Raw genomic sequence first — 61,233 nt, 5'->3', positions numbered from 1 at the left:
AAGTGTCCAACTCTTGATTTTGGCTCAGGTCATGAGCTCAGGGTTGTGAGATGAGCCCCAAGTTGGGCTCCCTGCTTAGGGGGGAGTCTACTCCTCTCTCTAAAATAAATAAATAAATAAATCCTTAAAGAATAAATAAATAAATAAAATCTTAAAATTATACTTCAAAAACTTTTTTTAAAAAGATTTTATTTATTTATTTATGAGAGACACACAGAGAGAGAGAGGCAGAGACAAGGCAGAGGGAGAAGCAGGCACCATGCAGGGAGCTCTATGCCAAACTTGATCCCAGGACTCCAGGACCACGCCCTAGGCCGAAGGCAGGCGATAAACCACTAAGCCACCCAGGGATCCCTGATTAAAAACTTTTAAAAGATACTATAGATCAACTTATTGAAGTATAATTTTAAGATTTTATTTATTTATTTATTATTTACTCTTTAAGGATTTATTGATTTATTTATTTTAGTCCGTATCAGAGTAACTGCTCTTTCCTCTATTCTGGGAGTATTTCATTCTGTCCTCTGTACTAGAAGTCAAGGTCTTTTAGCCTGGGAGTTGAATGTCTTTATTTTATATGTGCCACCTGCCAATGCCCTAGACAAATATGATGGATGAATGAATGAATAATTTGAGGTTGTCTACTATAGACAACCTCAAAATATATTATAGACAATCTCCATCATTTATAGGAATCTTATAACTTTATAAAGCTCCTATAACTTTATAGGGGACAGTTTAAACATGGGAGAAGAGTGTGGGCCATGAATATGTGCATAGAGCTGTGGAGGTGGGAGAAGCCCAAATGTAACTATGTTAGATGTAGATATCAAGATATGTTCATAGAAGGAAATTCAGAGGTGCTGGGGGAAGGTTTGGGTAGGTATGTTGGTGAGGTGGTGGAGGAAAATGTGGAGATAAAATAAAATATTTGAAATGGTTGATATACCAGAAGATCGGAAGGGTACTTATGGAACAATGAGAAGCAGTGACCATTCCTGTAGGTAGTCTTGGCCTTTTGACTAGGCAGTGGCTTTCATTCCCATCCCTGCCTAGCCTCACCTTACACATACTTTTGAGCGTTTCCTCAAATGCCATGAATAATTCTGGCAACTTTTCCAGAAACTAGTAGGTATTCTGAACTAAGTACATATCTACATAACTCAAAGGCAAGAATATAACTTCAGATAGAATATTTGGATAAATACATACCTAAATAAGCAAGTTAGTAAAAAGATAGCAATGAGTATGAGCTTTGAAAGAAAAGAAAATAATCCTTGACTATAGTACTATCTTCAAGGGACTTTTTTTTTTAAGATTTTATTTTAATGTATTAGAGAGAGAGCACAAGCTGAGGGAGAAGCAGGCAGAGGGAGAGAGAGAAGCAGGAGCCCCTTCAAGGGACTTTACAAAGGCAACTATGGGGCTCCTGGGTGGCTCGGATAGTTAAGCGTCTGCTTTTGGCCCAGGTAATGGTGTCTGGGTCCTGGGACTGAGCCCCATGTCAGGCTCCCGGCTCACTGGGGAGTCCGTTTCTCCTCCCTCTGCCTTTCCCCCTGCTCTTGCTCTCTGTCTCTCTCTCTCTTTCTGTATCTCTCGGTCTCAAATGAATAAATAAAATCTTTTAAAAAAATAAAAAGATTTGGCAGCCTAGGTGGCTCAGCGGTTTAGCGCCGCCTTCAGCGGCGTGATCCAGGGCGTGATCCTGGGCGTGATCCTGAAGACCTGGAATCGAGTCCGGCATTGGGCTCCCTGGATGGAGCCTGCTTCTCCCTCTGCCTGTGTCTCTGCCTCTCTCTGTGTGTCTCTCATGAATAAATAAATAAAGTCTTTAAAAACATAAAAAATAAAAAGACAACTACATGGGCATGACAAATATCAGGAGTAAGAGAAAAGTCAGAGATCCAAAACTGTAGAGACTTAAAATTGTACTAAATATTAAAGGAATCAGCAATTGGATGACAAATATAAAAAACGTAACGGGTAAGCTAGAACTTTTCACCTAGAAATCACATGAAAGAAGTGAGTTAAAATAAATTTGAAAAAAAAAGTTGTAAAGAAAGTAAAAAAAAATGTCTTCTAAGAGGAACAAACTATTGATACAATAACTTGAGGAATCTCTAAAACATTATGTTAAAGAAGCCTACACTAAAACAATGTATACGATGTGATTCCTTTTACATAAAGTTCTAGAACAGGAAGGACTGATCTATGATATAAACTAATCAAAACAATGGTTAATTCTAGGGGATAAGGAAAGGGATTGACTGGAATGAGCAAGCAGAAATTTTCCAGGGCAATTATTAGTCATCAGGAAAATACATATTAAATACAAGTTAGAACTACAATGAATTATTCCAATGAAAATGGTGCACAGGCGTAGGCATATAAATCAATGGAATAGAACTGAGAGTCTAGAAATAAACCCATATGTTTGTGGTCAGTTGTTTTTCCACAAAATGACCAAGACAATTCAATGAAAAGAGAATAACCTTTCCAACAAATGATGCTGGGACATCTGGATATCCACATGCAAAAGAATCAGTTTGGACCCTTCCTTCACATGATACACAAAAATTAACTCAAAGTGGATTATAGATTTATTATGTGAAAGCTAAAGCTACAAAACTAGGAGGAAAAATAAATGTAAATATTTATAACTTTGGACTAGGTGATGATTTCTTAGCTACATACCAAAACACAAGCAAAAAAAGAAAAAGAAATTAGAGGGATCTCTGGGTGGCGCAGCGGTTTGGCGCCTGCCTTTGGCCCAGGGCGTGATCCTGGAGACCCGGGATCAAATCCCACATCGGGCTCCCAGTGCATGGAGCCTGCTTCTCCTTCTGCCTGTGTCTCTGCCCCTCTCTCTCTCTCTCTCTGTGACTATCATAAATAAATAAAAATTTAAAAAATAAATAAATAAAAAGAAAAAGAAATTAGAATTCATCAAAACTAAATGAAAAAAACTGACAGACAATACATGTTGGTGAGGATTAGCATTAATTTCTCATACTTTCCTAATGGAGGTATAAAATGGTATAAGCTCTTTGGAAAACTGGCAGTTTCTTATCAAGTTATACATATATCTATCCCATAACCCAGAAATTCTACTGTTTGGTATTTACCTAAAAGAAATGATGGATATTTATGGTTATAAAATTCTTTTTGTGGACAATGTTGTTGACTGAGTAGCCCCAATGCAAGAAAAAGTCCTCAGGAAGATGACAGCAAGGAAAATTCTGTGCTGTCTATTTGAGAGCAGAGTTAAACTAAGGGTCCCTCCTTGGAAATCTTTGTCTCTCACTACTCAGCTACCAAGATTGGTTAGTAAGCTTTAAAAAAAAAAAAACCTGACATTTATTGAGCACTTAGTATATGACAGGCACTGTGTTACATGGTTAATTACATGTAGGTTCCATTAGAACCCTAGTAGTGAATACAATAGTGATATCACCTTCATTTTACAATGGAGTATCCAAAGAGAGTTGCCCATGGTCACCCATGTAAATTCCTAATTATACATATCATGGCTAAAAGAAGTGAATCTGTTTCATTTATTTAGCACAAATTGATTATATAAATGATTGAATGAACTGACTGAATGGTAGAAGCACTTGACTGACCTCAGAGAATACACACTCTATTCTAGACTAACTCTAACAGCCCTATTTTTAAGACACAAATTTATAATTCAAGGTTTTCTTTTGTTTTGTATATAAATACTATGGAGCTTTAGCTTTGACAAACTGGTGAAATTTTTCTTTCAAAATTCTAAATACTAGCAGGACCCTTGAAATTAACTTACTGAAAATAAAAGTGAGTAATTACTTGAAGGAGTCAGCAGTAATTACTCTCCCACTCTATCAGCTGGGTTAATGTGCATGATAACAGAGCCATTTAAAACACCCACATTAGTTAAGGTAAATAATACTAGCTACTGTAACAGATGCCTCCCAGTACCAATCAAAGTATATTTCTCCTTCACCATACAGTCCTGTGGAGATCTAGAGGTTGTGGGGGCTCTGCTCCACATGGTTGATCAGAGACTAGGCTCCTTCCATTGAATGGCTGTGCCTTCCTCTATTATACTTTTTCTGGGGTAGGCCTCGAAGGGCACATATTACTTCATTTATATTTTATTGGCCAGAACTCAGTGAGAAGGCCTCACCTAACTGCAAGCTCTATGTCCCAAGGAAGAGGACAAAGATACTGACATGGATACTAACAAGAATGAGCAGTCTGTGTGGAAACACCAACTCAGGAGGGGGGAGAGTAAAAACCTATCAAAACCCAACAAAAAATGGATGTTAAGCCTACTGTGATATCTAGACCATGCTGTAGTTATTTAAAACAGACAAGCAACTACTGACTTAATGAAAATATCAGATAAAATTAAATTATAAAGGACAAGAAAATAATCACAACTAGGTTAAAATACATGTATATTTCTTGTTAATCAAAAGGATCAGAATTTTTTTATATCTAAAGTTCAGTCCAAAGGAAGTTTTAAGAAAAGTAAAGGAAGAGGGCATCCTGGGTGGCTCAGCAGTTTAGCACCGCCTTCAGCCCAGGGCGTGATCCTAGAGACCCGGAATCAAGTCCCACGTTGGGCTCCGTGCATGGAGCCTGCTTCTCCCTTTGCTTCTCTCTCTGTATCTCTCTGTGTCTCTCATGGATAAATAAATAAAATCTTAAAAAAAAGAAAAAAGAAAAAGAAAAGTAAAGGAAGATAAATTACTCCACAATTGTGCTTAATCTGCCCAAAAGCTGGGCTAAAATGGCGACAACAGTTCCTGTTCTGGCTAGTGATTGCTATGTAACAAACAACCACAAAACAAATTTGTGGGTCATGAATTTAAGCATGACTCAGCTGGAGAAATCTGTTACATGAAGTATCATGGAGGACAATTTGGCATTCACCTGGCAGATGGAGTAGTCTTTGGGGTCCGAAATGGCTTTACACACATGTCTAGTATTTTGGCTAGAAAACCAGGCTAAGTGGGGACTGCTAACTAGAGCATTTATACCTGGCTACCCTAGCACAGTGGCCTCAGGATAATTGGATTTCTTTTTCTTTTTTTTTTTTTTTATTTTTATTTATTTATGATAGTCACAGAGAGAGAGAGAGAGGCAGAGACATAGGCAGAGGGGGAAGCAGGCTCCATGCACCGGGAGCCTGACGTGGGATTCGATCCCAGGTCTCCAGGATCGCGCCCTGGGCCAAAGGCAGGGGCCAAACCGCTGCGCCACCCAGGGATCCCGATAATTGGATTTCTTATATAACAGCAGGATTCCTAAGAAATGGTGTAGCTATACTTACATCAGACAAAAAAGATGTTTTCTTAAAACAAAGATTTTATTTCTAAGCAATCTCTACACCCAACATGTGGCTTGAACCTACAATCCCAAGATCAAGAGTCATATTCTCCACTATCTAAGCCAGCCAGGTGTCTCAGACAAAATAGACTATATATTTTTAAAGATATTATTTATTTATTTATTTGTTTGTTTGTTTGTTTGTTTGTTTAATGCAAGCATGGGGAAGGGCGGAGGGAAAAGGAGAGAGAATCTCAAGCAGACTGCACTGAGTGTGGAGCCCAATGTGGGGTTTCATCTCATGGCCCTGAGATCACAACCTGAGCCAAAACCAAGAGTCAGATGCTCAACTAACTGAGCCACAAAAATAGACAGTAAGTTAAAAATTGCCACAAGAGACAAAGAAGGACACTATATAATGAAGAAAAGGTCAATACACCAGGAAGATAGAACAATTATAAGTATACATACACCCAGCATCAAAGCATCCAAATATAGCAAGCAAACGGACAAAACTGGAGAGAAACAGACAGCAAAATAATAAAAGTAGGAGACTTCAATACCTCACTTTCAATAATGAACAGAACATCCAAAGAGAGGATCACTATGAGTGAATAACACCACAGACCAAGTGGACCTAACAGATAATATACAAAATATTCCTCCCAACAGCAGAAAAATACACACTCTTCTTGGGGCACCTGGGTGGCTCAGTTGAGCACCTGCCTTTGGTGCCTTTGCTTGGGTCATGATCTCAGGGTCCTGGGATCAAGCCCCACATTAAGCTCTCTGCTCAGAGGGGGTGTGCTTCTCCCTCTCCCTCTGATCCCACTCATGCTCTCTCCCTCTCTCTCTCAAATAAATAAAATCTTTACAAAAAATACATATTCTTCTCAAGGGTATGTGGATCCTTTTCCAGGTGAGATCATGTTAGGTCACAAAACAAGTCTTAACAAATTAAAAAGACTGAAATCTTACCAAGTATCTTTTCTACTCACAATGGAATATTTCCACACTGGAAATCAACAACAAACCGAAAACTGGAAAATTCATAAATCAGTAGAAATTAAACACACTCTTGAATAACGACTGGGTCAAAAAAGAAATTAGAAATCAAGACAAATAAAAATAAAAACCCAACATAACAAAGCTTATGGGATGCAGCAAAAGCAGTACTAAGAGGGAAGTTCATGGCAATAAATGTCTACATTCAAAAAGAAGAAAGATCTCAAATAAACAACCTAATTTTACACCTCAAAGAACTAGAAAAACGGACTAAGTCCAAAGTTAGCACAAGGCTAGAAACAACAAAAATTAGAGCATATTTTTTTAAAGATATTTTAATTTTTTATTTATTCATGAGAGACACAGAGCGAGAGACAGAGAGGCAGAGACACAGGCAGAGGGAGAAGCAGGCCCCATGTAGGGAGCCCGATGTGGGACTCGATCCCGGGTCTCCAGGATCATACCCTGGGCTGCAGGCGGCACTAAACCGCTGCGCCACCAGGGCTGCCCAATTAGAGCGTAAATAAATAAAAATAGAAAAAAATCAACAAAATTGAGTAGATTTTTTGAAAAGATAAACAAAATTGACAAACTCTCAGACTAAATAAGATAAAAAGGGTAGACTCAAATAAAAACAGAAATGAAAGGGGAGAACTAACATCTGACACCACAGAAATACAAAAGATTATAAGAGGCTAATATGAAAAAATATATGCCAACAAAGTGGACAACCAAGAAGAAACAGATAAATTCCTAGAAACATATGACTTCCTAAAACTTAATCAGAAAGAAATAGAAAATGTGAACATATTCAATTACTAGCAATGAAATTGAATCAGTAATCAAAAAACGCTAAACAAACAAAAGTCTAGCATCAGATGGCTTCACAAGTGGATTCTACCAAACATTTAAAGAAGAGTTAATACCAGGGTGCCCGTGTGGTGCAGTCAATTAAACATCTGACTTGATTTCAGCTCAGGTTGTGATCTCAGAGTTATGAGGTCGAGCCCCACGTCGAGATCTATGCTTAGCATGGAGTCTGCTTATGTTTCTCTCTCCCCCCTCCCTCTGCCTCTCCTCCACTCCTTCTCTCTCTCAAATAAATAAATACATAAATATATCTTAAAGGAAAGACTTTCTCCCTCTCCCTCTGTCTTTTCCCCCTCTCCCTCTCCAGTAAATCAGTAAAATCTTAAAAAAAAAAGAGCTAATATCTATTCTTTTCAAAAAATAAGAAGACAAAGGAAAGCTTCCTAATTCATTCTATGAGACCAGCATTACCTTGAATTACCAAAACCAGACAAAGACACTACAAAAAAACAGAATTATAGGCCAACATTTCTGATGAACATAGATGCAAAAATCCTCAACAAAGTAAGTATTAGCAAACCAAATCCAACAGTGCATTTAAAAAATCATTCACAGGATGCCTGAGTGGCTCAGTTGGTTAAGCATCTGTCTCTGGATCCTGAGATCAAGCCCTGCATCAAGCTCCCCACTCAGCAAGGTGTCTGCTTGTCCCTCTCCCTCTGTTCCTCCCCTCTGCTCATGTTTTCCCTCTCAAATAAATAAATAAAATATTTTAAAAAAATCATTCACCATGATCAAGTGGGATTTAACCCCAGGATATAATGGTGGTTCAATATTGGTAACTCAATCAATGTGATATATCACATTAACAAAAGAAAGGATGAAAACCGTATGATTATCTCAATAGATGCAGAAAAATCAGTTGTTAAAAAAAAAAAAGCAAAGTACAACATCCATTCATGATAAAAACTCTCAATAAAGTAGGGTTAAAGGGAACATACATTAACATAATAAAGGCCAAATATGAAAAACCCACAACTAACATCATATGCAATGGTAAAGAACTGAGAGCTTTCCTCCAGGATCAGGAAAAAGACAAGGATGTCCACTCTCACCACTTTCACTCAACATGGTACTGCCAAGTCCTATCCACAGCAATAAGCTGTAATTAAGCCAGGCATCCCTCTTCATTCCACTCACTTTCACACAGGACCGCATGTGAATGTCACAGTAAAAACGACTGGTAAAGGTTTCAGGGCATTGTGAAAAGATGGGTATCTGAAGGCCAGCCTGGTCCTCATTATTAAATGAAAACCCATAGGAGACCTGGAGCTATTTCAACTATGCATGCTGCCAGTCTGGCCTGGAACAAAAACTCCTAGACAAATGGGAAGCATTAGATATGCAGCATATGGACTGTAAGTGTGGGATACAAAGCACAATATAATCTATGTAAATGACTCTGTGCCATGACATAAAAATGGCTCAATAACTATCAGAGATTCTAAACTGTCTGCATCTAAGAATTTCTGTAAAAATCTACCATTCCCTATATATTCTCCTGATGGAGATAAAAAGGAACAACCAGAAGATTTGGATGATAAAAACATGCATCAACTCATATTCTCCTTTCTTAGCCACAACACCACACTTATCACCTCTGTCAAGAGCATAGAAATATCAGTTGTCCTCCAACCTAGTTTTGTTAGAAAAATTACCATTCATATTAGCTAAATAGATTGGATATGCCAAATTTGGCAGTTTGCTGGCAGTTTGCATTTTAGCAAAACCTCTGTAATGTGTGGGATTCATTATTTTTACTAGACATTTCCCGTTATCTTAGGGTATTTATCAATTTAACTTAAATAATGAAAAAAAAGATGACTGAGTTCTAGAGAACTACTGTACAGCATTGTACCTATAGTCAACAATAATGTATCAACACTTAAAATTTTGTTAGGAGGGCAAATTATATGTTAACTTTCTTTCCACAGTAAAATAAAGTGCAAAAAATTGAATGGCAAGAGGATTATTTTATGTGTACGTGTGCAAAACTATTGTATTTACAAAAATGGCACAAAAGTGAAGTCAATGTACATGCACATTTAATTCACATCTTTAACAAAAGATATTTTAATACTATAGAACCGGGCAGCCCTGGTGGCTCAGCAGTTTCTCATGCCTTCAGCCCGGGCATGATCCTGGAGACCCGGGATCAAGTCCCACGTCAGGCTCCCTGCATGGAGCCTGCTTCTCCCTCTGACTGTGTCTCTGCCTCTCTCTCTCTCTCTATGTCTCTCATGAATAAATAAATAAAATCTTTCTAAAAAATAAATAAATAAATAAAAACTACCTTACTAATACTATAGAACCGAATAAGAATACTAGCTTCAATGACAGCTGTTAAGCACTAGAATCACATAAGTTACACCAGAATGGGCTCGGCTCTTGCAGGACCTTCAGAGGCGCTCTGTTGGGACAGAGCATCCGGAGGTTCACGACCTCTGTGGTCCGTAGGAGCCACTATGAGGAGGGCCCCAGGAAGAATTTGCCATTTTCAGTGGAAAACAAGTGGAGGCTACTACTTATGATGACTTTGTATTTTGGATCTGGATTTGCTGCACCTTTTTTTATGGTAAGACACCAACTGCTTAAGAAATAAGGATGTTTTCATTGATCCACTAAACAGATGTGAAAAGGAACATTTTAAGAGGTGCAGTCTCTGAAAAATGGATCAAACTCTTGAATTCAACATACTCAACATGTTTGTAAATAAACAAACTTATGGCAAGAATCTTTAATGCCTCTTCGCTGAAACATGGAATGTAATGATTGTGCTTTTTTATTTGGGAAATATTCAGGATTAGTTTGTTTGGTCAGAATATGTGTGTGATTGTGCCTGTTTCTTGTTTTTAGATTTGAGGTTTTATTTTGATTTTTGATTACTAGGTCAGGACCTTGTTGGTAATCTATGTTATTAAAAAGGCAAACTTTGTTGTCACATAGTAATCTTTTAATTGAAAAAGAAGTGTACTTTTCTTTGCCTTTACTAAATAAACAGTAAGATTGGTTTTCTTCATGAGTGACATTTAGTCATGAGGAAAAGCACTAGTGTATACAGAGTGAAGCCCCAAGAGTTCTCCAGACCTGTGATCTAAAACTAAAATTTTCCCGTGATAAATTTGCTATTGACCAATACTAGTCTTCTTTAGACTAAGTAAAAGTAGAATACTTGAAATGTAATAGCTTGTAAAACCATATGGAAATATTCCAAGTTTGTTCTGGAATTTTAGTAGAAATAGACTAAAAGATGGCTCTCGTTAGTAATTTATATCAGTAAATCAAATTTATGTTGATAGTGAAATGCTGCTAGCTACATAAAATGTAGTGACTTAGTTCCTAGGGCTTTGTATTACGGCAGGAAAACAGGTAGTTTTTAAATGTTTATTTATTTTTTTTTTAATTTTTATTTATTTATGATAGTCACAGAGAGAGAGAGAGGCAGAGACACAGGCGGAGGGAGAAGCAGGCTCCATGCACCGGGAGCCTGATATGGGATTCGATCCCGGGTCTCCAGGATCACGCCCTGGGCCAAAGGCAGGTGCCAAACCGCTGCGCCACCCAGGGATCCAGTTTTTAAATGTTTAATCCTTGTTTAGTCACTTTTGGAATACCACACTGATGTTAGAAAAATGCCATTAAGCAGAGATTGTAAACTGGTGCTCCACTTGAGCTCTAGACTTTTTGGTTGAAGAGGGGTGCTCTACTTTTTAAACCATTATCTAAAAACGAGAATAGTTAGAAGAAAGTCTCTTTGGGTTCTTGAAAAATTGCTCTGAGTGGTTCTACATCCTTTCATAGAACAAAACCGCTGCCTAAATTAGTCCTGACAATATTAATCTGTGTACCCCTAATGTTAAACTACTGATTTGGTGGAACCTTAAAAAAACTTTATGGTTTGACTGGGCTTATCATCAAGATCCCCAATAATCCTGCAATAGTTACTTAAATATGGATATAATTAAATCTTTAGGACTGCCCAACTTATTCCCTGTACTTGCATGTCATTGTTTTTTTGATTATTGCTGAATCAGATGTCATCTGTGTTTATGGAATATTAAGGCTTTCTGCCTTTGGGAAGGTAAAAATGAGTTCAAACACCATAAAATGATTCCAAATTCTTGGTTCAGGGCAGCCTGGGTGGCTCAGTGGCTTAGCGCCACCTTCAGTCCCGGGTGTGGTCCTGGAGACCCGGGATCAAGTCCCACGTCAGGCTCCCTGCATGGAATGGAGCCTGTTTCTCCCTGTGTCTGTGCCTCTCTCTCTCTCTTTCTGTGTCTCTCATGAATAAATAAATAAAATTGAAAAAAAAAAATTCTTGGTTCAAATCTCAAAATAAAATAAAATAAAACAAGAGTAACATACAAAGCTATAATTAAGAGGAATTAAAGCTCAAACATTACAATTGTAAAACTTGCTTGTTACTTATTGAACCAGGCCTACACTAGGAGTTAGGAAATATATACAATTATTTTCAAGTAGATTACGTTGCTCTAACGTGTTCTTTTATCAGTGTGCTGTTAAAACTAAAAAACAAAAAAAAAAAAAACAAAAAAAAAAAACAAAAAAAAACTCGGGATCCCTGGGTGGCTGGGTGGCTCAGCAGTTTAGGGCCGCCTTCGGCCCAGGGCATGACCCTGGAGTCTCAGGATCGAGTCCCGCATCCATCTCCCTGCATGGAGCCTGCTTCTCCTTCTGCCTGTGTCTCTGCCTCTCTCTCTCTCTCTCTCATGAATAAATAAATAAAATCTTAAAAAAAAAAAAAACAACCTCTACACAGGTACAATGCCTTGCAATAGCACACAGTACTGCTACCTACAAAGCTGTCATTCTCAAATGACTTAGTGAATGAAAGGAAATAAAAAGCAGAGAAGAAACATTTAAGGAGAAATCATGAGAATTATAAGATTCCTGCAGTTCAGCTCTTTTAGTGAGCCAGCCAGCTTGCTAGCGACAAAGATGGTTTCTGTTGAGGACAGTCCTGTGGAGTGGGAATGTGGTCACCAGTGACTTCTGTCTTATCTAGAACTGCAGTAGGAAGGTGATGCTTCTCCTTCCTCTTCTCCTTCTTCTTCTTCTTCTTGAGGTAGGCTCCATGCCCAATGTGGGGCTTGAACTCAAAATCTTGATTCATTTTTGCTTTAGCCATGTTATAATCCCCAGAATCAAAATATTTTTGCCCTTTCTGCAATTGTTTCCTTCAGAAATCTGAACTTCCAAGTTTTTGTCCCAGATGAGAATACCTTGTTTTTAATTTTGCTTCTCCAGTTTTCTCTAGACTAGTTACTTTATCTTCTATTTCCTTCTGTTTCTCTGTGGACGCTGCCTTGGAGACTTCGACAGACACACCACTCCCTCTTACCCGGCTTCTCCTTACCCAAAGGATTCTATCAAGTATCAGGGTTAGTCAAGACTCTGAGCCCAGGACTCCAAAATGTAGGGTGAATACCTTGTTACAATCATGAGATACTGGATTTGGGGATTTAAATCCCATATACCCTTGGTCAAAAAACAAAAGCAAAAAAAGTGAAGGAAATTTAACAATAAAAAAAGAAACATGAATCAGACTTGGTCAGCTCTAAGGTGACATTAATTCTTGAGAGTGGAATGATTCAATTCACAAACTTCCCTTTTGTAACAGTTTAAAGGAACAATATTAAGGAAGAGTGAATTTCTTCATGACAAGTCCGTTTTAAGATTCTGACTCAGGACACCTGGGTGACTCAGTGGTTAAGCGTCTGCCTTTGGCTCAGGGCGTGATCCTGGGGTCCCGAGATCAAGTCCCACATTGGGATCCCCGCAATGAGACTGCTTCTCCCTTTACCTGTGTCTCTGTCTCTCTTTCTCTGTGTCTCTTATGAATAAATAAATAAAACCTTTTTTAAAAAATCATGACCCTTATATGTATAACACAGTGCGATCACACTGTGGCAAAAAGAAAAAGAGGGAATACTCAAAACCACTGTAGCTTTGAACCTGCAAAATATTCCACCCACATTCATGTTCAATACATGCCCCTCGAAAAAAAAATCAAACTGTATGTAGAAGTAAAGAAAGTTAATCATCAAAATCTTTCTCTCTTCCCCACCTCTCATCCCTACACTTTGGTATCATTTTGATGTGTATCCTCCCAGTTTGGTATGTGCATATACCTACACACTATATATAGTGTTAGGTAGAATCTTAACCAAATCATTCTGCGATTTGCCTTTCCTCTAAAATTTGTATGGGTGGACTCATTTTTTCTATTGGCTGCATAGTATTACATATGACTACTTAAGGAATCACTCATTGAGGGGATACTTTTTATTAGATTTTTTCTTTTTTCTATTTTTAAACTATTTTTTTAATTTATAGAAGTAAAATTTGCCCATATTTTTAAAAATTCAGACTGTATAGATGCACATAGGTTGTTCAGTCAGTTAAACATCTAATTTTGGCTCAGGTCACAATCTCAGGGTTGTGAAATCAAGCCCCATGATGGGCTCTGAGCTCAGCATGGAGTCTGTTTTAAGATTCTCTCTCTCTCTCTCTCTCTCTCTCTCTGCCCCTTACTTTCTCTCTCAAGAAAAAAACATTTTTTTTACACTGTATAGATGTGTCTAAAATGAGAAACAAGGGTGCCTGGCTAGCTCAGTTGGTTAAGTGTCTGCCTTCAGCTCAAATCATGTTCCTAGGTCCTGGGATCAAGCCCCCGATTGGGCTCCCTGCCTGCCAGTCTGCTTCTCCCTCACCCTCTGACTCTGCCTGTCTGCTCTCTCACTCTCTCTCTCTCTCTCTCTCTCAAATAAATAAATAAATAAATAAATAAATAAATAAATAAATAAATAAATAAATAAATAAAATTTAAAAATCTCCACCTCCCATCCCCACCAACCACATCATAGCCATACCCATTACTCAGAGGTTTTATCAATCAATAGTTTCTGTTTTAAGTTCTACTGTTCATTATCACTAAAACTGTATGCAATATCTTTACACCCCTTTTACTTGATTTATCAACTATAGATATTATTTATTGACTCCTCGTAACAATAAATTAGGCATATGTTGTTTAGTAAATTCAACACATGGATGAAAAGGAAATACGGCATTTGGCTATTGAACAACTTCAGCCTTCTCTAATAACAAGTCATCTTTTGTGGTAACACAACTTGGTCACTACAAATAATAGTTTAATTAGGGAAATACAGTAGCTTAGTAATAACTTGGATTTAGATACAGATAAACTCCTCCAGGGGACAGGAATACCTAAGTTCACATCAGGGTCCTGATGCTGATTAACTCTATGGCTACAAACACATAATTTAACCTCAGTGTCTTAGCTTCTTATCTCTTTAAACAGGAATGATGGGCAGCCCTGGTGGCTCAGCGATTTAGCGCCGCCTGCAGCCCAGGGCGGGATCCTGGAGACCTGGGATGGAGTCCCACGTCAGGCTCCCTGCATGGAGCCTGCTTCTCCCTCTGTGTCTCTACTTCTCTCTCTCTCTCTCTCTCTCTCTCTCTCTCTCTCTGTGTGTGTGTGTGTGTGTGTGTGTGTGTGTCTCATGAGTAAATAAATAAAATCTTTAAAAAAATAAAAGAAACAGGAATGATAACTGTCTCACAAGATCTGAATGAGGATTGAATTAAATAAATCATGCCTTTGAAAATGAGGTATCTCATTTTAAACCTCAGAGGTATCATTAGTGCCCTTTCCTTTAACCATCTGTGCCACTCCTAGAGCTGGTGCGAAGCAAAAAGGCAGAGGGTGGGCAGATAGGTCAAGCTGCAAGGTCAGGAATCCTCACTGCAGTGACATGCCTTGCTGCTTCTCAGGTTTCAAGTCTCTAAGAGATCTGATAGTACTGGGGTGTCAGCAGGAGTGGAAGTTGAACCAGAATTTGAGTTAGCAGAGTCTCTCATGTATCCCAAGAATGAGAAGTCCTAAAGCAAACCTAGAAGCTGGAAGCAGGAAAAATAGATGTCTGTTGCCTGTAGTGGTAGCAATAGAGACACCAACCCACTCAGGCAGGAGCAGGACTTAAATATGTGACACAGATCAGGGAGTATGATGGGAGAAGCCTATGGTGTAAGAATCAGATAACTAAATCTCTAAGACAGTCGTTGGAACAAGATCCTGGGATAGAAGAGCCGAAGGGGAGAGTGAGTGCCTGGCTGCAGACAGGAATATGTCATTGTCCTGGGTGACCCAGCGTCTTAAACTGAATTAGTTTTCCATGTTGTACTCCTGGTTAGGGTAACTTGAATATCAGGGTAGCCTGACTTTTTTATTTCTTTCTATAAATTATTGTCAGTTTCTTTATATTTTTCATTTTTATATTAAGAAAAATTTAAGGGCAGTCTGGGTGGCTCAGCAGTTTAGCACCGCCTTCAGCCCAGGGCATGATCCTGGAGACCCGAGTCCCACGTTGGGCTGCCTGCATGGAAACTCCCTCTTCCTGTGTCTCTGCCTCTCTCTGTCTCTCTCTGTGTCTCTCATGAATAAATAAATAAAATCTTTAAAAAAAAAAGAAAATTTTCAAATACACAGAAGTAGGGATAGAGTATGAGTTTATAACACATATAATGTACAAATAGTATAAAATACCGATTAACTAGATTCAATCATTTTCCCACACTTGCTTCACTTTCCTGCACTTTGAAAATTTAAAATATTTTATTTTTCTTAAAGATTTTATTTATTAATGAGAGACACACAGAGAGAGGCAGACACATAGGCAGAGGGAGAAGCAGCCTCCATGCAGGGAGTCCAAAGTGGGACTCAATCCCAGGACCCTGGGATTATGACCTGAGCTAAAGGCAGATGCTCAATCACTGAGCCACTCTAGCATCCCTAAAATATTTTATTAAAAAAAAAAAGATGTATTTATTTATTTGTCTATTTATTTATTTGAAAGAGAGAGGGAGAGCATGACCAGGGGGAGGGGCAGAGGGAAAGGGAGAAGCAAACTCCCCGCTGAGCAGGGAGCCCAACGCAGGACTCCATCTCAGGATGCCAGGATCATGACCTGAGCTGAAGGCAGACATGTAACTGACTAAGCCCCCCAGGTGCCCAAACTAAAATGTTTTAAAGCAAATGACAGACCCATGTCATTGCATCCCCACTCACTTCATTGTGGATCTCTAAAACATATGTCCCACACACCCTCAATAGTCTATTTTGTATTTAGTAGTTACTGTGTGCCAAGTTAACAGGAGATGACTATATTCTCAGGATGCCAACAAAACCTGGCTTCTGATTCTGATGCACAGTGAATTCACTGAGGTGAATGCCACTGTGAGGATTCCTCTGCTGACCAGGATCCTTCTGTCTAAACTGGACTCTAAGGACTGAACTACAACAATTCAAGTCCCCTCACCTCTCATTTGTGTACACATGCACACAAAGCGCATACACAAACACACACACATACACATACAAACTAAGGGAAAAATGAAGTAAACCCCGTATACACAGTAAAATAGTCACTGCAGTAATTCTGGTAGGCTATCAAGATAAATGAGAATGCTACCTATATAGAGAACACAAATGCAAGGGTATCATCTATGCTGGCTTGGGAAAGAGTAAACAAAAACATCAGAAAACTAGGAAAGCACTGGCCGTTGGAAAGGGAACTGAAAACCATAAGGTACACTAATAGGGCAATATGTCATGCCAGAGCAAAATTCTACTGGTTCCGCTTCTCTTTTGGTATATAGGAATCTTGTTCATCTTCTCTTGCCTTCCTCATCATACCCAATGGCCTCCTCCTGACCCATGGGCTTCCAAAACTGTGACTTCATAGAAAGTCCTTCTCTTTCCCATCCTGTCTCTCCATCTTTCCTACCTCTACACCCTCCTCCCCAAATGCCTCTTTCATTAAGGATGAAGTTCAAGAAATGCTGTAAGAGGGATGCCTGGGTGGCTCAGTGGTTGAGCATCTGCCTTTGGCTCAGGGCATGATCCTGGAGCCCCGGGATGGAGTCCTGCATCGGGCTCCCTGCATGGATGGAGCCTGCTTCTCCCTCTGCCTATGTGTCTGCCTCTCTCTGTGTGTCTCTCATGAATAAATAAATAAATAAAATCTTAAAAAAAAACACTAGGGACACATTTCTTTGGCCTGTCATGTTCACCATAGAGCATAGTGTCTGGTATACAATTTCTGCTATGATCTGAATGTCTGTGTCCCCTCCAAAATTCACATATTGGAATCCCAATGCCCAATGTGATGATGTTAGAAGACGGAGACTTTGAGAGGTGATTTGGTCATGAGGAATTTGTATTCTTACAAACGAGACCTCACAGAGCTCCCTACCCCTTTCTACCCTGCGAGGATGCAGTGAAAAGGCATTGGCTATGAATCAGGATGAGGGTCCTCACCAGAACATGATCCTGCTAGTGCCTTGATCTTGGGTATCTAAGCCTCCAGAACTGTGAAAAGTAGATCTCTGCTGTTTATAATGCCACTTAGCCTGTGGTATTTTGCTAGAGCAGCCCAAATAGACTACAATAGCCTGTTAAGAAATATTGGTTAGTTAGATAGATGGATGGATGGATGGATGGATGGATGGATAGATGGACAATGAGTGGTTTTAAGTAAAAGGTACTACTTTAAAACCTACATGAGTTCTGATAGAACTCTACTATGATACTGAGGGACCATTTGCCAAACAGGTACCAGTCATAATAGCTGGCTGCTCACTCAGGAAGTTAGAAAAGTGGAAATGAGATACACATACCCTTCCAGCACCACCACCAATCACCAAATACAAGAAGGGAAGAAAAGGTCAGAATGGAAAGATGATAGGCACTAGGCTATGACAAAACCTGAAAGTAAATCTTGACTCCACCATCTTCTAATTGTGTGACTTTGAATTAAGTATTTAAAATTTTTCATTTATTACATGTATAAAACAGGGATAAGGGGCAGCCTGGGTGACTCATTGGTTTAGTGCCGCCTTTGGCCCAGGGCATGATCCTAGAGACCTGGGGTCCAGTCCCATGTCGGGCTCCAGCATGGAGCCTGCTTCTCCCTCTGCCTGTGTCTCTGCCTCTCTCTCTGTGTGTCTCTCATGAATAAATAAAAATAAATAAAACAGGGATAATAGTATCTATTATGCAAGGTTGTGTTAAGGATTGAATTAAATAACATTTAATTAAGGTTCCTAGCACAGTGCTTGATATACATTGGGCTCAAAATATTATAATTTTTATTATATGATAATATTTATTATCATTAAGAAATCTCTGGAGAGAACCTATAAAGTTATGGTTTACTTGTGAAACAGGCAAGCTAACCACTTAAAATTAACTTCAGAGAAAGATGACAAAATGATTTATTTAAAGTGAAAACTTAGGGCGCCTGCGTGGCTCAGTAGTTGAGCATCTGCCTTTGGCTCAGGTTGTGATCCTGGGGTCCTGGGATGGAGTCCTGCATCAGGCTCCCCCACGATGAGCCTGCTTCTCCTCTCCCTATATCTCTGCCTCTCTCTGTGTGTCTCTCATAAATAAATAAAAACTTTTAAAATAAAAAAAGAGAGAGAAAAAAAACATAAATTTCCTTAATTTCTGAGGAAGTCAATAGAATGTAGGTAAAAAAGAACTGCTTATTAACTCCCTTAACACCTTAAGAAAACCTTTTGACAGGTTTTCAAAGGAGAGGCTGAAATAAAAGTCCCCTAAGTTGAAATGTTTTGTGAGGCAATGAGGAACTGGCTCAGAAACAAAAACGATGGGTGGAACCTGTTGATTCCAGCCAGGGGAGGGAACTAGAGGGAACTAGAGGGTCCAAGTGACAGATCCTGGAAAGGCAGCAGATGTATGAAGGGCGTAATAGTCATATTTCTAATTCTGGATTTCTCAAAGGAAACAGTGCAGTTCTCATCAGGAAGGTGGAGTCTTGTATACTTGGGGAATCTGTGGTAGTTAGGCGTAAGATAACCATGGGGTTGACATCAATGAAAGGAAGTAGGAAAGGGGCCTAACATTAATCCAACAGTGACTGGAGCAAGCCACATGCCAGTCACATTATCTCATTTAAGTCACCACAACCCACTGATGGTAACTATTATCTCCAATTTACAGAAAAGGAAACTTAAGCTTAAAGAGGTCTTGTAATTCAAGTTCTCTCTGCTAATAAGGGGAAGGGGCTGTTAGAGACAACAGTACCTAGCCAATAAGCTGAGGTCTGCTGTGACTCTGGTTCTTCTGTTCAACAAATGCTTGTTGAGCACCCACTATGTGCCAGGCATAGGGTGAGGTGCGGGAGATGCGAGCAAAGACAGACAGTCCCCTACCCCCCAGTTGTACAGAACAGAGTCTAGTAAGAGAGTTAGAGGCAGCCATTAGTCAAATAGTGCCACTAATGAAGATAAAATTACAAAGTGAGACATGAGGACATGTAATAAATAGACTTGTCTAGACTTGGGGTAGGATGAGTGCCATTGGGGGGGGGGGGGGGGGGAGTGGCCCTAGACTTCATCTAGAGTTAGCAAGCTAAAGGAGTTGTGAAGAAAATCATTTCATAAAAGCTCTTACAATGGCTGTGGTCGGAGCCCCAAACAATGCAGGTTCAGTGTGGCTACAAATCAGAGTGGCTGCACCGAGGGTGTAAAAGTAGGTATGCAATCAGATTTCTATCCTGAAAAGCCCAAGGTATTTAAACAAGAGCCACTGGCATGCATGGGCAGCCACAAGCAGAGCACTCTAGTGGGTTCTGGGATGCCAGTTATACCCCACCTGTATGAGGACAGCTGGTCTATCTAAAGGTTGTTGCCTTAAATAGTATATTGGGAAGCAGAGATTGATGAACCCAAGTAAAGAGACTGAATCCTCAAGCATCTTTGCCTAGCAAGGGGCTCTCAAAAATATGTATAAGTGATCAGGAGGAGGGAGAGAGCAGTAAAATCTCTAACGACATTTCTCACCAGTGATGGGTCTAGACCAGGGTTAGCAAACTACAGCCTACAAGCCAAATCTAGCCTGCACCTATTTCTGTGCAGCCCTTGAGCTAAGAATGGTTTCTACATTTTTTAAATGGTTGGAAAAAGAATGAAAAGACAACTAATATTTTGTGACATGTGAAAAGCATATGAAATTCACATTTCAGTGTCTATAAATAACGTTTTATGGGAATACAGCCATACTCATTCGTTTATTATCATCTATGGCTGCTTTCACAAGAGCAGAGTTGAGCAAAAGCGACCGGCACTGGGGTACTGCTGCAAAGCTGAAATTATTATCTGGCCCTTTATAGAAAAAGTTTGCCAATCTCTGGGCAAGTCGGGAGCGCCTATGAATCTGACCGTGTGGCCAGACAACTGACAAATGAGCTTTAGTGGGAACAAGTGCAAAGTAATGCACTTTGGGATAAAAATATCCAAACCATTTATAAAATGAAGACAGGGCTCTGAGCTATGAGGTCACAACTCAGAACAAAACACAACTGGGAGGACTTAAGGCAGCAACAATAATACTAAGAGTATTTTCTGCCCTGGATGATAAAAATCAACACACAATGGATAGAGTTGGTTATCTAAAGACTACCTCTAAAGACTACCAGATGGGGGGGGGGGGGGGGAATTATTCCAGAAATACTAAACTAAAATTCAACTGAAAAAGAAAGGCTATGTTATTTTTCACTTCCACTTAAAAATTACATATAGATATCAACAGCCTACATGTAATCTGGGGGAAATTATTGATAAAGAAGTAGAATTTGGAAAAAAAATTAAAAAAAAAAAAAGAAGTAGAATTTGGGACACCTGGGTGGCTCAGCGGTTGAGCGTCTGCTTTTGGCTTAGGGCGTGATTCCGGAGTCCCGGGATAGAGTACCGTATCGAGCTCCTTGCATGGAGCCTGCTTCTCCTGTCTCTGCCTCTCTCTGTGTCTCTCATGAATAAGTAAATAAAATATTAAAAAAAAAAAAAGAAGTTGAATTTGTGCTGTGCATACAAGACTAATCTGGGATGGGTTATCATCTAGACTTGAGTCCTGAGGCCCCCCCCCCCCATCAGGCTCTCCGCAGGGAGCCTGCCTCTCACTCTGCCTATGTCTCTCTCTCTCTCTCTCTCTCTCTCTCTCTCTCTCGGTGTCTCTCATGATTAAATAAATAAAATCTTTAAAAAAAAAAATCCAAAACCAGTCATCTTTGTTCTAGCTGTAAGGTAACTTGGTTTCTTATATTCATTGGTCCTGTGAAGAGGACATCCAGGGCAATAAGAGAGTTGCACCCCCAGGAAAATTAAGTAATCAACCACACATTTAGTCAGTCTCCCAGGACTGATTTTCCTAGCCTCATCCTCAGGTATAGTTTCCATACCTGCAAAGTTACAGAACTGATCTGGGACCTCAATGGTTCTAACAGGGTCATGGTCTATTGGGTGCCTTAGCTAGGTGTGGCTGGCTGCCCTCTTGGAGACCTTTGCTCCCTGTCATTTCACTCTAACAGGGGTCACATCCAGAAAATTTCCCCAGAACACCCAGCTCAGTGTGCTGCAAAGCCCTAAAGGAACAAGGCAAGATACTCTTCTTGCCCGGCAATATCATGGTTACAGAATCTATTCTTGCTACAAGGCAAACTCATCCCAGTAAACGGAAAAGTCCCAGGTTTTGGGAATCCCCTCCAACCCGAGTAAACCAGGACAGTTGCCACCCGCCAGACAGGTTCCTCATTTACAACAGGCTTCTTATCCTACTGTTCCCCAGACTCCACCTGGGCCTACTCCAGAGTTTCTGCTACCTGAAGCACACTATAAAGGCTGCTTTTAGGCAATAGGCTTAAACAATGGAAACCTGAGTCAGGTAAAAGGGCCCACAGGGACTAGTGGGCCGAATGCAAACAGGCCCCATCAGGAGACCTACCTCAAAACAGCCAAAAGCCCATAAGCCCTAGCTGACCAAGGGGCTACTTAAAATAGGGCACAAGTTCCAAAAAAAGGGAAAAATCCATATTTTCCAATACCTCCCTACCTTTCCCCATTTAACTCCAGCCTCCCTGGCAGACAGTCTCTCCTCTGCTGTCCTGCCCATTTGTATGCAATAAACTTCTATTGCCTTTGTTCTCCCACAGGTGAATTCTTTCACAGCCCACACCTTGGGCCTCCACCCAGTTGGGTCACCATACACCCACCATTCAGAATGTTCAGAGTGGTTCCTCCTGGGTCAGGGGAGGGAGACAACAAGGGCTGGGTGGGTCACTGGGAGCAGGATTAAGATCAGAGACCCAGGGCAGCCCGAGTGGCTCAGCGGTTTAGCGACTCCTTCGGCCCAGGGCGTGATCCTGGGGACCCGGGATCGAGTCCCACGTCAGGCTCCCTGCATGGAGCTTGCTTTTCCCTCTGCCTGTGTCTCTGTCTCTCTCTCTCTCTCCTTGTGTCTCTCATGAATAAATGAATAAAATCTTAAAAAAAAAAAAAAAATCAGAGACCCAGAGACTGAGCAGAAGGGGTTCCCAAGGAACCTCGGTGATGTGGGAAAAAAAGGCAGAAGGGAATGTAGATAAAGTTAAGTGTCCTTATAACCTGTAGACAAATACTTGAGACAGGTAGAGTATAATGTTCCTCCAGAAAGCTCCCAACTGTCTTATTGTTAATGCCTTGCCAGAAGGAAAAACAACCTTAGTTTGACAATAGCAAGGCCTCCCATATCTGGGTAGTCTTCTTTAGCACATGAAAGTCCTTTTGGACACCTCCCTTACCTTTACGTCTCATAACCCCGAAGTGTATCATCAGTCACTCCTCATAATCCCGGGGCACCAGGCAGCAGACAACAGCAACTCTTTATGCCACAGAGTCCTGTCTCTGTGCTTTAAAAAAAATCACCTTTTCTGCACCAAACACGTCTCAAGAATTCTTTCTTGGCCATTGGCTCCGGACCTCACCTACATTCCAAAACAACATCATCAGCTGCTGCAGAGTTAGTTGTTAAGACTCCTGTCTTTCATCTGTGTCTACGTGTTTCTGTGCATATAAGAATGATTAGACAGTACCTCATATCAGGAAAAAACTCATCATTTCCAATGTTTGAGTGTGAGGAAGACCTACTAAAGTGAAGGCTGCCTTAAACCCTGTCTGTAAGTGAGCAGAAGGTTGGTAAAATATAAATAACAAAAAGGAGGATAAAACTTTGTTGGTCAGTATAAAACAGCTGTAATAATTACAGTAATTTATATCTAATTACTATGTGGCAAAGTGATTATGAGGCATTATTGTGTCATGTAAATCATACACCAAGATCTTTGTGATTAGGGTACTAAATTCTGTTCACTCATGTGTGCTCCCCTTGTTTAAAACCATTAAAGGATCATTTACGTTGGCTTAGTCTTGGGTTTTTTGCTTCAGGGAACACAGGGAGTTAAATAGCAGGTGAATTTGTTACATTTGATTCTGGGAGGACCCCTATAAGGATACTTAAAAAAAAAATTAAAGCCATCTCCATTTATAAAGGAATTCTGGGAAAAACTCAAAACACTTTGCAGATTTTAATCTAATTAAATCTCACAATAACCCCAGGAGGGAGTTCTTACACAATGGTCTTCATTGTTTAAAGCCACCAGTTGTTAGAGGCCACGGAAGGGTCATTTTGCCTGCAGTTGCTTCTTTGTCTTGGTTTAATTCATAAACGTTATAGTGTTCTTTGAAATAAGTCTAGTGTGGATATAAACTGAGTATTAGTGTATTAATCATCGCCAATCAGTATCAGACAAACTAATCGTACCACTAGGAAGTTCTTGGAAACTACACACCAGCTTCACGAAATACGAATAAATGTTTGAGGGGGATTTAAAGTGAGGAATGAATTCCCTGATTAAAATATTTTTGTATATAAATCCATGTGAATTTACAGCACTTCTGCTCTGAGTACAATGTTAGGTGCCATGGACACAAAAACACCTTAAGATAGAAATAATATAATAGTCACATAACATGTGTGGTTGTGATCTAGAGATCTAAGGGAGTCAGAATACATCGTTAACAAACCGGGGACTGGAGTTTAACTCTCCTAGGAAGGGACAGATGCAAGTGAAGGATTCTTAACAATCACCATTTCCTTGCACCCATGTTTTGCATTTTGGTTCAGATGGCCTGGTCTTTAATAGCTCTCTCTAGAAAAGTAGGTAAGGGACTCTTTTCAAAGGAAAATCTCATTGGATTCTTGCAGTGTTCCAATGAAATACGTAGGACAAATACTGTTTCCACTTTACAGACAGAAAATGAGTTCAGCAACACTATGCTGCTGGGATCATAGTGAAAGGATGGTGAAAATTAGAAGCTGAAAGAGCTGGTCTGTGATGAAGGATTCCCAAAGCACTTTCAAATCGGCTTTCCACCCTCACCGGCAAGCTCCTCCAGCCCAGCTGCCCCCTCCAGACTCCAGGGCTGGTGTGCTTATGCCTTAAACCCATCCCAGCTCCTATTCCTTCTAATTTTAGCCACACATGGTTAGAGAAATTCGTAGGTACATTTACTTTAAAAATTAAGGGAAGACAAAAACAAAAGTATAAAAACAATGAACGTGATTGATTGAACCTTGATTTAGGCTTTGGCTCACAGGTTGGTTTGCCTGACAGGATACCTATACATGGACTTGGCCCCCAAAGAGCCTCTCCCTTATCTTCTCTCAGTCCAAGAAGATAATTTGCCTAGCCTTGGGCAATTCTCTTAACTACTTTGTGTCTTTCTTCGCTCCCCTGGAGGAGGGGTTAAATTGAATCTCCAGCTACTCTGTTACCAGAGCAATCCACAAAAAGAAGAAATTATTACACTCACTGAAGTTGTACATCACATCAGAAACTTTTCTCCATATGTAGCTAACAGCTTTCATCCCCTCCTGAAAAGGATACGGAGTCACATTCCAAAAACATCCTTTGGGAATCTCCTACAATCATCTATTCCAATGGAGAAAGGAATTCTCAGGATGGGAAAAATGCGACCACTGAGCCTGTCAATTAAGTGGCACCTTTCCCCACATTCCCATTTTTAAAAATGTTTCCACTTTTCCCCCTTGCTCTCCAAGAAGGATTTCACAGGGTGATGCTAAAGTCTCGAGGCGCTGGCAAATCTTTGACATATGGAAGAAGAATTTCTCCTAGCACACTTCAAGGAGTCTAGGTACTTTTTTTTTTTTTTTTTAAGATTTTATTTATTTATTCATGAGAGACACACATAGAGAGAGGCAGAGACACAGGCAGAGGGAGAAGCAGGCTCCATGCAGGGAGCCCGATGTGGGACTCAATCCTGGGACCCCGGGATCATGCCCTGGGCGGAAGGCAGACGCTAAACCGCTGAGCCACCCAGGTGTCCCAGGTTAAGTACTTTTCTGTAGATCATTCCATTTGTGTGTGGAAAGAGACTGAGAGGACACTGTATTCTAATGGCTGAGAGGTTGAGCTCTGAAACCAAACTGATCTGAAATTGAATTCCTGCTGTTTGCTAAGCATGACTCTAGCCAAGTTACTTCACTTCCCTGAGACTCCCTGTCTTCATCTACTTAAGAAATATTAATAGCTGGCATTGATTGAGCACTTACAACATGCAAGGAACTATATATGCTATGTTTTACATGCTTTACATGCATGATCTCATTGAATCCTTACCACAACCCTGTGAAGTGAGTACTCTCATCAAGCCCCTTTTATAGGTAAGAAAACTGAAGCACAAATAGGTTAAATGGTTTGCCAGAGATTATAGGACTAAATAGTGAAACCAGGACACACACACAGTCACACTTCAAGACCCATACTTTGAATTATTAACTTCCTCATAGTGATGTTATAAGGATTAAATGAGCTGATGTAAATCAAGTCCCCTGCAGAGGTGTTTGGCACGTAAAGAAAGCCTCAAGTAAATGTTAGCTCTGGTATTATTTTTGGGATTGTCATTTCTTCCAAAAAATATCTGGGCCAGAAAACAGGTTTTGACATAGGATATTGTGGGGCTATTCTAGTTGACTGCCAGAGGTATGTGTCTTGCAAATGTCAGACATTTACTATTACTTAAACTATTTGTGTATTATGAGTTACCTGGTTAAGAGATGGGATAGTTAGCAACTGTTTCTATTTGCCCATGCAAAAAAGCTCTTCATACTGAAAAGAAGTATGAAGTCTCTTATAAAAGAATGGCATGCTGAGCAATAGCTAGCTGAATTGCAGGCAGTATCCAGATTATAAATGCATTCAAAAGTTCATTTGCCTATTGTTATAAATTCTGAATACACAGAAATAAGGTTGCAAATGGTGGTTACATGCTAAGACTATTAACAGAAGTCTATTTATTTAGCCCATTTTAAAGTTCAATGATAGAAATCATGCCACTACCCAAGGACAAGCCTAGGAACAAGGGCCTGTATGATAAAATATATGTACTGCTGAAGTGAGCACTGTGCGATAAAATAATCCAAAAAGTGTCTTTCCTGGTACAAAGGAAAGTTGAAATTGAGTGTATTAGTTATCTATTGCTCTGTAAACAAATTATCCCCAAACTTACCATATTAAAACAATAAACATTATTACCTCATACTCTCTGTGGGCCATCCCGGAGCAGCTTTGTTGGGTGGTTCGGCTCAGGATCTCTCATGGGTTTCAGCCAACGTATCCTGGGCTACATCACTTCTAGGTTTAAGTGCAGCTGGAGGATCTACTTCCAAAATGGCTCATTCAAATGGCTGTTGGCAGGAGGCCTCCATTTCTTGTCACATGGGCTTTTCACTGGGCTGGTTGAGTTCCTCATGACATGGTAACTCTGGCTTCCCCCAGAACAAGTGACCCAGGAACAAACAAGCAGGCAGCTGCAGTACCTTTTATGACCTAGTCTTTTAAGTCATACACTGTCACTTATGTCATATTCTACTCATTCTAGGCCATATGCTATTCACATTCGAAGGGAGAGAGATTAAGCTCTACCTCTGGATGGGATGAGTATCAGAACTTGTGGACATACACTAAAATCACTATATAGTTTTTGTTATCCTCCCACCACCCTATACAGATACCCAGTGACACAAAATAGTAAAAATAAATTGGGATTCAGAACTGCAGCCCTTCCCAACAAAGCTTGCTGTAAGTACCCAAAACAATCCATGTGCTGCCTCAACTTTTCTCGAAAACATCTATCCCTTTTCCCTTGAATGGAATTTTATTGAAGAATTTACACTAAAGAAAGAGCAATCACATCCCTAACATATTTGCTTTATTCACTTGTATTTCTTATTAGAATTTCAGGCAATTTAACAAACTGAAATGAAAAACAACGAATAGGGGCATCTGGGTGGCTCAGTGGTTGAGCATCTGCCTTTGGTTCAGGTCATGATCCCGGAATCCTGGGATCAAGTCCCACATCAGGTTCCCTGTGCGGAGTCTGCCTCTGTGTGTCTCTCATGAATAAACAAATAAAATCTTTTAAAAATGAAAAAAAAAAAAAAACCCATCCCCCCAGTTGGATGGGGTTAGGAAAGATTCTAGGCAAATCTGCCCTCCTTGGTCTTGGGAACCAGGGTTCCTAACCTGACTCTCATGGCTGCAGCTCTGTAGGAATCAGGTGGGCATTCAAAAGTGAAGGATTGCTGGAGAATCCAAAAGCAGTTGGTGCTCTTGCACCTGAGGCATGCGAGATTCTAAAGTGCCATCTGAATCTTCAGAGGAAAATGATGTTCCACGTGAATTATTGTATTATTTTGTAACTTGAATTTTGGTAATCCACATAGACTACTATCAACATACACCATGCGTTATTAACACAGGATAACTGGGAATTTCACTCCAACTCAACTCCAACTGTTAGCTAGGGGCTTGATCTAGGAGTTCCCCCTGACAGTGTGGCTGTTTTACATCTTAAAATTTGAGTCTTAAGCCCTTTCGAGAATATGACAAAAGCTAAGGAACTTCTTTCAAGAAAATACATATAAGCCACAATACTTTGCACATGAGTTTAAGGCCTCCAGAAACCCCTAAAACCCATCCAGGGAATTTGGATTAAGAAATCTCTTAAGACTTCAAGGGAGAAGGGTAGTGGGGAGTGGGGAGGGTTATTGCCATTCCATTTTACCATTAAAACAGAAACTAACTACTACTCAACTTAATTCTTTTAAATTTGTTAACAGAACCGAGGGCCAAAACGGAACTCCCTACTAGATTTTGTGCTTGGATTTAGTCCATGTCCTAAGTGCAGGCAAAAGGAACAGGGGGGCGAACACACACAGGACAACACCTATTTGATGAAAAGCAACAGTAAATACGAAGCAGGACTTAGAACCGCCGACGACCAGAAGCCTCGCCCTCTCGAAGTTGACCTGACGGTGCAGCAAATTTTGCCAACCTGCCAGAGAAGCAGCAACTCGAGGAAAAGCAAGCTGCGTGGTGTCTCACCCAGCAAGAAAGCGCTAAGACCATTTTGGGCCGCGGGCTCGACCCGAGATTCCCGAGGCCCAAGGTCTCGACCCGAGATTCCCGAGGTCCTCCCTGGGTGGAGCGAGCTCCGGCAGCAACGCCCAGCCGCGGGCGGGCGGGACCGTTCGAATCTACCCACTGGGTCAGCAGGCCTCCCTCCGCTCCCGCCTCTCGGGCTGGGGAGGCGGCAGGCGGGGGCCCCTCGGGCAGAGCCGGCGCGCGGTCGTCCGCAGCCGGGACGGGGGCGCGCGGGCGGGCGCGCGTGGGCGGGGGGACGCGGCGCGGGCGGGCGCGCGGGCGGGGGGACGCGGCGCGGGCGGGCGCGCGGGCGGGGGGACGCGGCGCGCGCGCCCCCGCCCCGCCCCTCGCGGGCGCCGCAACCCTGCGCAGCGGGCCTGCGCGTGCTCGTGCCGACCCCTCCTTCGCGCTCCTCGCCTGCGGCCGCTCCGGCGCACGCGCGCGGCCTCGCGCAGGGCGGGGAGAGGCGGCGGCCCCCGGCGGCCGGCCCCGAACCTGTCAGACCCGGGGAGCCGGCCTGGAGCTGCGGGCGCGGCAGGCGCCAGGACGGCCCGGCCCTCCGCGCGGCCCCGGCCCGAGCTGTGCCCGGCGGGGGGCGGGGAGATGAGCGGCGGCCCCGCGGCGGAGCCCCAGGTAGACGCGCCGCCCCCTCGCGGAACCCCGGCGCCTCGGGGCCGGCCTGCGCTCCCGCCGCCCGGGGCTTCGGAACTTGTGGGCAGTGTCGGGGCGCCTTTGATTTCTAACGTGTTTCGTTTTCCACAGCATGGGGAGGGCCGCGCGGCAGTGCCCTCGGGAACTGGCGCTCCGGTGAAGTAGGAGCCGCCGGAGCCGCCGGCCGCCCGCCCGCCCGCCCCGAGCCGTTCCGTGCCGCGGCCGCACAGCCTCTGCCATGGCCGGATCCAGCGCGTGGAAGCGCCTCAAATCTCTGCTAAGGAAGGATGATGCGCCGCTGTTTTTAAATGACACCAGCGCCTTTGACTTCTCGGACGAGGTGGGGGACGAGGGGCTTCCTTGCTTTAACAAACTTCGAGTTGTGGTGGCCGATGATGGTTCTGAAATCCCAGAAAGGCCTATCAACGGGGCGCACCCGGCCCTGCAGGCCGACGATGATTCCTTGCTGGACCAGGACTTACCTTTGACCAACAGCCAGCTGAGTTTGAAGGTGGACCCCTGTGACAACTGCAGCAGACAGCGAGAGTTACTGAAGCAGAGAAAGGTGAAAACCAGATTGACCATTGCTGCCGTTCTTTACTTGCTTTTCATGGTTGGAGAACTTGTAGGTGAGTTGTGGTGCCAACTCACTCTCCCTTTACCTTGTCCCGAAGGTTGTCGTCAAGCTTTGGTTACACATGATTTGAGGTTTAAACTTTCTTTTCAGGAAATTTGTTATTTATCAAGATACTGGTCTCATGATATGAAAAGTCCACACGGTTCCAAAGTACAGATCAACCCAAGTACAACATAAACTTTCAGAGATAACTCTTGACTTTTCTTCTGGTTCTCCAAACACTGTGACACCTACTACTGTAAAGTTAAGGGCATTTAGCTGCATCGTATATCATGTAACTTCCTCTTTAAAAAAAAATTTTTTTTTTTTTTATAAAACACCAGGTTAATTTTTGCATCATCTAAAATAGCAAATGATCTAGGATAACATAGAATCATAAAATTTTACAGCACGAAATGACCTTACTGAACGCCTCCTCTGCCGTCTTTTTCACACATAGGAATCTGAGGGCCCAGAGACTTCGATAAGTGGTGAGAACGCTTAGCTGGTTAGTGGGAGAGCCGCTTGTACTATCCCGGTCTCTCTATTTTTTTTCGTTAGAGTGAGGATCTGAAAGGAACCAGAGGGCTCCCCCAGGGTTTATGAACTTGTTTTTTTTTTCACATCTTAATTATTCAAGTAGTACATTCTCACTGTAAAATACATTCTTAGAGATTAATTACGTAGGCATGTTAGTGTAACTGCTAACTTCTCATAGTGACAGTTTACAAAGTGACATTAAAGCAGGGAGGTTATCCTGCCATGTTGTTTCTTAATGAAGAACCATCACAAGAACAGAGGTGGCAGTCCAGATTAAGATGATGGCCAGAGGTTACATGTAGGAAAATTATATACCTTTCCTTTTTTTTTTTTTAAATTTTTATTTATTTATGATAGTCACAGAGAGAGAGAGAGAGAGAGGCAGAGACACAGGCGGAGGGAGAAGCAGGCTCCATGCACCGGGAGCCTGATGTGGGATTCGATCCCGGGTCTCCAGGATCGCGCCCTGGGCCAAAGGCAGGCGCCAAACCGCTGCGCCACCCAGGGATCCCCTTATATACCTTTCCTACCACATTCTATACCTCTCCTCCCCAGTGCATATTTCAGCCGTGCCGGCCTCTTTTCTCCCCGTGACTCACAAAGCTCTTTACTGTCCATAAGGCCTTCAAACTGGCTGGTCCCTCTACCTCAGTGGCTTTCAAACTTTTTTGACCTCACTATAGTAAAAACTACACTTAATATTGTGACCTGGGTAGGCTTTCATGCATACATATTTATGTACACACATGCACAGTCATCTATGTATAAATATATATATAACTGAAACAAAAAGTCTCATTTCTTGTGTTGCCTTCTAATATTTTTTCAGTTGTGGCCTCAGCCCACTTAAATTGATTTCGTGTTCCACGAATAGATCAAAACTTGAGGTTTGCAAAACACTGCTTAACCTTTTCCCAAAGCAGTGCCTTTGGAGTGCCTTTTCCCAAAGCTTCTCTTGGCTGGTTTCTTGATACTCATAATAGTATCCCCAAAGATACCTCTGAGAGACATTTTCTGACTAAAGTAAATATCTCATCTCCTCTGTTCTCTTCCCCAACTTTAAAAGCCCTCAGCATCTTGAGACTGATCTTGCTTATTATGTGTATTTACTTGTTTAACATGTCTTCTTCCACTGAAATATAAGCTTCATTCCCAGCACCTTCAACAATGACTGGCACAGAATAGACAGTCAATAAGTTTTTTTGTTGAATTAATGTTTATTGTGATAGAGAGTTATAAATGCTTAAGCTGTAAAGAAATTAAAAGGAAAGAGTGAAGCTGTGGCCAGATAAGGTATGACCTCTACAGACTAACATCCAATGACTTGCCCAAATTCACAGAGCTAGAATATTGAGTCAATCAGATGTAGTAATTCTTGAAGTTAATATTTAATATTTGAAGTTAAAATCATATTAATTACAACTTTCCCCCTTAAAATTGATTTAGAGTTTATTTTGTCTAAGTAAAAATTATTAAGATAAAATTGTCCTGACATACCATTTTTGAAATCTCTCCTTTGGTAAAGTTGTTTTGTGAAAGCCACAATAAGTATTTTCTTTAAAATACTGACTTTGTCTTCAAAGATAAAAATATTTTGTTAAAAAATACAGAAATGCTAATTCCTTGGGATAGGCAATTAACATATTCGGAATATTAGAATTAAATTGTGTATAGTAGAGCATTTATTAAAGTGTATCAAAAACACTTAGAAATAAAGCATCCTATGTAGAAAGTATGGAGTAATTTTAAAAATGAAGTAATTTAAAGATCTGAAAGAGAAGACTTGATTTTGAATCTTGGCTTTGCCACTAACTTGCGCTGAGACTTTAGACAGGTCCATTCTTTTCTTCCTTTCATTCAGCAAGTATTTTTTGAGTACTTGCTTTATGACAGGCACTATATTAAATATTCTGGATATACAATGAAGACAAAACTATTGTAAAACCTACTATCTGAAGCAGTCTGATGGAGGGCACAGATGTTAAATAAATACACAAATGAATTTAAAGTTCATACGGTCTTTAGTGTTTTGCAGAAAAAAGAACAAAGTACTATAAGATATAGTAGCAGTGGGACATATTTTATGTATGTATGAGCCAGGTACAGTTAAGCCAAAAAAAAAGGGGGGGGGGGTCGGAGTTACTCAAGGAAAGGGAGTGGAGTTTTCCAGGTGAAAAGAACTGCATGTCCGAATGTCCTAAAAACCTTCCATTCTTTAAAAGGATTTAAAAAGAAGGCAAGTTTGACTGGAATATAATAAGCAAGACAAAAGAGTCTGGAGGGCCAGACCAGGCCAGTTCTAATAGACCACATTATGAGTGTAGTTTTTAATTCTAAGTACAATGAAAAAGCCAGTGAAGGCTTTTAAATGGAGAGTGATATGATGGGATTTACCTTTTTAAAAGATTACTCTGGACCTTATATGGAGATGGATTGGAGGGTGCAAAAATGGAAGCAAGTAAACTATTACTGAAGTCCAGACAAGAAATGATTACAGCTTGGACTGGTGTGGATGGGGAAAAATGTACTGATTGAAAAACATTCTCAAGGTAACATTACCAAAATTAGCTAATGGTTTAGATATGGGGGTTTATTCTGTAGTTTCTCACCTGGGTAACTGAGTGTATGGAAATGTATGTCATTTATGAGGCAGGGAGAAAATACAGAGCAGGATTTAGGCATGGGCTCAAGGGTTGTTTTCGACCTGTTAATTATCAGATGTATGTAAAATAGCCAGTAAAGATGTCTAGTGAGCTGTTAGATATATATCTGAGTCTATAGTTCAGAAGAATGGTGAAGTTAAGAGATAGTGTGTAATGCTATCAGAATGGAAAAAAACACCCATTTTGGGGGGGAAAAAAAAAGACCGTTTTGAAGAACTCCAATTTTAGTCAGGCAAAATAGGCTGCTTTAAAAAAGAAATTCAAGGGTAAAGAACAATGAAAACAAAAAAATTTTAAACTCCAAAGAAAAGTTATAAGATGAACTAAGGTAATCTCTCAAAGAGTAAAGCAAAAAGATAGAATCCTAAGTAGGCCTAGAATTGGTTGCACCAGGTACTCCCAGAAGTGTGAGTAAAGAGAAAAACTGAAATAAGGAAACTAGTTAAACAGATTATAATAAATATATAGTTAGTATCCACAGAAATAAGAGATTATATATCTACAAAAATAGACTGCTTTGGTTTTTTTTTTTTTTTTAAGATTTTTATTCATTTATTTGAGAGGGAGAGAGAAGGAGTACAGGGGCGCAGAGGGAGAAGCAGACTCCCAGCTGAGCAAGGAGCCTGATGTGGGGCTCCATCCCAGGCCCCTGGGATCATGACCTGAGCCGAAGGCAGGCACTCAACCTGCTGAGACACCCAGGCAACCCAAAAAGGCTGCTTGCTTGCTTTATTTATTTATTTAGGCTGCTTTTTTTTTTTTTAATTTTTATTTATTTATGATAGTCACACACAGAGAGAGAGGCAGAGACACAGGCAGAGGGAGAAGCAGGCTCCATGCACCGGGAGCCCGATGTGGGATTCGATCCCGGGTCTCCAGGATCGCGCCCTGGGCCAAAGGCAGGCGCTAAACCGCTGCGCCACCCAGGGATCCCTAGACTGCTTTTTTTTAAAAAAAAGATTTTATTTACTTATTCATGAGAGACCGGAGGGGCGGGGGCGGGCAGACACACAGGCAGAGGGAGAAGCAGGCTCCATGCAGGGAGCCCAGGGACTCTGATCTGAGGTCTCCAGGATTAGGCCCTGGGCTGAAGGCGGCGCTAAATTGCTGAGCCACCCAGGCGGCCCTAGGCTGCTTAAAAAAGAAATTCAAGGTAAAGAAAAGAGCTTTCTTTATAATGAATAAAGATATTCATTTATTTGTTTTTATTAATAAAAACAAAAAAATTTAAAACTCCATAGAAAAGTTATAAGATGAACTAAGGTAATCTCTCAGAGAGTGCAAAAAGATAGAAATAGATAATAAGAGAAAAAAACATAAGAAAATTAGTGTATCGGGACACCTGGGTGGCTCAGCAGTTGAGCGGTTGACTTTGACTCAGGACATGATCCTGGGGTCCAGGATAGGTCCTACATCGGGGAGCCTGCTTCTCCCTCTGCCTATGTCTCTCTCATGAATAAATAAATAAAATCTTAAAAAAAGAAAAGAAAATTAGTGTATCAATCCAAACTCCAAATAGTAGGAGTTTGAGGAATAGAGAAAATAGAAGAAAAGAAATAATTGACAATATTTAAGAAATTTCGTTTAAGAAATTTCTCCAGAACTGAAGGGTATACATTTCCAGATAAGAGTCAACAAAAAAACAGAAAATTGTGTAAAAATAAAACCGCACCAAGGTATATCATCCTGAAATATCAGAATATAGGGAACACGCTGTTATCTATTGCCTCAAGCAGCTGCAGTCTTAAAATCCCTTTGACTGTTTTTGACAAACATTCCTTAGGATTTGCCTAGGGCAGACCCCCAAATCAAGTCAGGTCAAAACAGCCTTGCTACTATGGTCTTCCAGAAACTACCAGACAGATCAGATAATGATAGTTCCTTGGGAATGGGGCTACTAAAGAGCTCTAACCCCCTTTATCCCTTGCAGTGACTCCCAGACTGAAGTTTTCACTGGTTGTTGCCTGTTGGTTTTCAGGGCTACCATAGAGCTGGAGAGTGGGAGATGGGTCCAGAGCCACAGAATGTTTCCTATTCCTATAAAGATTTAGTCGTTTTCCTTGAATGAATACTACTGTATCAGTCTTTGGTTAATTTACAGAGTTCTGAAAAAGCTGATTTGGACCCTTTTTGCCCATGTTCTCATTGCTTTTATGGAGGAGATGATTTTCAGAAGTCCTTATTCCGCTATTTTTGCTGATGATTATCAACACATGGCTCTTTAAATTTAGGTTAACTAAAATTAAATAAATTCCTCACTTGAATTATCCATATTTCAAATGCTCAAAAGCTACATGTGACTAGTGGCTACTCTACTGAATAGCACAAATAGAACATTTCCATCATCTCAGAAAGTTACTGGACAGTACAGCTTTAAGGTATTTATTTTTTAGATAAGAAAACTGAGCTCAAAAGTATTAAGTAACTTGTGGAGAGAGTCTCAGAGAGTCCAAAACCCCATGTTATTAGCCACCAACTTGTATTTTTCTCTCAGTGACTTCCAGCTCTTTAATGTCAAGGAAATACATTTTTAAAAGTGGTATTTGTGTAGAGCTGGAGTAAATGGATATGATTCCCCTCTTTCTGGGATGAGTGTGCAGAGCCAAGAGCAGCAGGAGACATTGCTGGTGATCTTGTGATCACATCCATTTAATCTTCATTTTGAACTAATGTACATTCAAAAAGTTTCTTTGGTTTAGTTTTGTGATCAAATCCTCACAAACAAGTATCTACCTTCAGCTTTTTTGTAATATTTAGATGTTGTGGTTATTAGTTTCACTAATAGAATCTATTAGTAGGTTGAGTAAAAGCTGAGGTACTAAAACACAAAATTTCAATGCGTTAGCCCCTACTTTAGTGGTTAGGTTTTTTTTAGGATCATTGACTCCTCCAAGAATCTGTTCATAGATGTGGACATTTTCACCACAAAAATACACACATAATTAATGTTTTGCATAAAATTTCAGGGTATCTTGATTTAATTGTAATAGGATAAAGATTTAGTTATAAGTTGATGTTTGGTAGGATGTTACATATTTTTGGTTTGCTTATGTTTATTATTTTAATTAATTAATTTCTTCTTCCCTCTCATCCTTACTCCAAGGTGGATACATTGCAAATAGCTTGGCAATCATGACAGATGCGCTTCATATGTTAACTGACCTAAGTGCCATCATACTGACCCTGCTTGCTTTGTGGCTATCTTCAAAATCACCAACCAAAAGATTCACCTTTGGATTCCATCGCTTAGGTGGGTAATTGGGAGTTTCTTTTGGTTTACAAAATTTTATAGTAAAACCACAGTGAATTGTAACTACCCTCTGGTTAACTGAAATCTTTGTGGTGATAACCCATTTGAATGAAGCAAATGAAAATAGATGAACAAGATTTACTTAGATACATATATTCCGGGGTACATTCAGCCTAGACAGTTAAACAGTTGACTCATATAAAATTATATGGTAATCATTAATCTTTAAATGTTGTTTCCTATTTCCTAAAGATGTTTTCAGAAAAAGTTTACCTTCAGTTTATTCAACCAGGCAAAACCACATGAGTTTATTTGCTTAATGTGTATTAGCTTCTTCCTTTCACTTCAGGTATTCCAACCAAAGCTACCATAGCCCAGATCTTCAGCAGTACTATATTTTTCACATATACTATGTGACTTCATTGTTGCCACTGTATTATCATAATCCTGTAAATGCTGATAAAGATTCTCTGACCAAAGTTTAGTCAGTCACCTGAACCTTTCTCCAAGCCCATCTATGCACTTCCTTATAAAACCCTGTTTTAGTGGGTACCTGGGGCACTCAGTCGGTTAAGTGTCTGCCTCTGGCCCAGGTCATGATCCCAGGGTTCTGGGATGGAGCCCCACATCAGGCTCCCTGCTCAGTGGGAAGCTTGCTTCTCCCTCTCCATTTCCCCCTGCCCCCCTGCACGTGCGCTCACTGTCTCAAATAAATAAATGAATTTTTTTTTTTAAATCCTGTTTTAGCAAGAACCCTGCTAAGCCAATTTAACAGAATCCCCACTCTCAGTAACTGATGAGTTTTCCCCCAGGTGATGTCTCATCGCACTGGCCTGTCTAGTGAAAATTCTCTTGGGTCAGTTTAGCCAGAATCCCCCTCTCCCTTCATGTTTCCTCTTAGTAATTTTCCATCCACCTGACGCCCACCCTGCTCCTTTGCTGCAAATTCCCATTTGCCCATAACAGTATTCAGAGCTGAACCCAATCTCTCCCTGCCCACTTCAGAGTTCTACTACACTGGTCTTGTACCTTCTGTGATAGCTTCCCCTCCTTTGAGTAAAGTCATCTTTACCATGCATTGACAAGTATCATCAAATTTTTTTCTTTAACAACGTACACATATTTCTATTTTCCTGTTTTGAACAAATATTAATATTTAATTAGGGGATTTTAGCCCTAATAACAATAACATTGTTATTCATACAATTCTCTGTTGTGTTTTTAGATTTTTTTTTTACTTGTTTAAAAATATGTATAAAATAATTACTTGGGGACACCTGAGTGGCTCGGTGTTTGGGTGCGTACCTTCGGCTCAGGTCATGATCCCGGGATCTGGGATCGAGTCGGGATCGAGTCCTGCATCGGGCTCCCTTCAGGGAGCCTGCTTCTCCCTTTGCCTGTGTCTCTGCCTCTCTCTCTCTCTCTCTCTCTCTCTGTGTCTCTGATGAATAAATAAATCTTTAAAAAACAAAACAAAACAATTACTTGAACTAGTATGTGAAATGGCAGATGTCCAGATGTCATTTGCTTAGAATCTAGAAGTTGACATTTAGGTAGCTTCAGCAAAACCTGTTTTAAAGCACCAGAATTAACAACTTACAGTTTAATTTTGTAGCAGTACTGACTTTCTGGCTAATATATCAGTCACTTCCTCCGCTTCTTGGTTACTTTTTAGCCTCATCTTCACTCAGCATCTGGGTCTTCTAAAATTTAGTTTCTGAGCCTTCTGTGTAAAACTCCATTGTACCTGAAAGGCTATATCCCAAGTAGCTAGCCAGATCATCAGATTGGGAAATTATCCGGCACCCCTGCCCTTGCAGCACTCTGCTGCTTGCTGTACCAGAGAGCTAATGTCTGTGATTTGTTACCCACTGGACAGGGCACCCTGTGCATGCTGCTTACCAACATATTGTACAGTCATTTGTTACTTGATTGCCTTAGGCTTTTGAAACAAATTAAAGATTTTTTCCTTTGTCTTTTTTAAAGATTGATTGATTGATTCATGAGAGACAGGCAGAGACACAGACAGAGGGAGAACCAGGCTTCCTGCAGGAGCCCGATGTGGAATTCGATACCAGGACCCCGGGATCACGACCTGAGCCAAAGGCAGACGCTCAACCACTGAGCCACCCAGGCGCCCCTTCAAGATTATTTTCAAACTTTAATTTCTTGTGATTTAAACACCTTCAATCTAAGATCTAACACTCCAACACAGCAATGTGGAATGGGGGTTTTTACCTTCCACCACTGTTTGAAAGAGTGCATTTCATTTTATTCTATAGCTCTTAACTTTTTGGGTTGTAGACCCCTTAGAATGCTAATGAAATAATGGAATTTTCCCCCAGGAACATGCAATAACAGAATATAGAATAAGAACTCATAATCGTGAAAATTCTATTAGATATCAAAAGAATACTTAGTGTTTAGCTAGTTACTTCATTTCTTTTTTTTATTTCATTTCTTTATAGACAAGCACTGTGAAAAGATGAAAAAAATAGAACCAATTGTTTGTATTGATCTCTGCAAGTTTCTTTTTTTTTTTTTCTCTGCAAGTTTCTGTAGAGAGTCAAATCTTCCTTTTTCCTTAAAAGTACAAAGTTCAGCATTATGGACTAGATACCAGCATTTGACTTCTGTCTCTCTTGAGAATTCATTCAGTTAGAAACAGCAAAGGTTAAAAAAAAATTTTTTTTTTAAAAAGCCTCTCTCTTCGCTCCTTCTGAATAAATAAATAAATCTTTAAAAAAAAAAAAAAAAAAAGGAAAGAAACAGCAAAGGGATGCCTGGGTGTGGCTCAGTGGTTGAGCGTCTACCTTTGGCTCAACGCATGATCCTGGGGTCCTGGGATCAAGTCCCATGTCGGGTTCCCTGCAGGGAACCTGCTTATCCCTCTGCCTGTGTCTCTGACTCTCTCTCTGTGTCTCTTATGAATAAATAAAATCTTTTAAAAAAAGAATTAGAAACAGCAAAAAGAAGCAAGTGATTAGGTCACCAATAAACACCTTTCTGGAAGTTGGAAGATAAAAGGGAGTGGGTCGAAGGAAGAAACAAGCCAGGAAGCTGCAGCCCAAAGTGCACTGAACCAGGAGCTGCATCAGCCCAACACTTCTCCAAAGATTCAGGAACAGAGATGAGCAGTAGTAAGACTGGGGCTGAAAACAAGGACAATTAGTTGAATGACTATAAATAGGAAACTGCTCACACTTGTCCACTCTGTCCCTATCTTCCTTTATACCCCCACTCATGTAGCTTGCATTTTCCTCCATGCAAAACACCAGATAGTTCTAGAAAGACATTGAACAAAATGTCTGGGGACAGCTGAGGCTTTTAATGTGGAAGCTGATGCTCCAAAATAAGTATTTTTCATGATAGAATTCAGGGTTCTATAGCCTTAACATGTGGTTCCCCTTCTGCTCACCTGAAATTATACATTTGCTCTAGTTCACCCTGCTTTGCACCTCTTATTAGTAACCATTTTAATAGTTTATGGCTTATCCTTCCAGCACTTCCTTTTTGCAAAGGACCATTTCCCTGTCTTTCTGCTCTAAATGTGAATGGACAACCGATGACCTTTCAGCAAATGAGAAAAACAGAAAAAGTCCCTAGAGGAAAAAGAGGTGACTTTAGAAGCAGAAGAAAATGTTTTAAATTATCTTATTAATGTACTCAGATTAATAAGAAAAATAGGGACACCTGGGTGGCTCAGCGGTTGAGCATCTGCCTTTGGTCCAGGGCGTGATCCCAGGATCCAGGATCGAGTCCCACATCGGGCTCCCTGCATGGAGCCTGCTTCTCCCTCTGCCTGTATGTCTGCCTCTCTCTTTCTGTGTGTCTCTCATGAATAAATAAATAAAATCTTAAAAAAAAAAAAAAGACAAAAATATTTTGAAAAAGAAAGAAGAAAAAGGTCTTTGAAATGTTATTGATGAAATTTTTAAAATTTTCAATATACAGATTAGAAAATATAATTAAAGTCTCAGGATATAGAATAAAAAGATAAAAACAGGAGGAAAAAGTTAAAAACGTTCATAAAAAAACAATTTCAGGGATGCCTGGGTGGCTCAGTCCATAAAGCATCTGCCTTTGGCTCAGGTCATGATCCGGGGAATCCTGTGATAGAACCCTGTTTTGGGCTCCCTGTTCAGCGGGGAGCCTGCTTCTCCCTCTCCCTCTGCTGTTCTCCCTGCCTGTGCTCACTCTCTCTGTGTCAAATTAATGAATAAAATCTTAAAAACAAAACAAAACAAAAACAATTTCAGAGGTCCAAAGTTGTGCTATTAAGAACCTCAGAAAAAGGTTAAAAAATAAAAAGGGGTGATTGCGTAATGGGAATGGGGCTTCTTTTTGGGGTAGCATGTTCTAGAATTAGAGGTGATTGTGGCACCACCTTATGCGTACACTAAAAGTCACCGACTGGTATACTTTAAAATTGTAAAGATGGTGAAGAAAGTATAAGTGAATACATGTATATACCTTACCACCTTACCTTACGTGTTTCCTATACATGTTCATATCCTGTTCCCTACCACCCTGTCTTAGGCAAAAGGCATCATACTGTATACCCAGTTCTAGACCTGGAAGTATGTGTCTGCAGATGATAGTCAGAGATTAGTAGTACCATTCCTTAAATCAGTTTCCTTTTTGTTTGTTCCTAACACTTTATACATGCCTAGTAGCATTTATCAAATTTTATAGCTATTTTTATGAAATTTTATCTTTCCCTAGAGCATGAATGAAGTAGGGATGGGAACATAATATTAAATTCTGTGTGTCTGGCTCTAAGAAGTGCAGTATAAGATTGACTGAATTATTGCATATTCAGGCCGAGTAAATAAGAACATGAAAACTGTGAAACAGATCATTTAATATAGCTCATGAATCTCAAATCACTTGTGTTTGGGGTAAATTAAACCAGTTTCCAAACTAAAAATAGGGATATTTTTGAAATTTGGGGACTGAAATATTTGGGACTTGAAAACATTTATCTGTAATTCTGGAACTACGATCATATTCAAAAACTACTACACTATAAAAAGTTATTTGATTCATAACATAACTGGATGGTACAGCCTGACTTCTAGGTACCTTTGACTAAGTAAGAAATTAGTCAGAAGAGAGTTTCTCCCTGATGTCAGTCAGGGGCAGTCTTTTTTGTTTTGGTACTTACCACTTTTAGAATTTTGTGAATAAGCTGTCTTTGGTTTTGATCTGAGATCTGCAAATTAGACCTTTTTGAGAGTGATTTAATCTAAGTATTTTTTTTTTTTTTTGTAAAATATGAATGATAGTACTTGCACTGCAGTATTGTAAAAAATACATAAGATGGTAAGGGACAAGTACCTAACCCGGTACATGCCAGGGGCACAGAGTAAATTCCCAATAAAAGTTAGTTCCAAAAATTTAAAAAAAAAAAAAGTTCCAATGTTCTTTTCCTTCCCTCTTCTTCCTGCCAGTATATCATCCTGCCCACACTTTTCATATCTGTCAAAATGGTCCACACCCCCAAATTACCTGTCTTCCCTCCCTGCTAATTGGAATTCTTCTCTGAGCATAACTGTCTCAGCTAAGTAGTAGGAGAAAAGTAATGTGATTCACCACCCTGATGATTAAGCAGCAGTTTTTAGAACCATACTTTTTAGCTCAGGTCTTTGGTAACATTTTTTTTTAAGATTTATTTATTTATTCCAGTGAGAGAAAGAGGGGGAGGAGGGGCAGAGGGAGAGAGAATCTCAAGCGGACTCCCCAGTGAGTGCAAAGCCCGATATGGGACTCGATCTCACAACAGAAGCCAAAATCCGGAGCGGGTTGCTTAAGTGACTGAGCCATCCAGGTGCCCCGTTGGTAACATTTTTGGCAATATAACCAAATTTATTGTAGCAAAAATCATTTAGTGAAGGTGAGAGAAAAATGGTTTTAGATTTGAGGGTAGGACTAAGTGGCTGTCCCAGGAATCCATTCCATTCTGGTGGTATGTTCCTTTCCTTCATGTGAACTCATGGACAGTATAAAATCATTCAGGTTTTTCTTTTTTTCTTTTCTTTATTTATTACTTTACAGTGAACTACAGTGGCAGTTCTGTCATGGGAAAAGGGAGAGTAGGCTAGGAACCATATATGAGCTATTTTTAAATGCCTGAATTTATTTGACTAGGATATTTCTTATCCTAGAAGTTAATAAAACTTAGAACTTAATGAAACACACTGTAGCAGAAACCCCACGAATCCTTAGGAGGAACAACACTATCTCCTAGACAAAGGGGAATTGCTGTTCCAAAGAGAACAGTGCTATCCCCTTGCTGTCTACTTTTATCCTTCTCTGTGGATTATGAGCATAATTGACTCATTTATATGGCTTTTCTTCCAGTTCTTGGGCTGAAGAAGCTGCAAGGATTAGATAAAGATAGAAATCATGTAAAAGTACTGTAATAAGAGTTGCCTTTGTTTGAAATAAAGCAGGATTTACATTTTGGTAACACACATCATCAGCCTAGGTTAATGGCAAAATGACAGTACAGGAGTCTTTTGTAGCAATGTATATAGTTCCACTCAGCAGAGACCTTGGCAGATCTGGCTAGATTATGGTTATACTAAGGTAGATAGATATGTGGTTATAATGCTAATTCTGTGTGGTTTTGCTATTTCATTCCCTGATGTTAAAGGAGCAGAAAATGTTCAGCTAAAAAAATCTCTTCCCCCATACATGCAGCCAAAAAAACAAAATTTCTTCTCCCTGGTTAGTGATTTATCTTAATAACGTCCTCCCACCTCTGGCAAGGGTTATGCCGGTTAATTATTCACATCTTAGTGAGAATTAATTCCTATCACCTCAACATTTAGAAAAGCATAGGTACCTCCTAGAAATAGTTTTTGCTGAGGCAGAAGGAAGACGTGAGTGCGGTAGTCCATGTTGGAGAACCAAAAGTCAATTTGAGAGTGCTGGGCATCTTGGGTACAGGGTAGAGGGAGTGGTGAAAAAGCAGAAAATCGAAGATTATTTAGAATGGAAACTGAAAGGATCCAAAGATGAGCTGTATAGTTTAGCTTGGTATTCTGGTGGCAGCAGTAAGCCACTGAAAAATGCTATGTGATATCTTTAGCCTGAGTGCAGTAGGGTTGTCTGTGGCTGAGTTGAAATATGAGTTTGGAAATCCTAGACAAATCTAGTACAAATCCTAGGCAAATCTGATTTTCCTTCTGTTTCCTTCCTATCTTTTACTGGAAGAAGGTAGAGAAGAGAAATAACATAAAAGGAAGTACAAGAGAGAATATGTCTCCACTCTCCTTCCCTGTTCATTTTTTTTAAAACCTCTGAAACCTGTCTTTAGATGTTAGCTATAGTTTTTTGAGGCAATAGAAAGACAAGTGTTGTTACAGAATTTTAAGGAAATATATTCACTACTGCCATCATAGCGTTAGCAAAGTTAACAGTTTTGATAGGCCAATACATTTAGGCAGCACTTATGAAAAATAAAATATGCTTGGGTTGAGTGTGGTTTACATAATTGAAGCAAATTGTTACTCATTCACTGAATTAAGCGCTCAATAAGTACTCATTCACTGAATAAGTTACCTGTTGACGGAATGAATGATAGTATAGGTTGGGGAGTCGGACAGTAAATATGTACACAAAAACAACATAATTACAAGTTACATTAAATGCTATAAAGCAAAAGAATAAAGTCTGTATTGGAGAGTAACAGGAGTACAGAGAAGGACTCCGTGTTTTTCACATGAACCTTAAAAACCTCTAGTTTTGAAAGTTTATAAATGTGTTAAAATAGGGCAGCCCAGGTGGCTCAGCGGTTTAGTGCTGCCTTCAGCCCAGGGCATGATCCTGGAGACCTGGGATCGAGTCCCACATCGGGCTCCCTGCATGGAGCCTGCTTCTCCCTCTGCCCTTGTCTCTGCCTCTCTCTCTCTCTCTGTGTCTCTCATTAATAAATAAATAAAATCTTTAAAAAAAATAAAAATAAAAATGTGTTGGGATCCCTGGGTGGCGCAGAGGTTTAGCGCCTGCCTTTGGCCCAGGGCGCGATCCTGGAGACCCGGGATCGAATCCCATGTTGGGCTCCCGGTGCATGGAGCCTGCTTCTCCCTCTGCCTATGTCTCTGCCTCTCTCTCTCTCTCTCTCTCTCTCTGTGTGTGACTATCGTAAATAAATAAAAATTAAAAATAAAATAAAATAAAAATGTGTTAAAATACGCAAGAATGTTTTTCACATTTTATAGTACTGTCAAAACTTGATAATCATCTGTGTTTTCTCCCATTTGATTTTTTTTTTCTTACCATTTATTAGCCATTCAAACCAAAACTGCTTATTCTCTGTATGTGAAATTCAGGTATATTTTGGTCTTAAAAAAATCATTGACCATGTGTTTATATTTCAGCTGAATGAAAAGACCTAAGTGATATTATAATAAAAAACACATATTCACTCATCTTACTCCCTCCTCTAGTGCTACAGTTGAGTCAGATGGAGTGATTTAATTATTTGTATATAAAGTAGCAAAATATGTTGAACTACTGTAATAGGTTTTTAGAATTTCCATAAAAATGTTTTCCAAATGTTTTCTATATGTTATTTCTTTTGTGTTAAAAAAAAACTTTATTGTATGTTCTGTGACTGGAGACTAACCCAGAGCAAGAACAACCAAGTAATTTGGTTGTTGATAGAGAGCTTTCCTCTCTCTTAAATGTTGGGAGGAAATAAACTTGCCTGTGTTTATCTGTTATTGCATCATGTTAAAAAATACTGTAAAAGGGGCACATGGGTGCCTCAGTCAATTAAGCATTCGACTCTTGATTTTTGGCTCAGGTCATGATCTCAGGGTTGTGAGATCAAGTCCTACATTGGGCTCTGCACTGAGTGTGGAGCCTGTTTAAGATTCTGTCTCTTGCTCTGTCCCTCCCCACACCCCCATTCTCTCTTCCTCCCTCTCTAAAAACAAAAACAAAAACAAAAACAAAAACAAAACAAAAAAACAAAAGCAACAAAAAACTATGAAAAGAATTTGTAAAGGCTAATTTGTCCTCTTTGTGATATTCCACCAGTTTAATTTATTCATAGTGAAAGAGCTTTCATCAAAATAAGTGATTATATTACTGCTATTAGGATTTTTAGCAATATAGTATTATCTGTGCCTTATACTTCTCAGTTATAAATCTCAGCCCTAAAAATCTACTTAAAATTTTTTCTCCTTTTGCATTTATCAGTATTCTGTCTAGAAGACATTTTGGTTTTTTTTGTTTTTTTTGTTTTTTTTTTTTGTTTTTTTTGAATAGAAGACATTTTGGAGCAGCCCGCACGGCTTAGTGGTTTAGCGCCGCCTTCAGCCCAGGGTGTGATCCGGGGGACCCAGGATCAAGTCCCGCATCAGGCTCCCTGTATGGAGCCTGCTTCTCCTCTGCCTATGTCTCTGCCTCTCTCTCTTTCTCTGTCTCTCATGAATGAATAAATAAAATCTTAAAAAAAAATAGAAGACATTTTGACAAGTGATTAGAATAAAAAAACAGATGAATGTCTTTGCTTTTCACCAAGAGAATGAGATACAAGTCAAATTCCTTATTAATTGATGGAAAAAAGATATCATTGATACCAGCATCCTAAAATGTCATTTTGGCAATTTCTAGGAATCAGCTGAATTCCATTACTCTTAGCTGTGGGCAGGCATTGGGATCCCTTTTATGCTGCTCACATGGGTGAAAACTGGAATGGAAAACCAAGTGTTGAGGCACAGGCTGCAGAAGCCTCATGGGCCTTCTAGGTGTAGAAATTCTCCCTGCCAAGGATCTCTGTTCATGCTTTAGTTTGACTTTCATTTTACTTTATTTTGAAAAAAAAAATTTTTTTTTTATTTCATTGGTTCTGCCTTATATGAAAGTTCACAAAAAGATGATGTTAAGTATTTAGGAAAATTATCACTGGGATATGGAGTTGCCAGATTTAGTGTTTGGCCATGTGCACATACTTGCAGGATGCTCAATATGTGTGAAATATTGCATGGGACATATTTATACTAAAAAGTTATTTATTGTTTATCTGAAATACAAATTTAACTAGACATCCATTTAATCTGGCATACCTACTAAGGTAACTTATCATTTGCCATCCAAACCAGGAGACTTTTGAGAGTGAAGAGTGCAGTGGGGTACTTTTAATGATTATGCCAGGACAACAGACATAAATTGGGGCTATCCCAGGAAAGCTGTAAAGTATTGTCAACCTAATTATAGGGAATTTTGAGAGAATTTTTAATTATTGGTTTAAGATTTTCATAAGTAATCACAGCTGTATGTCATTAACTTAAATAGCTATGAATTTTTGTAAATAAAGAGTATTGCCTTATAATTTTATATTAACAATCTGATTAAGTCATCTTAAAAACTATGTGGCCTAATTCATAGCTTCAACCTTGACACATTAAAGTTCTCTTTTTGGGGGGGTGGGGAAAGAGTTTTAAGAAGAATTGGTTTTTGTTTTGTTTTGTTTTTTACCTAAAAAAATTTACTGGGAGTAGTCCCAGTGTAGGGCTCGAACTCATAACCCCCAGATCAAGAGTCTCATTGTCTACTGTCTGAGCCAGCCAGGTCCCCCAGTATTTATTAAATACCAATTTTAGAGAAAGTTTTCTTATTTTGTGAGTAAAGTGAAGCTAGTATATTAAATTTACAGTTAAAAAATCTTTTTTAATAATAAATTTATTTTTTATTGGTGTTCAATTTGCCAACATACAGAATAACACCCAGTGCTCATCCCGTCAAGTGTCCCCCTAAGTGCCCGCCACCCAGTCACCCCCACCCCCCACCCTCCTCCCCTTCCTTTTAAAATTCATTCATTCATTCATTCATTTTACAGAGAGAGAAAGAGAGAGCACAAGCAGGGGAAGCAGAGTCCCTGTTGAGTGGGGAGCCCAGTGACCTAGGGCTTGATCCTAGGACCTTGGGATCATGACCTGAACTGAAGGCAGACACTTAACTGACTGAGCCACCTAGGCACAGATATTTTAGTTCCTTTTTTTTTTTTTTTTAATGTGTATGTACTTTACCATTAGCAGGTATAACTTAAGATGAGAAATTCCGTGCATCTTCTGTCTGGTATTTGACTTAATTCTTCTAACCAATTTACTTCTTGTTTTGGGGGATTTAGGAAAGCCTGTCCTTCTTACTTAATTGTATAGCCTTTTATCATCTCCCCTTGCTCAGCCTAACTAACTTCATTCAGCAAATGCATCCATAAATATTTGCTACATGACAACCACTCTGTTGAGTGCTATAGTAAATGTGACATGGAATGGAACTGGTCCTATCCTCAGGCTGCTGAGAGTCTGCCCTCAATGTGGAAGTGTCTCCACAGCTTTGTATATTTCAGAGTCTTTCTCAGTCTTCTTCAGCCCCATGTGTTTTTTGAAGTATGATTATGAGTATGTCAGAAATAGGCATACCATGGTTTTGAATAGGAACTATTTGTTGTCTTACTCCATCATTTGTTCTGCTAATGCACAGGATGTTTTTTTTTTTTTTTAAGATTTTTGTTTATTCATTAATGAGAGACAGAGAGAGAGAGAGAGGCAGAGACACAGACAGAGGGACACGCAGGCTCCCTGCAGGGAGCCTGATTTGGGACTTGATCCCAGGACCCTGGGATCACAACCTGAACCAAAGGAAGATGCTCAACCACTGAGCCACTCAGGTATCCTTAAAGCAGAGTTTTCGCAACATTGATGAGATATGTTCAGGAAACAGCTTAAAACTGCTAGATAACTTTTCTGTGTTGTAATTTATGCATCAGAATAAAATTGTATCAAAGTTCAATATATTTGAGCTGCCTGGAACCTTTGAGCAATGACTTGATTCAGATAAGTTTCCCAGGTTGTTTTACCTTTAACAAGATTAATGTCTGGTTTGTCTAAAGGAAAAATTTTCTTTAAAAGTATTTTTTTGCTTTTATTGTTTTGACTGTCAACAATTGCTTTATATTATAATCCTAGTTAATTATTTAAAAATGTACTTCCCATTGCCCTATTGTGTTACCTTGAAAAGATAAAAAATTATCTCTACTGTGTACTTACATGGTAGAAGTTTATATGATACAAAAGCATATATGGTGCAGTTGTCCTTGTCTCCTAGCTACCTATTTTCCTCATAACCAGTTTTTTTATTCAGTATTTTGTATGTCCTTTCAGAGATTGCATGTACAGATATTATTTATATATTCTCTTTTTTCACAAGTAGTAACATACCATACGCACTTTGCTTTTTTCGTGTAACACTATATCTTGGAGATTACTCCTTATTAGAACATAAAAAGCTATATTCTTTTTTAACAGCTGCATAGTATTCCATGTTATAGGGCCTTATAATCACTTTTATTGTTTTTAGTTGTTTGCTATTATATACGGTGCTTGACGAATAGCTTCATAACATACCTCACTTTGCACATGTGATAAATGTGTATATCACTCTAAGAAGAAGAATTTCTGGGTCAAAGTACATTCATGAATATTTGCATGCCTTATTGTTTGTCTTTAGTCTAAAGATAGTATGTGTCTGTGGTAAAACTTAAAACATTTCAAACATTACAGAAAAGAATAAAATGAAAACTAAGTTTGCTAAGCTCCTAGTCCCACTTCCTAGATATAACACTTTCTTGTGATTATCAATTTGCCTGATTTTTGTTTTTCCTTTTCCCTTTTTTTTTAAAAAAATATAAATGGCAGGGATCCCTGGGTGGCGCAGCGGTTTGGCGCCTGCCTTTGGCCCAGGGCGCGATCCTGGAGACCGGGATCGAATCCCACATCGGGCTCCCGGTGCATGGAGCCTGCTTCTCCCTCCGCCTGTGTCTCTGCCTCTCTCTCTCTCTCTGTGACTATCATAAATAAATAAATAAATAATAAATAAAAATAAAATATAAATGGCTTAATGATACTCCACTATCTGGATATATCACACTTTATCCATTAATTTCCTTATTGGTGAACATTTACAATATCTCCAGATATTTTTTGATACTAGTGAAGTTACAATGAAAAACCTTGTAGGTATATCTTTACATATATATCACGTGTTTTATTGAATAGATTCCTAGAATCAAGGAATACATGCATCTTAAATTTTGATTTGTTTTACTAACTGCTGTCCAAAAAGATAGTTCCACTTGATACTTCCACCAGTATATCCTTGCTAACTCTGGCTGTCATCAAGCTTTTTAATATTTACCAGTTTAGTAAGGGACAAAAACCAATCATATTCTTTTTTGAATTTCCTGTATTTAGGATTGATTTTGATAAATTGGTTATTTCTGTTAATTTTCTGTGTATTAGTATTTGTGTCCTTTACCCATTTTTGGTATTGGTTCTTCACTTTGTTATTGATTTATAAGTGTACTCTTCTACTGGGAAATTAGTCTGTGGCCATGTATGTTACAAATAATTATTTTTTCAGTTTTTCATTTTTTATCATATATATGGTCTGTTAAATATACACAGTTTGACCCTAAGGAGATGAGGGAAAGGTGGGGATTGGTAAGAATGAATTAATGGAGAATCCAGAGCAAACTACCAAACACTTTTTAAATAAGGAAAATAACATGACAAATGATACAGGGTTTTTATCTCTTTAGAGGAAAGATATAAATAAAAGAGTGTACAATATTTAGTTTGTATGAAGTGTAATAATCATACTACAGATATATATGTTCTTTATATTTTTCCCTCCAGAGGTTTTATCAGCTATGATTAGTGTGCTATTGGTGTATATACTTATGGGATTCCTCCTATATGAAGCTGTCCAAAGAACTATCCATATGAAATATGAAATAAATGGAGATATAATGCTCATCACTGCAGCAGTTGGAGTTGCTGTTAATGTAATGTAAGCTCTATTTTAAAAAAAAATTAATAGCTTTATTTTTTAGAACAGTTTAGGTTCACAACAAAATTGAGCAGAAAGTGCAGATTTCCCGTATACCCCTGCCTTCACACATGCATAGATAGCTTCCCCCATTATAAACATCCTCCATCACAGTGATATCACAGTGATACCTTTGTTACAGTTGATAAACCAGCATTAACACATTACCACACAGCATCCTTAGTTTACATTCAGGTTCATTCTCTTATTGTTGTATAGTCTATGGGTTTGGACAATTTTGTAATGACATGTATATACCATTATGGTATCATATACTCTATATTGTTTTCACATTAATATTTTTAAGTACTGTGAACTTAGAGACTATTATACATGCATTCGGTAATGTTCCATGGTATTTTTATGTATTTTAAAATTATATAGTACATTAATTTTTCTTAATAAAACACTGATGGAATTATAAATTTCTCATTAGTTTGCTCAGTTATACTGAAGTTTGACTAACTTGGAATTTAAGTGGGACAAAGTTTTTAACTTTTATGTAAATAAGATTTTTTTTAACTATAAACTTTTTCCCTAAAAGCTATGAAATTTTTAGGTTATATGATTATTTGGACCAGCAGTCAGCAAACTTTTAATGTAAAGGGCCAGATAGTAACTACTGTAGACTTTGAGAGTCATGCAGTCTCTTTTCCAGCTAGTCAGTTCTGCTGTTATAGAACAAAAGCAGCCACATTTAGTATGTAAATAAATGAGCACATCTGTGTCCCAATAAAACTTGGGCCTGTTTGCCAATCCCTTTCCTATTGGCTTCCATTCCTACTTAAAATAAAATAAATAAAAATCAAAGTCCTTAATTTGTTAATAAGATACTGTGTATCTCTCTAACTCACCCTAGCATTCTTGCTCACTTTAGTCTAGCCGCAATGGCTATCTTGCTTTTTTGAAACACACAAAGCACATTTTCATCTAAGGGCCTTTGCCCTGGTATTCCTTCTGCCTAGAACACCCTTTCACCACCACATGCTTCCTGATTTGATTCAAGTCTCTGCTCAGATAGAATCTCAGGCTTTCTTTGACTGACCGCACTCCCCAGCACTCTACATCCCCTCTCAATACTTTTCTTCAAAACATTTGCATTGTCTGGCAGTATATTATGTATTTATTTGTTTACTTCTCTGCCTTCTCTTCTAGAACATAAGCTCTATGGGGATAGGGATATGTCTGTTTTATTCACTGTTTTGACTCCAGTACCTAGGATAGTACCTGATACATACTAGGTGCTTATATATATATATATATATATATATATATATATATATATATATATATATATTAAATGAATGAGTTCCATGTTGCCTCATTAGTATCTGATTTGTAACAAATATTTTTAATCAATAATACTAGGAAAAATAATAATGTTTTTTTATTTTTGACAGAATGGGGTTTCTGTTGAACCAGTCTGGTCACCACGCCCATTCCCACTCCCTGCCTTCAAATTCTCCTACCATAGGTTCTGGGTGTAGACACAACCATGGGCAGGACAGCCTGGCAGTGAGAGCTGCATTTGTACATGCCTTGGGAGATTTGGTACAGAGTGTTGGTGTACTAATAGCTGCATACATCATAAGATTCAAGGTAACAAAATTGCTCATTTTTCTATCTTAAAATATGTTTCATTTCAATATTAAAACTAAAGGTAATTAATTGTCTTTTGTCAGTATACTGGACACCAAAGCCAGTCTTACTCATTTTGCATTTAGGTAGGCTTAATTGAGCCGTCAGTATAGCCCTTTTGCTAGCACTAAACACAATAGTATCATTTCACAGAGTAACTTATCTGTAGCTGGCTTCCATTCTGCCTTCACTGGAGAACTCAATTTTAAGCCACATCACTGAACTGCTAGGTACTGGAATGTGTGCTGGACTAGAAATCCAGAGATTTGGGTTCTAGTTTTGGCTCTGCCATTAATGCTTTGACTTTGAGCAAGTCCCTCCTTTTTTATGTGAGAGGCTTAGATGAACTATGTGGCTGCTAAAACTCCTTCCAGCCCTCATATTTTATGGTTCTGGGTGGAAGATTTAGAGAAGTGACAAAGGAAAACAGAATAAATGGTTAAACTTCTGGAAATAGGTCTTAGGAAGAAAGGCATTTAAACAATTCTAGGAAAGAGTGAAGATGTTTCTCAATTACAGTATCTAAAATTAAAGGTATTCTTCAGTGCTAGTATAGAAGGCTAAGGAACAGGAGACAGAGTATGGCTAGCTTTGCTTTACGGTGTTTTATGTCGGTCTGTATTTAATCACACAATTTTGACCTCTCATCTTTCAGCCAGAATATAAGATTGCTGATCCCATTTGTACATATGTATTTTCATTACTTGTGGCTTTTACAACATTTCGCATCATATGGGACACAATAGTTATAATACTAGAAGGTAAGATCTCACTAATATCCCCTTTGTGAGTTTATTACCTCCTAAATCAGATAGGGGGTGGGGGGACACCCTAGGATAAGAGTCCATGTCTTTTCCTTTCTCTTTACTGATGCTTATTAGGCTATATAGTAACACTACCTTATGTGTATATAACATATAAGAATTGATGTACTCTCCCCTCTGTTACCCATTTGATCCTTATAATAGCCAAGAAAAGTAGGTAAGGTGGACATTATCCCCATTTACCAACAAACTGAAATTGAGTTACAGAGGGGTAACATAACTTGCTTACTCAAGGTAATGCTGCTAATAAACTGTGGTGTTAGATCAAAAATAAAACTCTTTTGATTTTTAATACATTTATGGTTAGTGGTTTATTAATTCCTTAATTCCCATTTAACCTGCTACTTTGTTGTATTTTCAACATCCCTACTTACTGATATTATGTATAAGTATGTAAGTTGTCAACAATACGTTCATCATCATTGGATGTTCCTTTTTCTTTCTTTCTGTTATGTCTGTCGTAGCTTATTAAGTGAAATATTCAAGTTTGATATTTCTTTTTAGCGAAAGCGAACATTTTAAAAATTAGTTATTAACCTCTTATACATATCTTTATGTGTGCATGGTTTATCTTAAAGTTATAGATATTTTTGAGTGTCCATTTAAACTGAATTTGGTAAAGCCATTTGGTTTCTTTGGGGAAAAAATGTTCCATCAGAAATGTATAACTTTCTTCCCCAAAATAAACTTTACTCATAAATATATATTCTGAACTAATAGGTGTACCAAGCCATTTGAATGTAGACTATATCAAAGAAGCCTTGATGAAAATAGAAGATGTATATTCCGTGGAAGATTTAAATATCTGGTCTCTCACTTCAGGAAAACCTACTGCCATAGTACACATACAGCTAAGTATGTTGCTGACAATAAATGCTGGGGTTGGTGGACTTTATCTGTGGAATTAAACATATGTGCTTATAATTAAGTAGGAAGACTTGTCTGCTGGAAAGATTTACCTTAAGGGAGGGATCAGGCTTTTCAAAAGGTGAGTTGCAGATCAATAATAATAGCAGAGCAATAATTTTCGATCTCTGAGATGAGACATTACAAATTGATTTTTGCCTTCAGATTAAGGCATGAAGTATATTTACCGTGCTTTTTCTAGATAAGAAAAGCTAGATCTGTTTTTACTTCCTAAAGTCATTTCACAGATTGATGTTTCTTATTTATCAAAATATTAAAAAGTACAAAAGCCAAAAGACTTGTAATTGATGTCTAGTATTCTTTCTCTACCTGAGAGTGGACTGGAGGATTTTGAATAATGAGAAAGCCATCCTGGCTTTGGAAACTGGCATACTTCTCTAACAGTGGCTTCAGGACAGGAGAAATCAAACTAATAAAAATAGGTTCACTGTATACTAAGTTTGTTATTTCCCTGTATCATTGTAACTATGTACAATGAATAGTAATGATATTTTCTTGACATTGCAGTTCCTGGAAGTTCATCTAAATGGGAGGAAGTACAGTCCAAAGCAAAGCATTTATTATTGAACACATTTGGCATGTATAAATGTACTATTCAGCTTCAAAGTTACAGGCAAGAAGTGGACAGAACTTGTGCACATTGTCAGAGTTCCAGTCCTTAATTTTATACATCTTGGGGACTACTGCCTATTGATCCTGCAGTCACAGACCTGAGAGCAATAACCGCGCACACCTGAATGAGAAAATGGAATCCCTGACAGCTGTGTCCATATCAAGCACCAGTCTTTCAAAACAATCACTTCAGCCTGACAGTACTAGTTTCTGCTTAATAGTAAAAATGAGACTTCACCATGATTTTCAGATGAAGATGTTTCCAAAACACTACAGAATGAGATGTGACTCTACAGATACCTCAAAGAAGACAATCCGAGACCATACTTCATTCATTATGACAGAGTACGTGTCTTAAAGGAAGCATCAAGAATTCAGTATTTGCATTTAAAAATTCTTTTTAAAGACCATTTTTTATCAAGCCAGTGCTGGAAAACTGAATTTTTTTATTATGTAATCTTGACATCCAGCTTCTGGAATTTGACACCCAGCTCTCTTTTTACAGAAATTATTTCTCAACAGATTTCAGAGAGTACTAGAAATTATCCAGAGAGTGGAATAAGCATGTATTCCCCCTGTTTCAGAAATGTCTTATTTCACAAATAATGTTTTTGTTATAGTTATACTTTATAAACAGTTTTTTTCAGATGTTACAGGGTTTTGCATCTCAAAGTTAACATTTTTTGGTTATTTGTAACCTTAATCAGAACCAAATCTTTATGTATTGTGGTCCCTGTCATTAGGAATACTTAGGAAATATTTTCAGTACTATCCTGAAAGGCAGAAGTTCATCTTAAACTCAAGTTATGATATGATAATATAAAACAATATAGGAGTAAGGATGGAGTGTGGAATGTCAGATTTTAAGTCTTCCTGAAATCACTTTTATTGTTCATGGAATTATCTTTACTTAAGAATAGGAGGAGACTGCAAAATGTAAACAGTGATCCTCTGCCCTTTTAAGAACTAAAAGTTTGCTTGGTACCTTGCTTCAGGCCTCCTGCCCAGTTAGTCTGTTTGTGCCCTTTCAGGGTAAAACTCTGGAGGACTGAGGTTCAGTTTGTAATGCCCATCTTTCCACGTGTAGATTAACCACATTCCTCCAGAGAGATTTTCTCTTTGATGATAAGGGTTAGGGATTCTCCATGGACTCCAGAAACCCTAAGATACAATCTTGAGGTTTTCCGATAATACCATAGCAGAAATGCCCAAAGAGATGGGGAAAAGACATTACTCGGGGCGGGGGCGGGGAATGTCAAGGGTTTTTGACCTAGTGTTTGTGTTTTTTAAAGCAGGGGAATAGGGATAGTCATCCCTATAGATGACTGAATAGGACATTCAGTCTGTGGTGTAGGGAGGCTAAACATGAAACTTTCCAAACTGAATGTAACCTAATTGGTAACAGTTGTGTTAAAGAGGCAGCTGTGAATACTCATGTTCCATTTTGCCACTGTTGGTTTTGAGATTATCTTTATGCACTTTAGGAGTCCATTTTCACAGGGACAGTTTCTTAACCAAGAATGGATATGGTTCTTGGGATCCTCAGAAAATCAGAGCAAAGTACAGTGTACCAGACAGACAAGTTGTGAATTGAAAGCCTACATAAACATGCAGATGATTTATAATATCAAAAAAGGGTGGAAAACAGATTTTCTTTCTACCAAGTACCTCACTATAAGTAAACTGAAGAGAAAACCTGATTTTACCTGAATTTATATGAAAGGCAAATAGGAATAAATGAGAAGCATTTCAGTGGACATCTGGGCATTTATGGATTTTGGAATTCCCTGCAAGAAAAAGGAAGAGAGTATGCATTATATGCGAATGGTTTTCCATATTTGCAGCTGTTTCCCATGTCCCCTGAGCTTATTTCTTGTAAACTTTCCTATATCTTAGATTAAGTATATATTAATTTTCATATTGACCTGTTCCTTGAAAAGTTACTTGATAAAACAGTCTAAAATCCATTTGAGGAAAGAAAAGGAGCCTTTTGTAAAATGCCGAATCACTGAAAACTTCTATAAATCCTAATGACCACGTTCTATTTAAAGTGAAGTACATATGAAGTCTCCTGCCTTTGTCTTTTGTAGCAAGGATTACAGATTGTGTACTTACTGGGTCTGTGAGACAGAATTGATAGATGTCACTTTTTGTAACTTGACAAGACCCAGGAAGAAGGATGTGAATTTAGCAGATAAGACCAGGGACTGGTCTGCCTCTGATAAGGAGCCTTGGGTGTGTCCCTCACCTGCTGAGCTGCAACCCTGAGTTACAGCCCTCAGCCAGCCCTCACAAGGGAGAGTTGTCCACTGACCTATGACAAGCCGTGGTAACTATGGATGAACACCTAGCATGGTTACTTTTGCACTGGGAGGACAGATCACAGTATAAAAACTGGGCAGTTCTTCAGTGTGGTGTAATTTAATTAATATTTGCAAAAAATCAGAGTTACTTATGTACATAAAACGTGTTTCACAGCTCTGGCTAGAGGCAGCATATTGATTTATTTTAGGGAAAACCCTATTTTTCATTAATAACTACGCTGCCTTAGAAATCTAATGTGAGAAATACAGTGGAATAAGGCATCTTTATGGCATCAGAGGGCTATGAAATGCAAAACCACAAGCAAGCAGAATTCCCACACACTTTCCATTAGTTGTGCCTTGTGTGATGCAAGCCCAGATTTTTGCAGCTTGCAGCTCTCATCAGTATTGTTTGTCAATCACAGGATCTCTTATTTTACCTTTCTCTTTTCAAATTTTGGTACTTTATTTCCATTTTCTAAAACTATCCTGCTCTTAAATGTCTCAGTGTTCTGGTTCTGTCTCTTGAACCCAAGTGTCCTCACTGACACTGTTTGTCTTTAGTAGAACTTTCCCAGAATAGGCACAGGCGAGATTAGATACATGAGCTTCCCTTTCATTTTAATGTGAGAAAAACGATCTCTCAGAAAAACAAAGCACCACTTGTAAAATGTATTTCTAGGGGTAAGGAAGAACCTTTTGTTTGTTTGTTTGTTTGTTTTTGTTTTGTTTTGTTTTTAACAGCTGCTTGTTTCTGATCCAAATTTCTTTGCACATTGAGCTTTACAGAGTAAGTGTGATAGGAATGGCCTACACTATACAACCATGACTGAAGATCATTTCTAAGACTGGGTTGTGTTTCTCCAGCAACCACTCTTCTGAAACAAGCACAATTACCTAAATTTGTCTTTCTTCCTTTATTTTTCTTTCCTTCTTTCAAGTGTGGGGCTTAAACTTAAGACCCTGAGGTCAAGACCTGAGACACCCAGGCATCCCTAAATTTATTTTCTCTCTATGAATTTATATAAATTGGTTCACCATAATGAATAGTGTGCCCTTACCGAATTTGAACTCCTTTGGAATAAGGTTTTAGGTAATTTTGCTGTTGACTCCACCTTACATCTAGTACATTTAAAGCTACAGTATGTGTTAATAGATATAAAATTAGTTCATTTGGCTCAGTTTGTCTTTAAACCACACTTGGCTTATGAGCCAGTTGGGTATTAGTCACAAATGAATAATGACTCCTTGCTATGCTGTGTTGAGGGGAGGTGAGTCTGATTTCCAAATGATTAAGTTTTATTTCTAACTATAGATATGTCATGTGAGTCTTGCCAGACAGGGTATCCAATTTATTTTACAGCTCACCAATCAGGGATATTTTTTGTGATGTTGGTAGGTACCTGCAAATTAGAAGAAATTGTCATGGGAGTTCGTCAGTATTGAATTGTGTATGTGCATTCAGGCCATCCCGTCACTGATTTCTCGCTTACAAAGGGTTTATGCTGTTCTTATCATATTGTGAGGACCAATGAACATTTTCTGATTTTTGGTAAGACTGGAAAACATTTACGGAGACTTCCCCAATTAAATCTGTGCCAGTATCAATTTATAATAATGTAATTAAGTATATTCTGAAGTAATTGCAACACAAAATTGAAATGGCCAGTAGTATGTCAGCTTTGCACCTGGAAGATACTGTATATTTGGAAAGCTTTTGCTTATCTAAAAAAAATAATGTTATTAAGTAAGCCATATCACAGTTTAAGAAATTGTATATAATTTTCCATTTGCCCTTTCAGAAACCAGGTATTTTGCATATGATTGATTTTAGGAAGATTTTGAAGCTGGGGTTTGCCCTTATAATTTAAGATCAAAGTATAACATATGTATATGTACTGTATTTGCAATTTTCAAATTGTAATTTCCTATACATTTATTAAATAAAGTATTGTTTTGCTGTGTGGTTTATTAAAAAATGAAAATCTACAATCCCCCTTAAATCTCTGAGTTTTTTATTAAATAATAGCAGTAGGCCTTAAAACATCATAATAATCTCAAAAAGCATTCAAAGTAGATTGTAACCTAACTAGTTATATCAACTCAGATGGTAACACCCTCTGAGATGTTTAAGAAATAAACGTGAAAAAAAACCATCCAGATAAGGAAAAAAAAAAAATTAAAAGAATCTAACTTTCTCTGTCACTTTCAATATCCCTGCAGCCCCAGGCCAGGAACAGTGGCAGAAAGGCAAGAGCAAGGCTTCTGCTAAAGATTGGTGAGGGCCTTCGTGAGGTCTGAGTGTCACGACAGGGTGACCCTCCAGTAGTGTAGACAAGGGGTCTCACACTGTGCCTCAAGAGCCAGTTCTGTCCTGCATCCTGTTTTATATGGCCCAAGGAGCTGAAAATGGTTTTTATATTTCTTATGGCTACAAAAAAAAAAAATCAGAAGAAAATGATGTGAAAATGATGTTGAACTTTACATTTCAGAGTAAAAATGTTCCTCACACACAGCCATGCTCACGTGATCGTGTATTGTCCGTGACTGCTCCAATGCTGCAGTGGAAGAGTTGAGGACTTGGGACGAATATGAAATATTTACTGTCTGACCATTTATAAGAAAAGTTTGCCCACCCCTGGCATACACTATTGTATTATTTTAAGGCTATAATAGCATATTATGGGTGCAGCAGACTTCTAGATCCTGCTTGGAAGCTTCTGAGACTGGCCAATCTGAAGGCCATCTGAGCCATCAAAGGTTCTTTACCTCTCCTTATCTTTTTTCTTTTCTATATCCTCCTTGGAGTTTGGGGCAGAAAGAGGAAAAGAATAGCAAGATTTCAAACATTATGTGCCATATGTCCTAATGTTTACTAGCAAAGCAGTTTTCTACTCCAGGATCATTTAAGAATACTTTCAGAAGGGGTGCCTGGGTGGCTCAGTTAAGTGTCCAACTCTTGATTTCAGGTTGTGATTTCAAGGTTGTGAAATCGAGCCCCTGCATTGGGCTTCATGCTCAGCAGGGAGTTTGCTTGAGATTCTCTCCCTTTCCTTCTGTCCCCACCCTGCATGTGTGCTCTGTAAAAAATAATTCGATCCTTAAAAAATACTTTTCAATATAAAGGTTTATTTACTTGATTTTTAAATTTTCACTTAATTTATGACAAAAAAGGGAAATTAAAATGTATATTAAGTACTTTGTGTAGTTTGTGCCACCTGGTATCTCACAAGTGAAAAATAACATTTTATCTGCTAAATAAGATGAAAATCGGTTATTGGGCTGGCTGGCAGGCTGGCTTGTTTGTTTATTTATTTGAAAGATTTATTTATTCATGAGAGGCAGAGGGAGGAGAAGCCTGATGTGGGACTCTAACCTAGGACTCTGAGATCACACCCTGAGCCAAAGGCAGATGCTCAACCATCGAGCCACCCAGGTGTCCCAAGGGCTTTTAAAATATGTTCTTTAAAGTTTTCGAGTCACCCAGGGAGAGAGACATCTATTTTTGAAAATAGTAATGGAATCTAGTTTTAGGTAAGTTATACTAGATAGGTGTTACATATTATTTACTTAGCTAGATCTATCTAAAATGTGTGAGTTTTTATTTTTTTTTTTTGGTCCATGTCAGATGCTAAAATGAATTCTAAGTTGGGGTAACAGCATTACAAACTGTTATTTATGCCAAATTTTCAGTTTTATTTAATATATTAGTAAAATATTTCTTGGTTATAATTCAATTCCAACTATGATCTATTATAATTCCTGTAAGCTATGAATAGCTTAAGTAGGAAGTATGAAGCCTTCTGACTAAATATCATCTCTACATAAATCATGTGTTTAAGATTAGGAGGTTTAAAAATCCATCCTCAGTGAAATATCACCAAAGATCTCATCATTTTCAAGCAATGTTCTGGTTTAAGGCTCTCGTGTGACTTACAGAACAGTGAACTATGAAGTTTGGCCTATGGGAATTACCCAATAAACATGAAGAGGATACTGTGTAATTTACCAAATAGCTTCCATGTCTCCTTTCCTGAACTTTTCAAAAATTCATTCTGGTTTGACTTTCAAATTCCTTTTTTTTTTTTTTTTTAATTTTATTTATTCATAAGAGACACATACAGAGGCAGAGACACAGGCAGGGACAGAAGCAGGCTCCATGCAGGAAGCCTGATGCGGGACTTGATCCTGGGACTGCAGGATCATGTCCTGGGCCAAAGGCAGACACTCAACCACTGAGCCATCCAAGCGTTCCAACTTTCAAATTCCTATTGTCTGTGTTTTACTTGCCAGTTTCTGCATATTAGTTTGTGGGGTTTTTTGGGTTTGGGGTTTTCTTTGTTTTAGCACTTCTGTTCCCTTTAACAAAATGCCATGGAAAAAGTGTGTGAGGGTTAGTTTTTCTACAAAATATATTGAGCTATTTCTTGGTAAGAAAGTAGGATTTTTTTTTTTTTAATGAAAATTTTCAGAGACCCCATGAATGTAAGGCCAACCCTGGAGCAAGACAGATCACCTCTGTTCCCTTGATTTTCTTAGGATTGCAGATCTGACCCCACCCCCACCCTCCTCCATTATCTTTCCTTCCTTCCAGAGGAATCCAGCTGACAGCAGGATATATGCCTCAGACAGTGGATTTCTGGCCTGGCATGAAGAAATGGGGTGAAGATGAGAGTTTCCTGGACTTCTATTCATTAAAACATAAAACCTGTGAAGGCTACAGGCAA

At 39.1% G+C, this 61,233-nt stretch overlaps 1 protein-coding gene across 6 annotated transcripts; it reads left to right on the top strand.

Moving 5' to 3' along the window:
* Positions 1–29,015: 29,015 nt before the first annotated feature.
* SLC30A4 (solute carrier family 30 member 4) lies at positions 29,016–58,509 on the top strand. Of its 6 annotated transcripts, XM_072738417.1 has the most exons (9): positions 29,084–29,207; positions 29,337–29,854; positions 36,148–36,294; positions 47,819–47,983; positions 50,010–50,163; positions 51,603–51,801; positions 52,496–52,601; positions 53,385–53,519; positions 54,099–58,509. In XM_072738417.1, the coding sequence occupies exons 2-9, from the start codon at positions 29,464–29,466 to the stop codon at positions 54,251–54,253; spliced, it is 1,452 nt and encodes a 483-aa protein (XP_072594518.1). In that variant the 5' UTR covers positions 29,084–29,207; positions 29,337–29,463; the 3' UTR covers positions 54,254–58,509. The 6 variants fall into 6 exon arrangements, 5 of the variants coding, with proteins under 5 accessions (XP_072594519.1, XP_072594518.1, XP_072594521.1 ...); XM_072738418.1 differs by lacking the exon at positions 47,819–47,983 and having other exon boundaries at positions 29,016–29,207; XM_072738419.1 differs by lacking the exon at positions 29,084–29,207 and having other exon boundaries at positions 29,227–29,790.
* Positions 58,510–61,233: the final 2,724 nt, after the last annotated feature.

Source organism: Vulpes vulpes, chromosome 15 (genome assembly GCF_048418805.1).
Source record: "Vulpes vulpes isolate BD-2025 chromosome 15, VulVul3, whole genome shotgun sequence".
NCBI classification, from domain to species: domain Eukaryota; kingdom Metazoa; phylum Chordata; class Mammalia; order Carnivora; family Canidae; genus Vulpes; species Vulpes vulpes.
The sequence above is the reverse complement of the archived record's forward strand: the minus strand, read 5'-3'. Positions and strand labels throughout refer to the sequence as shown.

Coding starts and splice junctions, on each gene's coding strand:
- SLC30A4 (XM_072738417.1), top strand. CDS start 29,464: ATGGCCGGATCCAGCGCGTGGAAGCGCCTCAAATCTCTGCTAAGGAAG. Junction 36,295..47,818: donor CTTTGGATTCCATCGCTTAG/GTGGGTAATTGG, acceptor TTTTTTTTTAAG/ATTTTTGTTTATTCATTAAT. Junction 51,802..52,495: donor CATACATCATAAGATTCAAG/GTAACAAAATTG, acceptor CTCATCTTTCAG/CCAGAATATAAGATTGCTGA.